This window comes from Oncorhynchus mykiss, chromosome 1, assembly GCF_057628025.1.
Source record: "Oncorhynchus mykiss isolate SJ-2025 chromosome 1, ASM5762802v1, whole genome shotgun sequence".
In the NCBI taxonomy this organism is placed as follows: Eukaryota; Metazoa; Chordata; class Actinopteri; order Salmoniformes; family Salmonidae; genus Oncorhynchus; species Oncorhynchus mykiss.
The window spans coordinates 55,820,013-55,880,960 of NC_143022.1; the positions used below are offsets into that span (position 1 = coordinate 55,820,013).

General features: G+C 40.9%; 2 protein-coding genes across 4 annotated transcripts; both read left to right on the plus strand.

Annotated features, from left to right (window-relative positions):
- The first annotated feature begins 11,877 nt into the window (after positions 1 to 11,877).
- LOC110525273 (endoplasmin) lies at positions 11,878 to 23,493 on the plus strand. 3 transcript variants are annotated; one of them, XM_090234743.1, is made up of 14 exons: positions 11,878 to 12,098; positions 13,630 to 13,917; positions 14,023 to 14,354; positions 14,577 to 14,688; positions 14,941 to 15,036; positions 15,183 to 15,299; positions 15,498 to 15,713; positions 15,891 to 15,956; positions 16,145 to 16,414; positions 16,855 to 17,100; positions 19,846 to 19,982; positions 20,171 to 20,249; positions 22,667 to 22,900; positions 22,989 to 23,493. In XM_090234743.1, exons 3-14 carry the CDS (start codon positions 14,023 to 14,025, stop codon positions 23,010 to 23,012), a joined length of 1,929 nt encoding a protein of 642 aa, XP_090090869.1. In that variant the 5' UTR covers positions 11,878 to 12,098; positions 13,630 to 13,917; the 3' UTR covers positions 23,013 to 23,493. The 3 variants fall into 3 exon arrangements, with proteins under 3 accessions (XP_090090869.1, XP_090090865.1, XP_090090863.1); XM_090234739.1 differs by having other exon boundaries at positions 11,978 to 12,098; positions 13,630 to 13,746; XM_090234737.1 differs by lacking the exon at positions 11,878 to 12,098 and adding an exon at positions 12,905 to 13,023 and having other exon boundaries at positions 13,630 to 13,746.
- Positions 23,494 to 33,595: 10,102 nt separating this feature from the next.
- LOC110525287 (cAMP-dependent protein kinase type II-beta regulatory subunit) lies at positions 33,596 to 60,703 on the plus strand. Its single transcript, XM_021605298.3, has 11 exons — positions 33,596 to 34,071; positions 43,097 to 43,132; positions 49,736 to 49,788; positions 50,042 to 50,134; positions 50,543 to 50,649; positions 50,899 to 51,052; positions 56,460 to 56,561; positions 56,780 to 56,854; positions 56,993 to 57,061; positions 57,645 to 57,780; positions 58,080 to 60,703. Exons 1-11 carry the CDS (start codon positions 33,807 to 33,809, stop codon positions 58,214 to 58,216), a joined length of 1,227 nt encoding a protein of 408 aa, XP_021460973.3. The 5' UTR covers positions 33,596 to 33,806; the 3' UTR covers positions 58,217 to 60,703.
- Positions 60,704 to 60,948: the final 245 nt, after the last annotated feature.

Genomic DNA, 60,948 nt, shown 5'->3' on the forward strand with positions numbered 1-60,948 from the left:
AGTCAGAAATGTCAGAATTTCCTAGTTCGACTTGAATGATGTAGGGCAGGTCAGTAACCAAATTATTTGACTGTGCCCAGTCGCACACAGACTTTTATGGTCACACAAGTTGCCACCGGTGGATTCAAAATGAGTAGCCTAACAATTATTTACATGGCCCCAGGTACATTTGCAACCAAATTATTTTGTGAGAAATCAATAATAGTTGCACGCACACATAGGGTAACAGTGAGCAATTGACAGTGAGCAATGAGCAAGATAAGCATAGACGGGAAGTTGACAATAGCTTATTATTAGTGTAAAGAAATTGCATTTCTATGGTTGCAGTCCTCAAAGATTTAATTGCATTGAATTGAATAAATCAGATCCAATGTGGGTGGGGTACCGCTAGTCACCATTATTATAACCACCATCTCAATCATTATCACCATAACATCATAGACTTATTCTGTATCTGAGACTCATCTGACACTACCTTAGACATGGCAGTCTGCAACTCAATACACTGCCCCTGCATGGTGTTCAGCGTCCCCTGCATGTGGTTAATCGAATGCTTAACATCGTTCAGCAGGATCTGAATCTCAAGCCTGCAAGAAATCAGGTGGTTCAACATACTGAGATGACGAGAAGCTTCAGATCAGGCCCATTGGACCATCTTTAGGATTCGTTCTCACTTAACACCAATCTTATTAGAAATGTAACTTTGTGCAGAAGATGTTACTGTAACAGTATAACTTTAGACCGTCCCCTCGCCCATACCCGGGCGCGAACCAGGGACCCTCTGCACACAACAGTCACCCACGAAGCATCGTTACCCATCGCTCCACAAAAGCCACAGCCCTTGCAGAGCAAGGGGAACTACTACTTCAAGATCTCAGAGCAAGTGACGTCACCGATTGAAACGCTATTTATAGCGCGCACCACCGCTAACTAAGCTAGCCGTTTCACATCCGTTACATTACTATAGTGTTATTTAGAAGAAAATAAGTGTACTTTGTCAGGCGCCAAAAGGATGACGGGATGTCTCCCTGCTCCAGTGAGCTCTGCTGGCAGATCTTGCTCACTGTTGGAGGAACAGGAGCCAAATGAGAGGAAAAATATCCATGGTTGTTCAGCAATGAAACGTTCATGGCATAATGGAGATTGTCCTTCCCTGTGAAAAGAATAACAGCTGGGGTTTACTTTCACACTATTAGATAATGTAATACAATCTTTAAACCCATCAGAAGTGTAGTGCTTACCTCCATGTTATTTATGGCTGCATTGTCCCAATTTTGACCACTTGTTCCAACTTGTGATGAGAAGGTCTTGATGAAACGATCAAGTCAACATTTTGTTAGAAATTTCAAAGATAGCATTAACAATTGTACATGAGACAGTGCTTCCAGATATTGAGGTATCTTCCTTCTGAGGTATGTAAAAAAAATCTGGTGTGTGAATACTCACATGAAAGGTATCCATGATTCTAGATTAAGCCAATCATGTATGTGATTACCATCCTATGGGTCAGCAATGGAATGATTGCTACACAGCTTTCAGGAGACTTTATGTCTTGGGCCTGGATGAATCATTGAAATACAAGTAATATTGTGCATTTGTGATGAATAATTGCAATTGTAATTTGGAATATTCCATCAAAGTTATTTGTTTTGACAGTCAAAACAACTAACTCTTACGATTAATCACTTGACTTGAGTAACTTGAGTTGACGGAAGTAGCAACTTTATATTCTGACCTAGACACTGATTTGTGCAATGCCTAATGGATAATCTATGCATGTTATTGGCTCATCATAGTATATAGCCAAGGGTCTCATAGTCCAAAAACAGCATTGGCCATTGGACTGCTCAGTCAAAACCACCAACTCTTACGATTAATCACTTGACTGGAGTAACTTGAGTTTGGAAGTAAAACATTAAAAGTAGGCTATAGCTTGATGCATGTCCTTACCTTGGACAAACTTATCCAAAAGGCCTTTTTTGCCCCATACAGTGGGGCAAAAAAGTATTTAGTCAGCCACCAATTGTGCAAGTTTTCCCACTTAAAAAGATGAGAGGCCTGTAATTTTCATCATAGGTACACTTCAACTATGACAGACAAAATGAGGGGAAAGAAATCCAGAAAATCACATTGTAGGATTTTTAATGAATTTATTTGCAAATTATGGTGGAAAATAAGTATTTGGTCAATAACAAAAGTTTCTCAATACTTTTAAATACCCTTTGTTGGCAATGACAGAGGTCAAACGTTTTCTGTAAGTCTTCACAAGGTTTTCACACACTGTTGCTGGTATTTTGGCCCATTCCTGCATGCAGATCTCCTTTAGGGCAGTGATGTTTTGGGGCTGTTGCTGGGCAACACGGACTTTAAACTCCCTCCAAAGATTTTTTATGGGGTTGAGATCTGGAGACTGGCTAGGCCACTCCAGGACCTTGAAATGCTTCTTACGAAGCCACTCCTTCGTTGCCCAGGCAGTGTGTTTGGGATCATTGTCATGCTGAAAGACCCAGCCACGTTTCATCTTCAATGCCCTTGCTGATGGAAGGAGGTTTTCACTCACAATCTCACAATACATGGCCCCATTCATTCTTTCCTTTACACGGATCAGTCGTCCTGGTCCCTTTGCAGAAAAATAGCCCCAAATCATGATGTTTCCACCCCCATGCTTCACAGTAGGTATGGTGTTCTTTGGATGCAACTCAGCATTCTTTGTCCTCCAAACACGACGAGTTGAGTTTTTACCAAAAAGTTATATTTTGGTTTCATCTGACCATATGACATTCTCCCAATCTTCTTCTGGATCATCCAAATGCTCTCTAGCAAACTTCAGACGGGCCTGGACATGTACTGGCTTAAGCAGGGGGACACGTCTGGCACTGCAGGATTTGAGTCCCTGGCGGCGTAGTGTGTTACTGATGGTAGACTTTGTTACTTTGGTCACAGCTCTCTGCAGGTCATTCACTAGGTCCCCCCGTGTGGTTCTGGGATTTTTGCTCACTGTTCTTAAGATCATTTTGACCCCACGGGGTGAGATCTTGCGTGGAGCCCCAGATCGAGGGAGATTATCAGTGGTCTTGTATGTCTTCCATTTCCTAATAATTGCTCCCACAGTTGATTTCTTCAAACCAAGCTGCTTACCTATTGCAGATTCAGTCTTCCCAGCCTGGTGCAGGTCTACAATTTTGTTTCTGGTGTCCTTTGACAGCTCTTTGGTCTCAGCCTCCAGTATTTATGCTGCAGTAGTTTATGTGTCGGGGGGCTAGGGTCAGTTTGTTAAATCTGGAGTACTTCTCCTGTCCTATTCGGTGTCCTGTGTGAATCTAAGTGTGCGTTCTCTAATTCTCTCCTTCTCTCTTTCTCTCTCTCGGAGGACCTGAGCCCTAGGACCATGCCCCAGGACTACCTGACATGATGACTCCTTGCTGTCCCCAGTCCACCTGGCTGTGCTGCTGCTCCAGTTTCAACTGTTCTGCCTTATTATTATTCGACCATGCTGGTCATTTATGAACATTTGAACATCTTGGCCATGTTCTGTTATAATCTCCAGCCGGCACAGCCAGAAGAGGACTGGCCACCCCACATAGCCTGGTTCCTCTCTAGGTTTCTTCCTAGGTTTTGGCCTTTCTAGGGAGTTTTTCCTAGCCACCGTGCTTCTACACCTGCATTGCTTGCTGTTTGGGGTTTTAGGCTGGGTTTCTGTACAGCACTTTGAGATATCAGCTGATGTACGAAGGGCTATATAAATAAATTTGATTTGATTTGATTTTGATTTGGTCTTGGCCATAGTGGAGTTTGGAGTGTGACTGTTTGAGGTTGTGGACAGGTGTCTTTTATACCGATAACAAGTTCAAACAGGTGCCATTAATACAGGTAACGAGTGGAGGACAGAGGAGCCTCTTAAAGAAGAGAGGTCTGTGAGAGCCAGAAATCTTGCTTGTTTGTAGGTGACCAAATACTTATTTTCCACCATAATTTGCAAATTAATTCATTACAAATCCTACAATGTGATTTTCTGGATTTTTTTTCTCATTTTGTCTGTCATAGTTGAAGTGTACCTATGATGAAAATTACAGGCCTCTCTCATCTTTTTAAGTGGGAGAACTTGCACAATTGGTGGCTGACTAAATCATTTTTTGCCCCATTGTATATATATTTATTTTATGGCAGGGAAATTCGCACTGACACTTAATGTTAGCTTGATGGCTATTTGTTTTTACCAATCTATGGTACAATGTTATTTGCAATTGTATAAAAAAATATATATATAATTTATGTCAACCACTTGCGTGGTGCAAAGGACTGTTTTTATTTGCAACTAGTAAGAACTTTTTTTTTTGTGAGACCCTGATTCACGTGAACGTACAAGTCCATTTCTGTTTTTTCTATTAATGCCAGGAGAATCCGTAATATTTTTAAGAGACAGGAATGAGGTTTCTAAAGCAATTTCCTGTATTGAAGACTTTTCCTTAGTTTCGGATTTGAAAATTAATATCAATAAGTCAGTCTTATTTCCACTCAAGGATTGTGTTTTACAGTTAGTATATGGTAGCCCAATTAAAGATACGGTTACTGTCACGCCCTGACCTTAGTTATCTTTGTTTTCTTTATTATTTTGGTTAGGTCAGGGTGTGACAAGGGGTGGTTTGCTGTGTTTAGGTCTAGGTTTTTTGTATGTTTATGGTGTTGTTTACAGGTCTAGGTGTTTTGTATGTCTATGATTGCCTAGATTGGTTCTCAATTAGAGGCAGCTGTTTATTGTTGTCTCTGATTTGGAACCATATTTAGGCTGCCATATTCCTTGGGTTATTTGTGGGTGATTGTCTATGTGATGTTGCATGTTTGCACGCAGTGTTGATAGCGGTCACGGTCGTGTTGTTATTTTGTTTGTTTAGTGTACTTTGTGTTCATTCGTCTTACATTAAAAGTATGTATTCACTACGACGATAGTGACAGTTACTTATCTTGAAATTGTTATATGCAAGGACGAAAACACGAGTGAATTGAACTTTAACCCCATTGAGAAAACAAAGAAGAAATTGAACCTCTGGTTGATGAGAGATATTTAGTTATACGGTCGGGTTTTATTATCCAAAGCTGAAGGGTTATCCAGGTCGGTTTATGTCTCGTTATCACTTGACTTACCCCCTAAAATTGTAAAGGACTTAGATAAGATTATTTATAGTTTTATTTGATATCCACAAAAATTATGTGGATATATTGAAGCAACATCTCAAGACATCAGTCAGAAAGTTAAAGCTTGGTCGCAAGTGGGTATTCCAAATGGACAAGTATACTTCCAACGTTGTGGCAAAATGACTTAAGGACAACAAAGTCAAGGTATTGGAGTGGCCATCACAAAGCCCTGACCTCAATCCTATAGAAAATTTGTGGGCAGAACTGAAAAAGCTTGTGCGAGCAAGGAGACCTACAAACCTGACTCAGTTACACCAGCTCTGTCAGGAGGAATGGGCCAAAATTCAGTCAACTTATTGTGGGAAGCTTGTGGAAGGCCACCCGAAACGTTTGGCCCAAGTTAAACAATTTAAAGGCAATGCTACCAAATACTAATTGAGTGTATGTAAACTTCTGACCCACTTGGAACGTGATGAAAGAAATAAAAGCTGAAATAAATCATTCTCTCTACTATTATTCTGACATTTCACATTCTTAAAATAAAGTGATGATTCTAACTGACCTAAGACAGGGATTTTTTTACGAGGATTTGTTAAGAACAAATTCTTATTTACAATGACGGCTGACCCCAGCTAAACCTTCAACTAACCCAAATGACACAGGTCCAATTGCGCACCGCCCTATAGGACTCCCAATCACAGCCGGTTGTGATACAGCCCAGGATCAATCCCGGGTCTGTAGTGACACCTCTAGCACTGAGATGCAGTGCCTTAGAACACTGAGACACTCAGGGCCTTCTGAGGCCTAGTCCAAAAGGTCATGGCATAGTGACATGTCAAAGTGTAAGGTGTCATTTTCTGTCATCTGTTCAAATACTGTACACAGATCAAGGTTGAGTTCATTAGGGCACAAAACATAAAAAGTTGTAAAGCATCCACTTGTCAGTTTTCTTTCTTTTGGTGCCTAATGAATACAACCCAGCTGTGAGATGCTATGACCTCCCCTATGAATCTAGTTCCTCTCAAGTTTCTTCCTCTGACCTACCTCTGCACCACCTCATCATCTGTTTTGGAACCATCTCTGCTTTTTCCCAGATCATCTTCCACAGTCCCATCAATGTCAAGTCCATCTTCTGCTCTCACAGATGCTGAAATTAGAACAGATTAGTTAGGAAAAGACTTAAGTGAATGGATTTATGTGAAGGGCCACCTATTCAGAGGCTGAATGTGTATCTAGTTACCTGTATCTATCAAGTTAGCTGGATTGAAACATACTTAATTGAATGCAATCTATGCAGGGGGGGGGGGGGGGGGGGTAATTGCACTTAATACATCAGATTAAAAATATAAATTAATGGGCTATAACTAAACAGCTTTATTATTTAGATGAATTTCCTGTATTCTGGTTAGAACAAACTGAGATAACTAGGATGAGCAAGCCAAGACTAGCAGTAAAGAAATACTGTAATCCGAGAGGGTGTAGGGCTATGGGGTTACCTGACTTGCCTAGGTAAATAAAGGATAAATAAAAAAAATACCCCTGGTGGTAGGTGCTTGACGCACCCTCTCCAGGAGTCATGCCCATGGTCTACATTGCTGACTGTGAATCAGCCCTTCGTTAAATCAAATTCTTGTCAGCAATGTTTAAAGCATTGTCTAGGGAGCAGAAATGTGATGACAGTGGTCATTGACTTAAGTGCTTAATCCTTTCAATATCACTAATTTTCTGCTCCTCCTCCAGGGAGGAGGAGTCTATCCAGCTGGACGGGCTGAACGCAGCTCAGATAAAAGAGATCAGAGAGAAATCTGAGAAGCATGTCTTCCAGGCAGAGGTCAACCGCATGATGAAGCTTATCATCAACTCACTCTACAAGAACAAGGAGGTCAGTGGTGGTGGCTGGGGACAAACACTCACTCACAAACATGCTGGGGAACAGTCTTTATCCTGAAGTAGACTTGAAAGATAATGGAAACATCCCTAAAATTGGAAGGGTTCCCTTCCTGATTATTCCCTCCTGATTCTGGTAATCCTCCAACTGCATGGGGGAAAGGTTAGTCTGGAGCTCTGTCAGGCACTGGGTGTGCACTCCACCCTTTTATTCCAGCCCTGCTCTAACACATCAGACTCTACAAATTAAGCTGGATCAAAAGCCTGCACACCAGTAACCTAGATCTCCAGATGGAGAGTTGATATTTGACTTAAGGCATATTTTCACTGGTGTTATGATATTGGTATCGAAGTAAAAATTATGGTTTTGCCGCTACACTTCAAGCTAATGATTAGCCCATTGGGGTAGCCTAAAGAAATGCAGATGTGCAACCCCATGTTTCAGCCATCTGTAGCCTAACCCAGGGGTTCCCCAACTATTTTGGCCCACAATCTAATTTTGATGTGTAAATTATCAAGACGACAACCATGTGACGGAAAATTACATAATTGGGGCTATGGTAGTCAAACATTCTAACAGTATTTTGGATTTGTATTCTTAACTCCACATACTTTTTAATGTGGGTCTATGATGGTCAATTGCAAATTAGTCTGACATAAGACAAATCTCACAACCACTAAGATGGGTGTGCCTGATGCATGTTGCGTCGGAGCGTCTCGAAGTCAGTGGACGCATTTGTTTTTCATGCAGAGAAGAGCACTGAATCGGCATACCATGCGTTTTAATGCTCAGAGGGAGATGGCACAGTATTCCCTTTTGAGTCAAGAACCAAAGTTGTCTGCAACATTTGGTCACATGACTGCTGATCAGCTATAAGTGAAATCGAACCTGCACATCAACTGAGCCATGATCACAATCAAACGGATTTTGCAGGTTGTCACTCATCTCTTGTATTTGCTCTACATGCTTGTGTTGAGTTCCTGCAATGCCTGTTACGTCAACAAGGATACTTTTTTTTTCTTTTTTTCATTAGTCAATCCCCCCCCAATTCCAAAAATCTTTCCAACATTCCCCCTCGCTAACCACCAAGCCTCGGTGGGAAATATATTGTCATGCTCTGATCAAATATCTCCACATAGTTTGATGCATGACAGGCGTACGCGATGTAATTTACAATCCAAGTTACCTGCGTCATCTGATTTCTGCTCTATTGCTGCCATTTGGTCTCATTGTATCCATTATAGTAGTGGGTATAACTTTAGACCGTCCCCTCGCCCATTCCCGGGCACGAACCAGGGACCCTCTGCACACATCAACAACAGTCACCCACGAAGCATCGTTACCCATCGCTCCACAAAAGCCACGGCTCTTGCAGAGCAAGGGGAACTACTACTTCAAGGTCTCAGAGCAAGTGACGTCACGAATTAAACGCTATTTAGCGCGTACCGCTAACTAAGCTAGCCGTTTCACATCCGTTACAGTAGCTCAGTGGGTGTATCATACAAGGCTTGCAGGGGAAGACGTGTTAATAACTAGAGTGCAGAGGCCGACCTACTGCCCCCGTGATCAATGGAGCCCCATCTGTGCAGAATCCCATGGAATCCAGATACTGACTGTTAGAACTTGGTGGTCTATAGCAGCTTCTCACAAGAATGGGCTTTAGGTGAGGCAGATGAACCTGTAGCCATATTACTTCAACAGTATTTAATGAGATCCCCCTCTAAGCTTTACAGGAATGTGCTTCTGAATATAGACTGCAACACCGCCCCCATTGGAATCTGCTTTTTGTCAATATAGTGACACCGCACACTGAACATCCCATGTGCTGTTTCATGCTCTGGAATCATGAGACAGAAAAATATGTTCTCGTGAATAGCACCCCCATGAAATGTAGCTAACAAAAGTCAATGCGTGGGCGTATCGGCCCTCACAGCTAACATCCATTTGTAGTGCACAAGATGGAGTTTGAGTCTTAAGTCATTATCATCATGATTGCCAGCTATAGTGTCAATTATTCGTTTGTGTTATCTGACAAAGGTATTGATGTGACTTTGCCTCTGCCTGCCCGGAACATTGTTTTCACCATATCAATCGTAGGCCATGAGTACTCGAACGATCTTCAACTAAATACTGTAACTATTTGGTCCGTTGTGTTGAAGACCATGTTAATTTTCTTTGACTCTAGTGTTCAATGTGTGCATTTGCAGGACACAACAAAAAATAAAACAAGCCAAGCATCACAGTTCTGCTGCCTATATTCCTTTACTCAATTGTGTTCCAACCGCTCCCTCTACACACGCCTGTGCCGTGAGCCTACAGAAATGAATGCCTGTAAAGGTATTTAACTGATGGGCTTCACAAGCGACATGTTTATCACATTCTAAATGCTGGTTGACTGAAGTTGGGAAATGTGTTCCAACAATGAACTACAGTTTTGGAATTGCGTAATTTTCCTCACGCCTCGATCACACCAACGGTGTCATTGCATTTTGGTACACCAGAAGCACTCTTGCGCACATCCAGATACTGCACACTATTTTGCCGCATGACTTCTTCGGCCTAGATCACACTGGTAGCGTCATGCGCAAAATAGTACCCTGTATCTGGATATGGGCGCAACAAAGTTCAACATTCACCTTCTGCTAACATTTTTGTCAAGCGGTCTACGCATAGTTTGATGTATGCGCTTGATAAATCCAACATATGCAGGACACACTGCAACTGCCTCTGCAACCAAATGCTGCAAGGCAGACGCAGCATTCCGTTGGAAATGAGTAGCTGTGTTCGAATACTCATGCTAACTGGACTATTTGTGACGTGAATTGAGTATATAAACTTAGCAAAAAAAGATCAGGACCCTGTCTTTCAAAGAATTTGTAAAAATCCAAATAACTTCACAGATCTTCATTGTAACGTGTTTTAAACGCTGTTTCCCATGCTTGTTCAATGAACCATGAACAATGAATGAACATGCACCTGTGGAACGGTTGTTAAGACACTAACAGCTTACAGACGATAGGCAATTAAGGTCACAGTTATGAAAACGTAGGACACTAAAAGAGGCCTTTCTACTGATTCTGAAAAACACAAAGAAAGATGCCCAGGGTCCCTGCTCATCTGTGTGAATGTGCCTTAGGTATGCTGCAAGGAGGCATGAGGACTACAGTTGTGGCCAAGGCAATAAATTGCAATGTCCATACTGTGAGACGCCTAAAACAGCGCTACAGGGAGACAGGACGGACAGCTGATCGTCCTTGCCGTGGCAGACCACATGTAACAACACCTGCACTAGATCGGTACATCCGAAAATCACACCTGCGGGACACGTACAGGATGACAACAACTGCCCGAGTTACACCAGGAACGCACAGTCTGAGCACTGATGGAGGGATTATCTGCAATAGCCTGTAGGCCTGTTGTAAGGCAGGTCCTCACCAGACATCACCGGCAACAACGTCGCCTACAGGCACAAACCCACCGTCGCTCGACCAGACAGGGCAGGCAGAAAGTGCTCTAAACTGATGAGTCGTGGTTTTGTCTCACCAGTGGTGATGGTCGCATTCGCGTTTATCGTCGAAGGAATGAGCGTTACACCGAGGCCTGTACTCTGGAACGAGGTAGAGGGTCCGTCATGGTCTGGGGCGGTGTCACAACATCATCGGACTGAGCTTGTCATTGCAGGCAATCTCAATGCTGTGTGTTACAGAGAAGACATCCTCCTCCTCGATGTGATACCCTTCCTGCAGGCTCATCCTGACATGACCCTGGATCCCGGATCTCAATCCCATTGAGCACGTCTGGGACCTGTTGGATCGGAGGGTGAGGGCTAGGGCCATTCCCCGCAGAAATGTCCGGGAACTTGCAGGTGCCTTGGTGGAAGAGTGGGGTAACATCTCACAACAAGAACTGACAAATCTAGTGCAGTGAGGTTCATTGCAGTACTTAATGCAGCTGGTGACTACACCCCCCCCCCCCTTTGTTCAGGTTCACATTCTGTTTGTTAGTCACACGTCTGGAACTTGTTCAGTTTGTATCCAATTGTTGAATCTTGTTATGTTCATACAAATATTTGCACATGTTAAGTCTGCTGAAAATAAACGCTGCTGACAGAGGACGCTTCTTTTTTGTTTATTTTAGTATGCACATTGGTCAAAGTATGGATATAGTTAGTATGCCAAAAGTTCCCGGATGTCGTACTAAATACGAATTATACACACAGGGGACACTATCTGTACTTTTAGGGCCCATAATGCAAATCTTCAGAAAATGGTGGTGGCTTCAATGTTTTCAGAAACATTCAGAAAATGACAGGAAATATGCTGCTAAAGTTTGAGAGCGACTAAAAATGCATTGACTCAACTAAGGACAAATGTTGCACAATGTAATAAATGACTTTTCAAATGTTACATTTATGTTGGCTGACAATTTGATAGCTATGCTATCCTTATGAACCGCATAGCACTACAGCAGTATGTACAGGCATGTTAGCTAGTTACCTACCGTTAGATGGATACTAATATATCAACTTGCCAGGCAGTATATGAACTAACCAATTTCTATTGACTTGATTATTCACAAGTGGTATCGTCGTTGTGCGTTTCAATGGACATTGTTAATTCTGGATATCTACTCCGGTTTCAGAGCATCTACTTTGAATATGGCTGGTGTCAGTAAACATCAGCAAAAATAGCGTAATTGTTGCCAGTAGCACTGTAAGTCACCAATGCTCTGGATAACATGAAAACAGCCTAACCAATTCTGCTAGATTGTGTAAAATGGTCAGTGTTCTCTCATTGTGTCTGGAAGTAGCTAGCCAACATTAGCCAGTTAGCTTGGGTGCTTGACTGCAGTTGAATGCTCTGCTCAACCCTACTCCTCGGCCAGGGGCGCTCCAGTGTGCGCTCTGAATGCTCAGAGCTAAACGCTCTGGATTTACGAATGCCCAGAACTCGCTCTAGCACTACAGATTGACTTTACGTACACACCTGAAATTGTCGATCATCATTCTCAAAGCCGCTGTTTACTTATAAGATCACTTTAGCACCGCCCTAAGAACCCGACTCAAACCTTCAAATAGGTATGTAATGACACATTATATAAACTCTTTATGGTGTTTTATTTACATTTGAGGCAATAAGGTGATAAGTTGGACAGATCGAGTGAAAAAGCCATTTTCCCACAAGACATCTCTCCTTCTCACTATCACGCATTAGTTTCGCTTCCCCACCCGCCATTTAATTTTTATTTTTTAAAAGACCCGACGGGGCTCATTGCCTGCTTAGAACTATGCAGAAACGAGCAGTGTTTAGGTCATGTAATTTAATCTTTTGGAAAGGGGAGAAATTGTGCTTTACAATGGTATTGACATTACAGTTGATCTGGAAGTATTACGTTTTTGGGGCGCTAAAATAAGGGCAATTGTACGGACCAAGGCGTTGTACAAGTTTACGTTAATGTTAGTGGCGACCCTACTTTGCGAACTACTAGTGGCATTTTCAAATTGGTTAACCTAGGCTATTACCCCCTACTAGACAGACCAGTTCCACACTGAAAATATGCTGAAACATTAGTTTGATGAAGACAGTATTTTTCATCGGAATCATTAAGCCTAGGCCTAATCACCAAACAGATGTCCTGGTCATAATTCATCCCCATAGTGTTCAATGTGGAATTGTTAATCCATTTAGAAAATTCAGAACAGGCTTAATTAACCTAATAGACCTTCTGTATATTGGAAAGACTGATTTTGGTTTGTAACCATGGGATTTCTTTCAACTTTCCAAATTGAGCCCTGTTTCAAATGATTACTCTTTGAATAACTGTTCTTGACATGAGATGTGAATCACTTCGGTCTAATCTGACCTATTTTTTTTTTTTTTAATCATAACTTTTTTTTTTTGACCAAAAATGTGTATTGGATGTGATCTTGGGAAATAAGAGCAGATTGTCTGTAAAATTTACAAAACAAGGCCATGCCATTGCACAACCATAGGCTTCTACAAGTGGGTACACTGCTGTTTCACAATATAACCAGTTGATATTAGTTTCAGGCAATTAGGATTCGTTATCTGTAATTGTTATGATAAATTAGGCATTGTTGGCGTGTAGTGAAATGTTGCTTTTCTAAAAATGGCTTATATAAGTTTATTTTGATTTTGTAGTCCTCCAAAAAAATGGTCAGTACTTGGAACAAAGGTCATATGACCATCCCTAATCAACTACGGCCAGTAATATCAAAGTCTCTGCAATTAGTGTGTGGTTTCATAACGTAGTGGGTTTAGCCATTCACCTTGGGAATGATTCAAGTGTAGCCTTTTCCCATGATCTAAGGGTGCTCTCTGGCTGAATTTAACCACATTACAATGATTAATACTTTTTATATCAGGTGACCCAAGCCCTAGTTTGGGAGCCACTGGCCTAACCACTATGCTACATCAGTAAGCCTACAGAATAATGCTTATTGCTAATAGCACACCTGCCTGATATGAACTGTGTAGGCTATCCTTTTGAAAGAGCGGTCCCTAAATACAGATTGTGGATTTAATCAAACCAAGGGGGCAAATGGGTATAAGTCAACCATAACCATCCTTTACTCCTGTGTGTTGTAGATCTTCTTGAGGGAGTTGATATCCAACGCCTCTGATGCTCTGGATAAAATCAGAATGATGTCTCTGACCAACGAGGATGCACTGGCAGCCAATGAGGAGCTCACCATCAAGATCAAGGTGTTTCATGGTCCTCACAGGTTCAATCTCAACTCACATTCCGTACTGGAGAATGTCCAAAGTTCCTCCTTTCAGACCTTCTCCAGTGGGTTTTGGGTTTTGAGACTGTTAGGAGCAGATGCAAGGAATCAAGTAAAGCTGAATTGAGGAAGAGCCAAACGCCTTAACTTTGTAAATGTTTTTGACTCATCCATTCCACAAGACATGGAAATCATAAGATAAATACTCGTAGGACTTCTGAGCTTGAGCTTTTTTCTTAATTTTTTTCCTCCCCAGATGGACAAAGAGAAGAACATGCTCCACATCACTGACACGGGCATCGGCATGACCAAAGAGGACTTGGTCAAGAACCTGGGTACCATCGCCAAGTCGGGCACCAGCGAGTTCCTCAACAAGATGACGGAGATTGAAACCGAGGGCCAGTCCACCTCTGAGCTTATTGGCCAGTTCGGTGTGGGCTTTTACTCTACCTTCCTGGTTGCCGACAAGGTGATCGTGTCTTCAAAGCACAACAACGGCACACAGCACATCTGGGAGTCTGACTCCAATGAGTTTTCTGTCATTGAGGACCCTCGCGGGGATACGCTCGGCAGGGGCACCAGCATCACGTAAGTGCCTCCAATGGCATACTCCCAAAAGTGAATATCCCGCCCATCTGGCAGTGCTCCAAGTATTTAAGTTTTGAATACTAGGTGATGGTATTCATATTGTGGCCATGATTTCAATGAACTACTTATGTAGCATTGAAAGATAAGATGACACGGGACAAAATCCCACAATGAAATCCAGTGTACAAAGCCTTGCATTTCGCATTTGTTTTACTCTTCCAGGTTGGTGATGAAGGAGGAGGCTACAGACTACCTGGAGCTGGAAACCATCAAGAACCTGGTCAAGAAATACTCGCAGTTCATCAACTTCCCCATCTACATCTGGGCCAGCAAGGTATAGGAGTGGAACTATACTATCATTTACTGTACATTGTCTCCTGTCCTCTCATCTGCACTGATTAGAAACATTATGTTGGTAGTTGCTCATCATTAGACTGGCTTTCATGTGGTCTGTTTTCAGATTATTGCAGATGGAGAGACAATTGAGGGCGTCATAGTTCGTTGTCAATGGCACAGCCCATGGTGTGTTTATAGCAGTGAGCTGTATAAATAATATTTTGCCATGTTCCCTTCTCTCCCTACCCAGACAGAGACTGTTGAGGAGCCCATCGAGGACACCGAGGTGAAGGATGACACTGAGGATGAGGTAGAGGTGGAGGAAGAGGAGGACAAGCCCAAGAAGGTTAAAACAAATTAGTTTTTATTTTGTTTTCCAAAACTCTCCTTCAGTTTATTTGATCCATTCCAATACTAGCACACCTAAGCCATCAACTTGATTTTGATAAGTGACTTTTTAAGTACCCAAGCAACTTCATTCCTTTCGTCCAGGTTGAGAAGACCGTGTGGGACTGGGAGCTGATGAACGACGTCAAGCCTATCTGGACGAGACCAGCCAAAGAAGTAGAGGAGGATGAGTACAAAGCCTTCTACAAGACTTTCTCTAAGGTATGCAGTCTGTACCTCCTTTTGACATTTCTTCCTTCCACTGGGTTTTTCTTAGCTAATGTGCCTTTTTATTTTTTTCTCTTTGGGGTCTTGTCTTAGTTTACTGTAAATCATTGACTGCTGATATAAAAAGGGCTTTATAAATCAATACATTTGATTGGTGTTCGAATTGTATTGATTTTTCAGTCTTCCCTCCAGGACACAGATGAGCCCCTCTCCCACATCCACTTCACAGCCGAGGGTGAGGTCACCTTCAACTCCATCCTGTTTGTCCCCGTTGCTGCCCCCAGGGGCATGTTCGACGAGTATGGAACCAAGAAGAACGACTTCATCAAGCTCTTTGTCCGTAGAGTCTTCATCACTGATGATTTCAATGACATGATGCCCAAATACCTGAACTTTGTCAGGGGAGTGGTGAGTGACGTAGCTTCTAGGGCTATGCAGGCTTGGATCAATAAAGGAAATTGAAAACGTTAGTTTACGATCTGAATTGACTGACTAGAAATGTATTTGACCCTGCTGTACATTTGAATGATAGTTCATTTAATACTTCAGTTTTTCTGATTTATGATAATGTGATTGTTTGGTTAGGTGGACTCTGATGATCTGCCACTGAATGTGTCAAGAGAAACCCTGCAGCAGCACAAGTTGCTCAAGGTGAGCCTCTCTAATCTCAAATAAGCAAGTTCAGACTGTTAACTGACAGGTTTCGGTCAGATCTCTTCTCTTTGGTGCTTACAGAAGATGATGATTTGAACATAATTACTTATCATTAACCAATGTAGTGAATGATGTGAGCTTCATAATTAAAGCCCCTTCCTCCCTTACGTTTCCCCTCCATCCAGGTCATCCGTAAGAAGCCGGTGCGTAAGACCCTGGACATGATAAAGAAGATTGCAGAGGAGCAGTACAATGAGAAGTTCTGGAAGGAGTTTGGCACCAACATTAAACTGGGTGTGATCGAGGACCACTCCAACAGGACACGTCTGGCCAAACTGCTGCGTTTTCAGACCTCCAACAGCGACACGGTGCTGGCCAGCCTGGAGCAGTACGTAGAGAGGATGAAGGACAAGCAGGACAAGATCTACTTCATGGCCGGGACCAGCCGCAGGGAGGTGGGTAGAGTTTGACTTTGAACACTCCCCTCTGTATAGTATAAATTACAGGTTTTTGTACTTGTAGGTATAGGTGACTCTGATGTAATGGTATGTATAACAGATGAAGGAGAACAGGTGCCAGCTGTACTTCAAGGCCAGAACCAGCTACAAGCAAGTGGGTAGAGGGTGGACCATAAACTGGATGAATTAAAACACTACCCTCTTAACTTTTCCCTTGACTTTTCCTCCCTTATCTTGAATTCTGATATTTTCAACCGAGGTCAAGGTAAGGAAGAAAGTCACATCCCTGAAAATCTGAATCAACCACTCTCAGCTGGTCCCAATTCGCTCACTACTCCTTCCCCTTGGCCCTTTGTTTGCAGCTCTGTAAGGAGTAATATAGTCAAGGTTAATGTTCCTATCCCTTGTCTTCCCTTGTGGAATGTCCTCTCCCCCAGGCTGAGTCGTCTCCCTTTGTAGAGAGTCTGTTGAAGAAGGGTTATGAGGTAATCTACCTGACAGAACCAGTGGATGAGTACTGTGTCCAGGCCTTGCCAGAGTTTGACGGTAAGCGCTTCCAGAATGTGGCCAAGGAGGGCATTAAGTTTGACGAGAGCGACAAGGCCAAGGAGACCAGGGAGGTCCTGGAGAAGGAGTACGAACCTCTCACCACCTGGATGAAGGACAGCGCCCTCAAGGACAAGGTAACGTGCAGATAATGAATGTGAAAGACCAGACTTCAGACAACATTTTTATTTTCCCGCTGTGGCGGTCATGACATTTTGTCAGCCGGTTGTCATGCAAAAGAGTGCCGATCTCACGGTAATTTACCTTCTAATAAACACGTTTAGCATCTCCAGGCCTCCACACATAATTAAACTTATCCCTCCTATTGTATTCCGCTAAGTTTCACATTCCGGCGTGCATGTGACCAGTGGCACCTTAAGTGGGGAGGATGGACTCATAGTAATGGCTGGAATGGAATAAATAGAATGGTATCAGTCGTTCCACAAATACATGCTTTTGATACCATTCTATTCACTCCATTCCAGACATTGAGCTGTTCTTCCCTCAGCAGCCTCCTGTGGAGTGTGCATATGAAGTGGCTATGTTGAGTGGAAAAGTGATCATTTGAAACGGGTCCTATAGGCTAGATTCAGTTATTTGGTGAATTGAGTTGTGAATGATACAAACTTAATCAAAATGTATATGGGTTGCATGATGTGACTAGACCGTTGACTATTGAGAAAGTTGGAAAAAAAAGAAGCTTGCCTTTCCTTGCCTCAGGCTGCACAGCTGTTCTCGTAAGTGATCATCTTTTCACCAATCAGATTGATCTCAATTTAATTTTGTCTTCAATATTATGTCAAATTAGTTTAGATTTAGAATGGCCATATCCATATGCACGCGAATGGAGGCTGCACGCTTTCCCGCCGGTGTGGGAAATGCCGGGTAGACATCTAAGAAGTAAAAACACTTTCACTCCATGCATCAACAACTGTTTGTAGAGCATGCTCTCCAAACTGCTCAAACTGTATGCCATGGGCTCTCTAACCCTGTTCTTGCAGCTACCCAGTGCTTAATTTGGAAAATTAAATGAACTCAGCAAAAAATAAACTTCCCTTTTTCAGGACCCTGTCTATCAAAGATAATTTGTAAAAATCCAAATAACTTCACAGATCTTCATTGTAAAGGGTTTAAACACTGTTTCCCATGCTTGTTCAATGAACCATGAACAATGAATGAACAGGCACCTGTGGAACGGTTGTTAAGACACTAACAGCTTACAGATGGTAGGCAATTAAGGTCACAGTTATGAAAACGTAGGACACTAAAAGAGGCCTTTCTACTGACTCTGAAAAACACCAAAAGAAAGATGCCCAGGGTCCCTGCTCATCTGTGTGAATGTGCCTTAGGTATGCTGCAAGGAGGCATGAGGACTACAGTTGTGGCCAAGGCAATAAATTGCGATGTCCGTACTGTGAGACGCCTAAAACAGCGCTACAGGACGGACAGCTGATCTTCCTCGCAGTGGCAGACCACGTGTAACGACACCTGCACAGGATCGATACATCCTTACTGAAAAAAATAAATAAAATGCCCAATTGCTAGGTTATTCAAATTCACTCATTTTTGCTTAAACCAACAGCAGCCCCTAAGGCTATACATTCTGACTCGTGGATAGACATTTAGATTTTTCATTAGCATTGACGTCAGTGGTTAGGACGATAGAGCCCGAAGTACCAGGCCATAAGGACAGGATGGTCGTTAGCAGGTTGGGTACTAACAAATTATGTCCAGAGTGCATAAAAATACATTACTGTGACTCAACGGTCACATGGAATTTTACTGCAGTTAGTGCCTAGGGAAAGTATTCAGACTCCGTGACTTCCACATTTTGTTAGGTTACAGCGTTATTCTAAAATGTATTCATTGTTTTTTCCTCAACCTACACTCAATACCCCATAATGACAAAGCAAAAACAGGTTAAGACAATGTTGCTTATTTATTAAAAAAAAAAACTTAAATATTACATTGACATAATGTTCCCCTTCTCCCCTGATTGCTCAGTTTGGCTGGGCGGCCAGCTCTAGGCATTTTGGTGGTTCTAAACTTCTTCCATTTAAGAATGCAGGCCACTGTTCTTGGGGACCTTCAATGCTGCAGAAATGTATTGCTACCGTTCCCCATATTTGTGATCTGACACAATCTTGTCTCGGCGCTCTACGGACAATTCCTTCGACCTCATGGCTTGGTTTTTGCTCTGACATGCACTGCCAACTGTAGGACCTTTTTTTAAATAGACAGGTGTGCATTTCCAAATCATGTCCAAGCAATTGCATTTACCACAGGTAGACTCCAAGGTGAAGACACATCTCAAGGATCAATGGAAACAGGATGCACCTGAGCTCAATTTTGAGTCTCAAAGCCAAGGGTCTGAATACTTATGTGAAGGTATTTCTTTTTTCTTTTTACCTGCTTTTGCTCTGTCATGGGATATTGTGTAGATTACTGAAGATTTGTATTAATTTAATCCATTTTAGAATAAGGCTATAACGTAACACAATGTGGAAAAAGTCAAGGGGTCTGAATACTTTCCGAAAACTACGTATGACTCACTGCCAGTGTGGCAGTGATATGGTCACCGCAACAGCCCTTGTCATGATTAAAAATATGCTCAACGGTGAATCCGACCCTAAATGTTTTGGGATGAAATGTTTAATTGTGTTTTTTAACTAGGCAAGTCTTAAGTACAAATTCCTATTTACAATGACTGCCTAGGAACAGTGGGTTAACTGCCTTCAGTGGGAGGACAGATTTTTACCTTGTCAGCTCGGGGATTCGCTCTAGCAACCTTTTGGTTACTGGCCCAATGCTCTAACCACTAGGCTACTTGTCATATATTGTGGGAAACCTTTTCTTATTTGCCAATTTTATTTTTTCTTTAGATTGAGAAGGCTATCCTGTCCCAGAGGCTGACTAAATCTCCCTGTGCCCTGGTAGCTAGCCAGTACGGCTGGTCTGGTAACATGGAGAGGATCATGAAGGCACAGGCCTACCAGACAGGGAAAGACATCTCCACAAAGTGAGTGATCACTATGCACTTCAGGTAGCATTCTGAAGTGTTGATGCTACACAAAAGCTCAATCTGTCAATGGAAAACTTGCATGAATATTTAAGGTAAACCTGGATCTCACTTCCTAATTAACACCCTTTGTTTTGTGACACTTTTTGATCTCTTCCTTTATATTGTGTTCTGCTTTGTATTTCCAGTTATTATGCAAGCCAGAAGAAAACATTAGAAATCAACCCAAAGCACCCTCTCATCAAGGAAATGCTGAAACGCATTTCTGTAAGTATCACATACATGTGAAGCTGTGTTCATAATACTCCCATCTCAACCTGATTATTGAGTGGTGCCAATGTGGTCCAAGCCAGAGAAAGTTCCTCATCTCATCAGTTGAGTGATGTCTGTAATACAACACAATATTATTGATCCACTATACAGCGCTCCATAGGTATTGGAACCCTACCCTTTTTTCTGTGTTGACTTTGTACTCCAGCACTTTGGATTTGAAATTCTGTTTATGACTGAGGTTAAAGTGCAGACTGTCTATTCATCTGAGGGTATTTTTGTACATAATTGCCCCCCCCCCCCTCCCCATTTTAGGGGAGCAAAAGTATTGGAACAATTTCTCTTGTGTGGATTAAAGTTCAGTATTTGGTCCCATGTACATAACATGCAATGACTACATTAAGCTTGTGACTCTACAAATGTGTTTTTGTTTTATTTTGTGCCCGATTTAGAAGTGAATGGTAAATGTATTAATTTTGGAGTCACTTCTATTGTGAATAGGATGTTTCTAAACACGTCTACATGAATGTGGATGCTACCATGATTACGGATAATCCTGACTGACTCGTGAATAATGAGGTGAGAAAGTTAAATACATCATACGTCCAAAGAAATGCTAACATCTCACCTTTACAATAACAGGGGAGGATAACGTTTTTGTAATGGAGTAGTTTATGTGCGTCGCACTCATTCAGGATTTTCCATAATCATAGTAGCATCAACATTAATGTAGAAGTGTTTAGAAACATATATTCTTTATAATAAGTGACTCCAAAATTACACTACATTATTAACCATTAATTTATATTTGGGCACAATCTGAAACAACAAAATGCATCCAACAAATTTGTACTTACAAGGTTGATCTTGTCATTGTGTGCTATGCCTATGGGACTAAATACTAAATGGTTGACTACTTTAATACACAAGTAAAATTGTCCCCTAAAATGGTGACTAGGTTCAAAAAGTACTGTAATTTCTAAATGGTTCAACCAATATGGATGGTCTCCAATTTAAAGCGGAGTCTGCACTTTAACCTAATTTTATCCTTCCATTACATGTCACTCTCCCAATACTTTTGGAGCTCACTGATAGACACTGACAACTGACATGGTAAATGTTGCTGTCAGTCTGGTGATCTGTGGGCAGGTATTACTGTTTTTTTGTTTAAAACACTAACTGGATGTCACCCTAGACAAGTGTCTGCTAATAGTGTTGGAGTAGTGAACTACATGTAATTTAACTTAATTTTGCAGTAGCTTGGCGGTAGTTGAACAGAATTCATATCTAGGTAGTGTTTTCAGTAGTTAATTTTTCTCTCCATGTAACAGTGTAGCAAACTGCTAAAAAAGTTGTGAAGTAGGCTATTTCCTTTTTTTCGGCATCAGACCCGGGCCCAGTTTCCCAAAAGCATATTTAAGGCTAAGTTAGTCGTTAGAACCTTCGTAGTAGCATCGTTAAATTTCAGAGCTGTTTCCCAAAATCATTGTTATTAACGTTCTTGAAAATGCCCGTAATCAAACATAAACCATGTGATACTATGTCTCTGACTGCTTAACTTCAGAACAAAATTGACAAGAAAACAAAGTTGTCAATGTCTTAATACAACCAACCTATAAAATATTCTTCAAATTAACTGAGATGGCTGAATTAAAATATAAACGCTAGAATATAGGCCTATTTCAGTCATATTGGAATGCATTTCATGTTCTATTTTGCTACTTGTGGGCTATGTTTGTAATTTGTCTCCAATATATTTCATGTGTAGCTGAACATGTGCCAAATCGGAGATTTAGTGCATTTTTTAAAATTAAGTATTATAATAAGCCACTTTAATAGTGGTAGTTTTTCTCTAGGAGCTGATCCCTCGTCAGTATTGTGAAATAATGTAAAGGTAAGATTTGAATGGAGAAAGCGGATCGAAGGGCAGCGCTCCCTTTTTTTCGAACCTATCAGCATCGACACATGCTCCAATGACTCACTTAGTAACGCATGTTACGTCTTCAGCCGTTGTAGGAACGATTAATCTTTATGGAACTTGTGGAACTTGTGAGCTTAAGTTCCATCACTATCTGGGAAACCGGGCCCTGCCTAATTCTCACGTAGTCCATTTGTTTTTGGTGTTTAGGTTGTTACACATTCTGTTAACATATGACCCCAAAGTGACCATTTGTAGTCTTGACATTTCCGATAAACATATGATGGTTAAATTAAGTCGTTTGGATGTAGTAAACTGCTTTTTTTCAAAGAGAATTTCAGTTAAATAGTTTACTTTTAAGGTTCGCTTTAGTTAAGCTAAACTTTCAGTGTGAAGTAATTGGTAGCGTGGTAAACTCTTAAGAATAGCTTCCCCAACACTGCTACTAAATGACTCGAACTGTAAATATAACTTATTTGTATTCCTCTCCCCATAGACTGATGCCAAGAACCAGACTGCCTCAGACCTGGCCATGGTGTTGTTTGAGACGGCCACGCTGCGTTCAGGCTACCAGCTTCAAGACACCAAGGCCTATGGAGACAGGATTGAACGCATGCTGCGGCTCAGTATGAACGTAGATCTCAACGAACAGGTTGAGGAGCCAGAGGAGGAGCCTGAAGAGGCGGCAGAGGCTGAGGAAGAAGAAGAAATTCAAGATGAGGATGAAGTGGTATGTTTCTAAGTACAACAACTATGTTTAGGCCAGTATCCACACATGAAGGCCTGTTACTAACTTTTCCTTCGTTTTTCCCATGCAGGTAACAGATAAAGATGAATTATAAAGCATTAAATGAGTGTGGGTGTCATGATGGACCTATCCTGGAGCTGAGCCACAACCAAGACCACCCATGGCTAACCAAGTCCTAGCCTTGAAATTCAGACTGAATTTAGCTTCATTCTGTACGTTTCTCTCCATTATCTATGAATTAGTCATTACGACAGTAAAACCGTGTGATTCATTCTGGATAGCCAAGACCACCACCAGCTGGCCAAGAACACCAACGGTCAGTGAAGACTAGCCAGGTCCCAGATCGGTTTGTGTGGTCTTGCCCAACAGATCAGGCTAAGTCAAGACATTGATGGCCATTGGCCACCTTTCACTCACTCGGGAAGGTCCTGATCGGATTTTTTTATAAGGCTTTGGTTTTGTTTTGTTGCGTTCCTCATGATTGTAAATTTGTTAATATTTCACTGAGCTGTCTTTGGGAAAGATGTGATCGATACTGTCACTTGATCCCATTAAATAAATATTTATTGGGAAAAGAGTGACTTTTTTTATATTTTGTTTAATTATTATTTTTTTTAACCAGGTAGTTGAAAACAAATTCTTATTTACAATGACGGCCTACCCTGGCCAAATCCTCCCCTAACCCAGATGACGCTGGGCCAATTGTGCGCCTCCCAATGGGACTCCCGATTCTAGCCGGTTGTGATACAGCCCGGGATCGAACCTGGATCTGTAGTGACTGCTCTTAAGAATAGCTTCCCCAACAGCCTTAGACCACTGCACCACTCGGGAGGCCCTCTATTATTATTTTTTTTAACTCTTTAAGAAGCACATGCAGTGGCTGACACGGAAAACAGATCTGGCAATAAGAATAGGCTGTACTCTTGACCATTTACATCTAGGGATTGAGTTTTGCGCTTGAAGGAACTTTCTTTTAGGTTCAGTTTCATAATGTGCACCTGCTCGTTAGTTCGCTAGCTAATCGGGCGGGGGGGGGGCCTGTCACAAAGGGATTTTCATAGCAGGTTAGATCATTTCTCTTAACCTCAGTCTCCTAAACTGCTATGAAAAAGTCACTTCGGTATATTTCATATGAAACAAATGGGGTAGAAAGTGCAGCACAATGCACACAACACTAAGTGCTTTACCAAGCTTAGCTATCTCGCAAGATGAAGAAATCTAATTCACTTCAAATCAAATTCATTTATATAGCCCTTCGTACATCAGCTGATATCTCAAAGTGCTGTACAGAAACCCAGCCTAAAACCCCAAACAGCAAGCAATGCAGGTGTAGAAGCACGGTGGCTAGGAAAAACTCCCTAGAAAGGCCAAAACCTAGGAAGAAACCTAGAGGAACCAGGCTATGAGGGGTGGCCAGTCCTCTTCTGGCTGGGCTGGGTGGAGATTATAACAGAACATGGCCAAGATGTTCATAAATTACCAGCATGGTCAAATAATAGGTCTGGGACAGGTAGCACGCCCGGTGAACAGGTCAGGATTCCATAGCCGCAGGCAGAACAGTTGAAACTGGCGCAGCAGCACGGCCGGTGGACTGGGGACAGCAAGGAGTCATCATGCCAGGTAGTCCTGAGGCATGGTCCTACGGCTCATGTCCTCCGAAAGAGAGAATTAGAGAGCACACTTAAATTCACACCGGATAAGACAGGAGAAGTACTCCAGATATAACAAACTGACCCTAGCCCCCCGACACAAACTACTGCAGCATAAATACTGGAGGCTGAGACAGGAGGGGTCAGGAGACACTGGCCCCATCCTATGATACCCCCGGACGGGGCCAAACAGGAAGGATATAACCCCACCCACTTTGCCAAAGCACAGCCCCCACACCACTAGCGGGATATCTTCAACCACCAATTTACCATCCTGGCCGAGTATAGCCCACAAAGATCTCCGCCACGGCACAACCCAAGGGGGGGTGCCAACCCAGACAGGAAGATCACATCAGTGACTCAACTCACTCAAGTGGCGCACCCCTCCTAGGGACGGTATGAAAGAGCACCAGTAAGCCAGTGACTCAGCCCCTGTAATAGGGTTAGGGGCAGAGAATCCCAGTGGAAAGAGGGGAACCGGCCAGGCAGAGACAGCAAGGTCGGTTCATTGCTCCAGAGCCTTTCCGTTCACCTTCACACTCCTGGGCCAGACTACACTCAATCATATGACCCACTGAAGAGATGAGTCTTCAGTAAAGACTTAAAGGTTGAGACCGAGTTTGCGTCTCTCACATGGGTAGGCAGACCATTCCATAAAAATGGAGCTGTATAGGAGAAAGCCCTGCCTCCAGCTGTTTGCTTAGAAATTCTAGGGACAATTAGGAGGCCTGCATCTTGTGACCGTAGCGTACGTGTAGGTATGTACGGCAGGACCAAATCAGAGAGATAGGTAGGAGCAAGCCCATGTAATGCTTTGTATGTTGGAAATCAGCCCTTGCCTTGACAGGAAGCCAGTGTAGGGAGGCTAGCACTGGAGTAATATGATCACATTTTTTTGGTTCTAGTCAGGATTCTAGCAGCTGTATTTAGCACTAACTGAAGTTTATTTAGTGCTTTATCCGGGTAGCCAGAAAGTAGAGCATTGCAGTAGTCTACCCTAGAAGTAACAAAAGCATGGATTCATTTTTCTGCATCATTATTGGACAAAGTTTCTGAATGTTTCATACTACCAGTTCGCTTGTTAGCACAACCTATCTAGCTAGCTTCTCCACTGACTCTCGACAGCTAACAGGCAGCTGCTTCATTCAAAATGAATCCATTGTGACTTTAATTATACTGAACAAAAAATATAAATGCAACCATTTTGAAGATTTTACTGAGTTGGTATAAGGAAATCAGTCAATTTAAATGAATTCGTTAGACCCTAATCTATGGATTTCACATGAATCCAGATATGAAACTGTCGGTACTTAAATAACAAAGGTAGGGCCGTGAATCAGTACCAGTCAGTATCAGGTGTGACCACCATTTGCTTCATGCAGCACGACACATCTTCTTCGCATGGCGTTGATCAGGCTGAATGTTGTTCCACTCCTCTTCAATGGCTATGCGAAGTTGCTGGATATCGGCGGGAACTGGAACGCGCTGTCATACACGTCGATCCAGAGCATCCCAAACGTGCTCAATGGGTGACATGTCTGGGTATGCAGGCCATAGAAGAACTGGGACGTTTTTAGCTTCCAGGAATTGTGTACAGATCATTGCGTCATGGGGCCGTGCATTATGGTCAAACATGAGGTGACGTCCGCAGATGAATGGCACGCCCAATGGGCCTCAGGATCTTGTCACAGGATCTCTGTGCATTCAAATTGCAATCAATAAAATAATTGTTTGTCTGTGGGTTGTTTGCCCATACCGCCACCATAGGCACTCTGTTCAATGTTGACATGTGGTCTGCGGTTGAGGCTGGTTGGACGTACTGCCAAATTCTCTGCCAATGGCACGCTCCCTCAACTTGAGACATCTGTGGCATTGTGTTGTGACAAAGGCACATTTTAGTGGCCTTTTATTGTCCCCAGCACAAGGTGCTCTCATCTTTTTAAGTGGGAGAACTTGCACAATTGGTGGCTGACTAAATACATTTTTGCCCCACTGTATCTACAGTGCCTTGCGAAAGTATTCGGCCCCCTTGAACTTTGCGACATTTTGCCACATTTCAGGCTTCAAACATAAAGATATAAAACTGTATTTTTTTGTGAAGAATCAAAAACAAGTGGGACACAATCATGAAGTGGAACGACATTTATTGGATATTTCAAACTTTTTTAACAAATCAAAAACTGAAAAATTGGGCGTGCAAAATTATTCAGCCCTTTACTTTCAGTGCAGCAAACTCTCTCCAGAAGTTCAGTGAGGATCTCTGAATGATCCAATGTTGACCTAAATGACTAATGATGATAAATACAATCCACCTGTGTGTAATCAAGTCTCCGTATAAATGCACCTGCACTGTGATAGTCTCAGAGGTCCGTTAAAAGCGCAGAGAGCATCATGAAGAACAAGGAACACACCAGGCAGGTCCGAGATACTGTTGTGAAGAAGTTTAAAGCCAGATTTGGATACAAAAATATTTCCCAAGCTTTAAACATCCCAAGGAGCACTGTGCAAGCGATAATATTGAAATGGAAGGAGTATCAGACCACTGCAAATCTACCAAGACCTGGCCGTCCCTCTAAACTTTCAGCTCATACAAGGAGAAGACTGATCAGAGATGCAGCCAAGAGGCCCATGATCACTCTGGATGAACTGCAGAGATCTACAGCTGAGGTGGGAGACTCTGTCCATAGGACAACAATCAGTCGTATATTGCACAAATCTGGCCTTTATGGAAGAGTGGCAAGAAGAAAGCCATTTCTTAAAGATATCCATAAAAAGTGTCATTTAAAGTTTGCCACAAGCCACCTGGGAGACACACCAAACATGTGGAAGAAGGTGCTCTGGTCAGATGAAACCAAAATTGAACTTTTTGGCAACAATGCAAAATGTTATGTTTGGCGTAAAAGCAACACAGCTGAACACACCATCCCCACTGTCAAACATGGTGGTGGCAGCATCATGGTTTGGGCCTGCTTGTCTTCAGCAGGGACAGGGAAGATGGTTAAAATTGATGGGAAGATGGATGGAGCCAAATACAGGACCATTCTGGAAGAAAACCTGATGGAGTCTGCATAAGACCTGAGACTGGGACGGAGATTTGTCTTCCAACAAGACAATGATCCAAAACATAAAGCAAAATCTACAATGGAATGGTTCAAAAATAAACATATCCAGGTGTTAGAATGGCCAAGTCAAAGTCCAGACCTGAATCCAATCGAGAATCTGTGGAAAGAACTGAAAACTGCTGTTCACAAATGCTCTCCATCCAACCTCACTGAGCTCGAGCTGTTTTGCAAGGAGGAATGGGAAAACAATTCAGTCTCTTGATGTGCAAAACTGATAGAGACATACCCCAAGCGACTTACAGCTGTAATCGCAGCAAAAGGTGGCGCTACAAAGTATTAACTTAAGGGGGCTGAATAATTTTGCACGCCCAATTTTTCAGTTTTTGATTTGTTAAAAAAGTTTGAAATATCCAATAAATGTCGTTCCACTTCATGATTGTGTCCCACTTGTTGATTCTTCACAAAAAAATACAGTTTTATATCTTTATGTCTGAAGCCTGAAATGTGGCAAAAGGTCGCAAAGTTCAAGGGGGCCGAATACTTTCGCAAGGCACTGTAAACTTCCAACTTAAACTGTATACAGTACCAGTCAAAAGTTTGGACATACTTACTCATTACTCAGGGTTTTGCTTTATTTGTACTATTTTCTACATTGTAGAATAATGGTGAAGACGTCAAAACTGAAATAACACAAGGAATCATGTAATAACCAAAAAAGTATTTTTCAAAGTAGCCACCCTTTGCCTTGACAGATTTTGCACACTCTTGGCATTCTCTCAACCAGCTTCACATGGAATGCTTTCCAACAGCCTTGAAGGTGTTCCCACATATGCTGAGCACTTGTTGGCTGCTTTTCCTTCAATCTGATGTCCAACTCATCCAAAACCATCTGATGGACTCCATCACTCTCCTTGGTCAAATAGCCCTTACACAGCCTGGAGGTGTGTTTGGTCATTGTCCTGTTGAATAACAAATGATAGTCCCACTAATAGCGCAAACCAGATGGGATGGCGTATCGCTGCAGAATGCTGTGGTTAGTCATGCTGGGTAAGTATGCCTTGAATTCTAAACAAATCACTGACTGTGTCACCAGCAAAGCACCCCCACACCATCATACCTCCTCCATGCTTCACGGTTGGAACCACACATGCAGAGATCCTCCGTTCATCTAAATTGGACTCATCAGTCCAAAGGACACATTTTCCACCAATCTAATGTCCATTGCTCGTGTTTCTTGGCCCAAGCAAGTCTTGTCTTTTTATTGGTGTCCTTTACCAGTGGTTTCTTTGCAGCAATTCAACATTGAAAGCTTGATTCACACAGTTTCCTCTGAACAGTTGATGGTGAGATGTGTCTGTTAATAGAACTATTTGAAGCAATTATTTGGGCTGCAATTTCTGAGGCCGGTAACTCTAATGAACTTATCCTCTGTGGCATAGGTAACTCTGGGTCTTCCTTTCCTGTGGCGGTCCTCAGAGCCAGTTTTTGCGACTGCACAATTCCCCACAATAACAATGCGAAAACAAGTTTTTAGAAATGTTGGTGTAACGTTCTGAGTGTAGTGGGTGAGAAGTCAGGCGCAGGAAGCAGAGAGTTCAGGGTAGTGCTACTTTAATGCACAAAACGGCGAACATAAGCCAACCCCACGAAAACACAGGGCGTATAACAAAACAAACGCCCCAAACACGGGGACTTAAACTGTCCAGCAAAACCCACGAAATGGGAAAACACGTAACCCACAGATGTGCACACAAGTTACACAAAACAGAAGGTCACAATAATTAATCCCACACAAAGAACCAGGCGGGCCGGCTGACTAATAAAGCCTCACTAATTATACCCAACTCAAAACAGGTGTACTCAATAAACAGATTAGGAGGGGGAGGAAAGAATCAGTAGCAGCTAGTAGGCCGGCGACGACGACCGCCAAGCGCCACCCGAACGGTAAGGGGAGCCACCTTCGGTCGGAGTCGTGACAGTTGGCAAGTTCATCAAAAATAAAAAACAGAAATACCTTGACATAACGATTCAGGCCCTTTGCTATGAGACTCGAAATTGATCATCTTTGAGATGTTTCTACAACTTGATTTGAGTCCACCTGTGGTAAATTCAATTGGTCTGACATGATTTGGAAAGGCACACACCTGTCTATATTAGGTCCCACAGTTGACCGTGCACGTCAGAGCAAAAACCAAGCCATGAGGTTGAAGGAATTATCTGCAGAGCTCTGAGACATATGTCGAGGCACAGATCTGGGGAAGGGCAGCATTGAAGGGCCCCAAGAACACAGTGGCCTCCTTTATTCTTAAATGGAAGAAGTTTGGAAAAACTAAGACATTTGCTAGAGCTGGCCGCCCAGCCAAACTGAGCAATCGGGGGAGACCAAGAAGGTGACCAAGAACCGGAAGGTCACTCTGAAAGATCTCCAGAGTTCCTCTGTAGAGATTGGAGAACCTTCCAGATGGACAACCATCTTTAGAGCACTCTACCAATCAGGACTTTGTGGTAGAGTGGCCAGTTCGGAAGCCACTCCTCAGTAAAAGGCAAATGACAGCCCACTTGGAGTTTGCCAAAAGGCACCTAAAGGACTCTCAGACCATGAGAAACACGATACTCTGGTCTGATGAAACCAAGATTGAACTATTTGGCCCGAATGCCAAGCTTCACATCTGGAGGAAACCTGGCACCATCCCTTTGGTGAAGCATGGTGGTGGCAGCATCATGCTGTGGGGATGTTTTTCACCATCAGGGACTGGGAGACTAGTCAGGATCGAGGTAAAGATGAACAGAGCAAAGTATAGAGAGATCCTTGATGAAAACCTGCTCCAGAGCACTCAGGGCCTAAGACTGGGGTGGAGGTTCACCTTCCAACAGGACAACAACCTTAAGAGCACACAGCCAAAAAAAATGCAGGAGAGGCTTTGGGACAAATCTCTGAATGTCCTTGAGTGGCCCAGCCAGAGCCCAGACTTGAACCCGATCGAACATCTCTGGAGAGACCTGAAAATAGCTGTGCAGCGACGCTCCCCCTCCAACCTGACAGAGCTTGAGAGAATCTACAGAGAAGAAAATGGGAGAAACTCCCAAAATACAGGTGTGCCAAGATTGTAGCGTCAGACCCAAGAAGACTCAAGGCTGTAATCGCTGCCAAAGGTTCTTCAAAAAAAGTACTGAGTAAAAGGTTACTTAAAAGGTTAATACTTATGTAGATGTGACAGTTTTTTTTTATACATTTGCAAACATTTCTAAAAACCTGTTTTTGCTTTGTCATTGTGGGGTATTGTGTGTAGATTGATGAGGGGGGAAAACAATTTAAGCAATTTAGAATAATATGTGGAAAAAATCAAGGGGTCTGAAAACTTTAACATGCACTATATCTTACTCTTTACTCTTAAAACCATGCTAGTTAAAATACATAACCACACCAACAAAAAGGGGCCCAGGATGCGATCTCACTTCAGCTCAAACAAACTCCATTAGCCATGTGCTTTTACCAAAAGAAGCCATCACATGCTCAGGTTAAATCTAGGCTCCACCATGCCTCCAGACTGCATTCACTTCCTGTGGGCAGCTGCCAAAGAAACACAAAGATGGGTTTAAATACATGCAGCTCAAGTCACATGACAAGGCAATTAACCAATATAAATGCTTGTTAGGTTAAACATGCAAATGAGTCACACCTGTGACGTTTATATACAGTATATAGACTATACCAGGAGTATTCCACTCTACCCTACAAGGTCTGGAGCCTGCTGGTTTTCTGTTCTAATTGATAATTAATTGCACCTACCTGGTGTCCAAAAAAACGCAGTGGAACTGGCTTTGAGTTCCAGAGTTGAGTTTAAGGGCACTATACCATACTATGTCCCCAGTTGACAGGAATCTGCAAAAATAAAAATATGTTATAAATTCATTCAATCTAAAACAGTAGGCCTAATCTATTCACCATTGCCTCAAATTATAATCGGGCAAACTATTGTTTCATCCAGAACTTAATTTCAGCTTCCAAATTTGATCGTTTCATGTACCATGGGCAAACTATTGCTTCATGCTGTAGTGTAGGCTATACCAAACTCATTATAGGCTAGTACATTTCAGCTTCCAATGTTGGTAGTTTCATTTACCATGGGCAATTTTGTAATCAGCAGCCAACTATTAAGTAAATACACAAATGGTGAGCCTTTCAGCTGGACTTGTGGTAGTTGGTCTCCTTCCTAGCGATGCTTGCTCCTATCTTGGCAAGTAAGAGGTCAAACTTGCCTCGGTCATGTCAAAAGTACTGTCAGAACACTCTCTAAACAGGCATAGTTGACTAGCAGCTGATACTCCCCTAGCTCTCGAAAACCATCCATGAAACTACACTTCCCGAGTTACACTTACACACCGGTATTCGGAGCATGCTAGATCACTAAAAAGCACAGGTTGTGCTCTTGTCTTCCGCCTGTCTTCCATAAACAAGCACTGTAACATGGAGATATGGCCATGTGGGAACAATAACCTTATCAAGGTGTGTATCAATTTAACCTTTTGTTTGTGAAAATGATTTCTCGCTGATATGAAAGATACAGTCCTTATGCTTCCAAAACCATTCCCTTGCATATATTCAATAAATCCCATTACATTTTTTTTTGTTGCTATCCCAGAAACACATAGCTGAAAGTTACACGTAAGCACCTTCTTGGGTGGTTAATCTACTTCAGTTTGTTACACCGTACCCAAATCGTGCGCAAATTGATTTTGTCCCCCCACACCAAACGTGATCACGACATGCAGGTTGAAATATCAAAACAAACTCTGAACCAATTATATTAATTTGGGGAAAGGTCGAAAAGCATTAAACAGTTATGGCAATTTAGCTAGCTAACTTGCAGTTGCTAGCTAATTTGTCATGGGATATAAACGTTGAGTTGTTAGTTTACCTGAAATGCACAAGGTCCTCTACTCTGACAATTAATCCACACATAAACCAATCAACCGAATCGTTTCTAATCATCTCTCCTCCTTCCAGGCTTTTTCACCTTTGGACTTCATATGGCGATTGGCATCTAACTTTCATAGGTGTATTACCACGACCAACCGACTGAAGTTCATCTTTCAATCACCCACGTGGGTATAACCAATGAGGAGATGGGAGAGGCAGGATTTGCACGGCATTCTATGGAACGCTGTTTGGTATTATGCAGTGTCACAAATAGAACTGACTTCTCTTTTAGCACTTGGCAATGCATACGCTCGTTGGCGCACGCGAGTGTGGGTGCAATAATTGAATAACATGTATGTTTAAATTTATTTTGCAATAATGGGTCAGCATGTAAGACCCCACGCAGAGAGGAAGAGGTGAAGCGGGAGGTTTCACTCTCGCCAAAATCTGTCCATAATAAACCCTAAGCGTTCCTATGGGTTAATTTTGGACCTAAACTTGTCACCTGCCTTCCCGCCTTTGGGAGGACTCACATTGTTAGGGCGGAGACATGAGCATCTAGTCATTATATACAGATCTCTGCCGCACGGCAATGCAACCTACACATTGGAAAAATACACTGCACGCACTGCAGCCTAGTCTGGCAGATGTCTAGCAGATGAGTCGCAGCAGTGCGGATTGTATCCCATTGAAATTAATGGACTTTGATGCAACTGGGGTGCACAAGGCACTGGTGAATGTTGAACTTTTGTTGCACACATATTAAGTAAAAATGTTTGATTTACATAATGAAAAAAGTTTGACTGTATTATTTATTAAGCAGCATTGATGCAACGGCTGTCATCTGATTAGGCCTACAATAGTATGTCACTGCAGTTTTTGCCCTCAATTGCAGAGTTGATTAGGCCTCCAACATTATGCCACTGCAGTTTTTGCCATCCATTGCATTGCTGCAGCTTGCTCTCATACGCAATCCCTGGGATGGTGGTTGCCATGGTTTCTTTGGTCACATGTGTAGCCAGAAGCAGCAGAAGATGCTGAGTCCAAAAAATTCAGAGCCATTTTCATTCAGCACATTGAAAGGACTCTCTGCATTGCATGGGGATTATAAAACATTCCCCGGGCAATTAAGCGCATATCTCAGTAAAAAAAATATATTTATTTTGTTTTGAGTAGAATTGAACAGAATTCTTTCATTTGTTGGAAGCACAAATATATACATTTTATTCGTATTTCTCATAGATTTGACATCAGGAATGAGTATAGAAATTCCTGAAGGATTGACGGAGCTGTTGCAGAGCTTTACCGTGGAAGTGCTGAGGAATCAGCCGGGAGATTTGCTCGAGTTCGCTTTGCAGTATTTCACCCAACTGAAGGACAGTGAAATTAGAGGAGCCGCGTTTGGCAATGACCAAAATTCGGCCACGAGACCCAGTGGGAAAGCGGTCAATTTCATTGAGGAAGCCATGCAGATTGATTCTGAAAATGGAGAGGAGGAGAGTGACGACGAGGAATTCACAGGTAGGCTAATATATGAACAATAACCATGTTGAGCTCCATTCTATTAAATTGTATTCAATTTCTATTATATTATTCAGCCAGTGGAATATCGGAATGGAATAGAACATAATAAATTGTATATGAGATGGAATGAAATTCTACAATTGCAACATGTTTGCCTCTTAGAAAATGTAGCCACTGTAGCCAGTGATGTGTGATGAGCTTTCAAATTGTTTTCCACATTGTAACAACACCATGCCATGATGATTCTGTCTGGGCTGTCCTTCGCCAAATATGGACATGGTGATAGAGGCTGATTGACACGAAATGAACATCCTGTGCAACTGTGTAGCATTTGATCTCTAGCCAACAGTTTATCCTGTTTCCTGATTCCTGAGAATTTCTTTTGACATCATTAGGCTTACACAATGCATATAGGCCAAGTTACTAGAGAGGGAGTTAGAGCAACAATAGAGTACACAGTCCTCATGAAAATCACATAAACCTTAGTAGTGGCGATTTAAGCATGTAAATCTTGGTGGGGCAAAAAATATATATTTTTGTACATACATGCCAGCAAAGCCACTACACAACACAATGCTAAACAATCCATTAAGTGCACTATAACGGTGACAAACGGTGCCCACAAACTGCTAAGGCCTACATAAAGCTGTCTCAACAGCAGAGCTTTCTTTTCAGCACCATAGAGTAAGTCCTTACCACTGCTACACCTGGCTATCAGCGGAGCCTTGTCTGGTAGCGAAACCGTTAATTCAGCCTAATTCACTGCCTTTTTAAAAACATAGCTGATATTGCTGACTTGCTTAAACAAATGTGGTTTCTACTGACAATTGAGACATACAAACTATGGCATAGTGGAACGATGAGCCGATAAGAAGCAATCCGTAATTTCGATTAAGACAATAATGAGCGAGCTAAGATGGACAGAGTCAAAATAACTATTTGTTACAGCAGTTTCAAAATGTACAGTGACAGAATTCAGAACATGGGTCGTTCTTGCAGTATTCTCCCTGAACACCAAGTCAGAACTGTAGGATAAATAAAGGGGGCATATAAGCAGACAATATTCGATGATGACATTTCTCTGAAACAGGCTACATGTGCACCACAAAGTCAGAACATTAGGGCTAAGTTATGAGGGGGAAATGGACCAAATTAATAGGGTGAGGCACATGGGCTACTAACAGCTTACTATACAACATACACGTAGGATTACTTTCTTAGCTACAGTATACATATCTCCCTGGCATATTACGTAATTTATGCAGCAGCATAGAAGACCAAAGTGCTCACAAGTGCTGTGCTCACTTGAACAGGAAGGTGGCGCTGCGGCCCTTCTTGTGGGCAAATTTTGTCATTAAACTTTGTCATCAAAGTCTGACATTCTCAGGATTTATGGTGCTTTCAAGACAACTGGAAACTGAAAAAAGGCTGAATCATGACGTCAGTGATCTTCAGGTCAGAGCTCAAGAAAGAGGCCAGAGTTCCCGACTTGGAATTCCGAGTTGGATGACCGTTCAAAACCTATTTTCCCAGTCGGAGCAAATTGTTTCAGAGTTCCCAGGTGTCTTGAACTCACTGAAGTCTGAGATTTCCCTGTTGAACACGGCAGAAGTCATGCTGGATTGACAGCATGGCCAATGTATTCAACCTTTTCTGCCCCATGGTGTTGCGTGTGAATGTTTATCCTTTTTAAGCTTGGAAAAGAGACCTTTAAACCCAGACTTGGACCACACCCCCTCTCCACCGAATAGCAGGCAGGGGAAGCAAAATATTGATTGCTTTGCAATGCTTGCAGTTAGCCTCTGATTCCTTCCAAACCACTCAATGTTAAATTTGCGATTTCCAACTTGTTGTGTAATCTTCATGTCCAATGGCCGATGAGCACCGCTAAGTTTTATCTATAATTTCTCTTCATATTGAAAGGGGATTTTCCAGTAGATTATCGATGTGATTCATGATTATAACTGCTTGTCTAGCTTGTTAGCTAAGATTGTGAAAGTATGACGTTTACATGATCAGTCCAATCAAAGCTACGATAGATATAACGTGATTTGACGTCATTTTATCTGTGACCAATGAACTTGAGCCTTCTTGGATGGGCACTTCTAATGTAAATCTATGGCAGCACCCAAGGGGGCTTGAACTTTCGAGATTTTGTGGTGACGTAGTGTCCCCATGAGTGACAGAACACTGAGCCAATCACTGCGCAACTAGAGAAGATTACCAACCCCTACGCTCTGTATTTTCCGCTGGCTGCCCTTCCACCACAGAAATCACTGAACTAGGCTGAAACACCTGCATTTTGGAGCTGCCTTACACAAGAAATCAAAAAAGAGACATGTTTGTATACGGCTTTATTAACTAATTTACATAAGAAATAGAGTGAAAAACTCAATTTATACACTACTGGACAAAAGTTTTAGAACACCTACTCATTCAAAGGGTTTTCTTAATTTTTACTATTTTCTACATTTCAGAATAATAGTGAAAATATAAAAACTATGAAATAACACATATGGAATTATGTAGTAACCAAAAAAGTGTTAAACAAATCAAAATATATTTTATATTTGGGATTCTTCAAATAGCCACCCTTTGCCTTGATGACAGCTTTGCACATGCTTGGCTTTTCAACCAGATCAATATTTGATTTGTTTAACACTTTTTTGATTTGTTAAAAAAGTTTGAAATATCCAATAAATGTCGTTCCACTTCATGATTGTGTCCCACTTGTTGTTGATTCTTCACAAAAAAATACGGTTTTATATCTTTATGTTTGAAGCCTGAAATGTGGCAAAAGGTCGCAAAGTTCAAGGGGGCCGAATACTTTCGCAAGGCACTGTAGCTAGGGTCATTGTTCATCTAGCTATATGTCTTAAGCTAAAGTGTACAGTTAGCTAGCTAGCTAATGTTAGCTGGCTGGCTCCCTAGCGGACATTATAATTCGTTTCCCAGAGCTGTTTGCTTTTCTAGTTAGAGCCTAATGTTAGGCAGTGTTGGCACTTTGTTCATTGTTGTTTAACTAGCTAATGTTAGCTGGTTGGCTCATTAGCTAATGTTACGTGACGTGTGTACAACACCCGTTGAATATGGCCGGTGTCAGTAAACGTCTACAAAAAAGTGTAATGAAATTGTTGCCAGCAGAGCTGGTTAGGCTGTTTTCATGTTATCCAGAGGTAAACAAATGATTGGCCAGAGCGTCAAGTGTGCACTCCGAGAGCGAACAGAGATGGGTGTTGCTAAAGCTTAAGAGGGTGTGAACGATACTGAATGGGTGTAGACAAAGCAGAGTTCTTCACTAGATACCAAAACATTCAAAGGTCGATTTTCTCAAAAGTGAGTTTACAAGTTGATACATTTTCAAAGCAGAATTACTTTCCGATTGTTCTTCAAATGCAGTGTACCATTTTGTAGCTCTGAGTTTCTACTTTTATCCAATGTAAAAAACACAATTTCACATTTTGCTACATAAGCCCGAATCCAGGTGGTGAGTCACATACTGTATGGGACAATCCCGGAGTGCAAAGCTCTTTCAGACTCACGGCTGTAATCAGTTCCAAAGGTGATTCTAACTAGCTGGCCTGGTGTATCGTTGCCCATGAAAGGAAGTTAGGCTAGCGAGCAAGTATTTTATGTCAGGTTGCCTAGGACAACAAAAACTAAAAGCGTGTACTGTATCAGTCACAAACCATTTAGGCAATGTGAAAGAGGAGGATGGTATTGGCATTTCTCTACAAATAGGGTGGGTCAACATGTTTTTTCTACTTGCACGCATGTACGCACACACAAACGCACAAACACACAGAACTCAATACCATGGAGAGCCACATCATACTGTAATTAGATTACGTTGATTGGACTAACTAGTTTTTGGTATTTATTTAGTTAGTCAGTGTTTTAGACTAAGCATATGTGATTAGATGATGTTGAAATGGTGCTTGAATAGTGGAGGCAGTTCCTGTTTTCTTTAGAACCAACTCTCTGTGGTAGAGGTCGACTATGGTCGATTATGATTTTTCAACGCTGATACCGATACCGATTATTGGAGGACCAAAAAAAGCTGATACCGATTAATCTGCCGATTTTTTAAAATGTATTTATTTGTAATAATGTCAATTACAACAATACTGAATTAACACTTATTTTAACTTAATATAATACATCAATAAAAATCTATTTAGCCTCAAATAAATAATGAAACATGTTCAATTTGGTTTAAATAATGCAAAAACAAAGTGTTGAAGAAGTAAAAGTGCAATATGTGCCATGTAAAAAAGTTAACGTTTAAGTTCCTTGCACAGAACATGAGAACATATGAAAGCTGGTGGTTCCTTTTAACATGAGACTTCAATTTTCCAAGGTAAGAGGTTTTAGGTTGTAGTTAATATAGTATTTATAGGACTATTTCTCTCTATACCATTTGTATTTCATATACTTTTGACTATTGGATGTTCTTATAGGCACTTTAGTATTGCCAGTGTATCAGTATAGCTTCCGTCCCTCTCCTCACCCCTACCTGGGTTCGAACCAGGAACACATCGACAACAGCCACCCTCGAAGCAAATTCCGCGGCCCTTGCAGAGCAAGGGGAACAACTACTCCAAGTCTCAGAGCGAGTGACATTTGAAACGCTATTAACGCGCACCCCGGTTACACCAGCCTAATCTCAGGAGTTGATAGGCTTGAAGTCATAAACTGCTCAATGCTTGAAGCACAGCGAAGAGCTGCTGGCAAAACGCACAACAATGCTGTTTGAATGAATGCTTACGAGCCTGCTGCCGCCTACCACTGTTCAGTCAGACTGCTCTATCAAATATCAAATCATATACTTTATTATAACATAATAACACACAGAAATACGAGCCTTTGGTCATTAATATGGTCGAATCCAGAAACTATCATTTCGAAAACAAAACGTTTATTATTTCAATGAAATACGGAACCGTTCCATATTTTATCTAACGGGTGGCAACCCTAAGTCTAAATATTGCTGTTACATTGTACAACCTGTCGTGATAATTTCCTGTATTACTAAACATTGAGAGAGCAAACCACACACAAGTCAGAGTTATATTATAAAGTCCATCTTTTAATTATATATGAGCTTCACTATAGCCCTGTGACTCTCAGATCAATTCAGTGTCTAGAAATGAATTCTCTGAGAGTGCTTACAAAACAGTTCTTAGTATCATTAATAGCCAAGACACACCCATCTCAACTCACATGATGAAACACAGATCTCAGGAACAGTTCACAAAGAACCTTTTACTTGAAAGAGGAGTATCCCATAGCCAGATAGCTTTAGCTATAAATTATCGTTCAGTTTGGTCTCCTAAACAAAGTTCTTATCTCATTCTTGGTACAACATAGTACCAAACCATTACCTCATCCAATGGCATATATCAATTGTCAATTTTAGATACGCCCATCTCAAATACACCCCCTCCTGGACAAGCTCACCGAGACAGTGAGCCTCTTAGGTCATATACTAGATCAAGATAAGGGCAACCTCAGAGGGGACATACAATAGTTACAGACACATTCCCATAAGAAGACAAGCCTCCATTCTGTCCTATCCCCTTCTGATATTCTTCATAGCATCACATGGTTTAACAGATATATTGACATATGAAGACAAGCCTGACCTCTCCCCTCTCTGGGCCCCTAGTGACTAAGCCCTGAGAGAAGAGAGGAAAATGCAACTGCCAACAGGATTATCCAAAAGAAAACATCCTAATGAGAAATATCTCACATAAGCATTATTATGTAAATAAAACATGTTATTTATCAATGTTAACTTACTCATTCTGATTCTGCTACCACAAACCTTCAATGTTATGTCATAATTACATAAAATTCTGGCAAACTAGTTTGCAGCGAGCCAGGCGGCCCAAACTATTGCATATACCCTGACTCTGCATGCAATGAACACAAGAGAAGTGACACAATTTCACCTGGTTAATATTGCCTGCTAACCTGGATTTCTTTTAGCTAAATATGCAGGTTTAAAAATATGTACTTCTTTGTATTGATTTTAAGAAAGGCATTGGTGTTTATGGTTAGGTACAATCGTGCAACGACTGTGCTTTTTTCGCAAATGCGCTTTTGTTAAATCATCCCCCGTTTGGCGAAGTTGGCTGTCTTTGTTAGGAAGAAATAGTCTTCACACAGTTCACAACATGCCAGGCATCCCAAACTGCTGCATATACCATGACTGTGTTGCAAGAGAAGTGACACAATTTACCTAATTAAAAGAAATTCATGTTAGCAGGAAATATTAACTAAATATGAAGGTTTAAAAATATATACTTGTGTATTGATTTTAAGAAAGGCATTGATGTTTATGGTTAGGGTACACGTTGGAGAAACGACAGTACTTTTTCGCGAATGTGCACCACATCGATTATATGCAATGCAGGACACGCTAGATAAACTAGTAATATCATCAACGATGTGTAGTTAACTAGTGATTATGATTGATTGATTGTTTTTTATAAGATAAGTTTAATGCAAGCTTGCAACTTACCTTGGCTTCTTACTGCATTCGCGTAACAAGCAGGCTCCTCGTGGAGTGCAATGAGAGGCAGGTGGTTAGAGCGTTGGACTAGTTAACTGTAAGGTTGCAAGATTGAATCCCTGAGCTGACAAGGTAAAAATCTGTCGTTCTGCCCCTGAACAAGGCAGTTAACCCACCGTTCCTAAGCTGCCATTGAAAATAAGAATGTGTTCTTAACTGACTTGCCTAGTTAAATAAAGGTGTAAAACAAAATTGTCTAAACCGGTGTCCAAAAAACGATTTCCGATTGTTATGTTTCTGCCACTGTGTCTTCTTATTGTCTTGGCCTTAGGCCTATACAATTGAAGTCCGAAGTTTGCATACACCTAGGTTGGAGTCATTAAAACTCGTTTTTCAACCACTCCACAGATTTCTTGTTAACAAACTATAGTTTTGGCAAGTCGGTTAGGACATCTAGTTTGTGCATGACACAAGTCATTTTTTCAACAATTGTTTACAGACAGATTATTTCACTTATAATTCACCGTATCACAATTCCAGTGGGTCAGAAGTTGACATACACTAAGTTGACTGTGCCTTTAAACAGCTTGTAAAATTCCAGAAAATTATGTCATGGCTTTAGAAGATTCTGATAGGCTAACTGACATCATTTGAATCAATTGGAGGTGTACCTGTGGATGTATTTCAAGGCCTACCTTCAAACTCATTGCCACTTTGCTTGACATCATGGGAAAATCAAAAGAAATCAGTCAAGACCTCAGGAAAAAAATTGTAGACCTCTACAAGTCTGGTTCATCCTTGCGAGCAATTTCCAAACGCCTGAAGGTACCACGTTCATCTGTTCAAACAATAGTTTGCAAGCATAAACACCATTGGACGACGCAGCTGTCATACTGCTCAGGAAGGAGATGCGTTCTGTCTCCTAGAGATTAAGTACTTTGGTGCGAAAAGTGCAAATAAATCCCAGAACAACAGCAAAGGACCTTGTGAAGATGCAGGAGGAAACAGATACAAAAGTATCTATATCCACAGATAAATTAGTCCTATATCGACATAACCTTAAAGGCCTCTCAGCAAGGAAGAAGCCACTGCTCCAAAAACACCATAAAAAAGCCAGACTACGGTTTGCAACTGCACATAGGGACAAAGAGCATACTTTTTGGAGAAATGTCCTCTGGTCTGATTAAACAAAAATAGAACTGTTTGGCCATAATGACCATCATTATGTTTGGAGGAAAAAGGGGGCTGCTTGCAAGCCGAAGAACACCATCCCAACCGTGAAGCACGGGGGTGGCAGCATCATGATGTGGGGGTGCTTTGCTGCAGGAGGGACTGGTGCTCTTCACAAAATAGATGGCAGGAAAATTATTTGGAAATATTGAAGCAACATCTCAAGACATCAGTCAGGAAGTTAAAGCTTGGTCGCAAATGGTTCTTCCAAATGGACAACGACCCCAAGCATATTTCCAAAGTTGTGGCAAAATGGCTTAAGGATAACAAAGTCAAGGTATTGGAGTGGCCATTACAAAACCCTGACCTCAATCCATTAGAACATTTGTCGGCCGAACTGAAAAAGCGTTTGCGAGCAAGGAGGCCTACAAACCTGACTCAGTTACACCAGCTCTGTCAGAAGGAATGGGCCAAAATTCACCCAACGTATTGTGGGAAGCTTGTGGAAGGCTACCGAATAGTTTTTACCCACGTTAAACAATTTAAAGGCAATGCTACAAAATAATAATTGAATGTATGTAAACTTCTGACCCACTGGGAATGTGATGAAAGAAATAAAAGCTGAAATAAATTAAATAAATATTATTCTGACATTTCACATTCTTTGGGTTATGGAAACTATTTCACAGCGGTTTAGATGGTTCAATTATTCTCTACACTATACTTTCTTGTTTTGTCACAAAAACTGAAATTAGGCAAACTATTTGAATTTTTGCAACCAGGAAATGGCAGGTACAGTGCCTTGCGAAAGTATTCGGCCCCCTTGAACTTTGCGACCTTTTGCCACATTTCAGGCTTCAAACATAAAGATATAAAACTGTATTTTTTTGTGAAGAATCAACAACAAGTGGGACACAATCATGAAGTGGAACGACATTTATTGGATATTTCAAACTTTTCTAACAAATCAAAAACTGAAAAATTGGGCGTCCAAAATTATTCAGCCCCCTTAAGTTAATACTTTGTAGCGCCACCTTTTGCTGTGATTACAGCTGTAAAGTCGCTTGGGGTATGTCTCTATCAGTTTTGCACATCGAGAGACTGACATTTTTTCCCATTCCTCCTTGCAAAACAGCTCGAGCTCAGTGAGGTTGGATGGAGAGCTGTTCTATCCGCGTGTGCAATGATATGCAATGATGTCTGAGGGAATAAAACAGTGTTCGTTGTTTGAAGTGATATTTGTTGTTGTAATATCGCAAACTGACATGGCAGTTTCACCACAACAGATTCCAATATAATCCTATATGATCACCTCGCTTTTCCACTTTTTTTCAGCTCCTGTGATGAGTCGATTTATTAGAAGAGCATCAGGTGAGTGTGTTATTTTTGTTGTTTCTGGTGTGTTAGGGTGGAACAAAAGCCTGAACATTATTAGTACAGTGGTGGCTCCACTAAAGGTTTGCTATTATGCTGCGGGACTTAGAGGTAATATTGTGGTTTAGTACAGTACCCTGCGTCACCACTTCATTGCTCCAGACCAGCGCAAGGGGGAGTTAGAGCACTGATTATGCTTTTGGGTCCTACTGTGTCTCTAACTGACAATGAATGGGCGACATAAACCTAAATAGAAACAGATAATTGTGCACGACTTCAGTATTACTTACTAAAACTGTTGTTACACTATTATTTTATTTTGTTAGGATTATTTTGCTCTTACTGTAGTATTGTAGCCCTCTCCCGATCGGTCACGTTGTACAGTGCCTGAGTGGTGCAAAGGTCTAAGACACTGCGTAGCAGTGCAAGCTGTGTTGCAACAGATGCTGGTTCAATACCCGTGCTGGCCTCGACTGGGAGATCCATGAGATGACTGTAGGTATTTGGTTTCTCTCCCTCTAAAAACATAAATAAATAACAAACTGGCTTTATTTACAAATTAGTAACAATGTCTCACCCCATGTTCAAGATTGGCCTTTTTCTCACTCATTTTACATTATTTGAAAACAAAATAATCTCCAATATATATATATATATATGTTTTTTAACAAAGCGATTATTATTGTTATTAATTTAGAATGATATAAATTCCCCTTGGATATTCTCACATATATATTATTAACACAGTTCTTAGCAGGACAATATATATGTGTCATATTGGTCATGGCACCCGAGTGGCGCACAATGGGATTGCCTTGCAGTTCTCAAGCTGTATCCACTGAAAGCACACAAGGTTCAAGACATGAGGGCGGGGGGCACTGGATGGGCCGTAGAGCTGCGCACAGAAGACAGACCTAGCCCATGGGGAAGGAAGGAGGAGGAAGGGGGAGGGAGGGAGCTGACTAGGGAGATGTTCCCGCTGTTCTTAGTGCCAGTCTGCACTTTCAAACCAAAACAATGTCACTAATAATGGCATCTTAATGCTTTCGTTAATAAAATAATTATGAAAATACTCTTTCAAAATCCGATGTTTATTTAGTTCTGGCTCCATAAAGCAATACTATGGGAATAAATATCACTGAGTTACAGAAATATTGGAACAAAGTTGTCTAATGAAGGTAAACTGTCAGGTGTGAAGGTAAGACCTAGATGCAGACCACGTCGAATAAACAATAGTTTAATATTCCAACAGGGGCAGGCAATAGACAGTTCAAGGCAGGCAGTAAACCAGAGGTGGGGCAACGGTACTGGTTGGCAGGCAGGCTTAGGGTTGGGCAGGCAGATTGGTCAGGCAGGCATGCTCGGAGTCAGGACAGGCAAGGGTCAAAAGCAGGAGGGCGAGAAAAGAAAGACTGAAAAAAGCAGGAGCTAAGACACAAAACGCTGGTTGACTTGAAAAAAGAAGACGAACTGGCAACAGACAAACAGAGAACACAGGTATAAATACACAGGGGATATGTCATGCCCTGACCTTAGAAAGCCGTTTTATTTCTCTATTTGGTTAGGTCAGGGTGTGATGTGGGGTGGGCATTCTATTTTTTGTTTTCTAGGTTTCTTTATTTCTATGTTTTGGCCGGGTATGGTTCTCAATCAGGGACAGCTGTCTATCGTTGTCTCTGATTGGGAATCATACTTGGGTAGCCCTTTTTCCCTCCTTTCAGTGTGGGTAGTTAACTTTGTTTGTGGCACTTAGCCCTGTAAGCTTCAAGGTGTGTAGGTGTGAACATCCCCCTACCTGCAATGTATTCGATGCACAAGTACTCTGAAGTATTTAATTTCTAACTCAAAACAGCAGTACAGTATTTCTTCATCAACACCTTTATGCTTTTGTTAATAAAATTATGATAAAAATACTCTTTCAAAATGCAGATATTTATTTAGTTATGGATCCATAACAAATTACTATGGGAGTCAATTTCACTGAATTACAGAAATATTGGAACAAAGTTGTCTAATGAAGGTAAACAAATTGTTGCTTACTGGAAAATACTTTTTGAAACACACACGGTCATGTTGTACACCGCCATTATGGCTATTGGCAGGTAGCTGGAAAATAGACTTGCCTAGAAGAAGGGTAGGGGGATAATTATATCTTCAAATGTATTTATATGTTAGGTTGGCTGTATCACAACCGGCCGTGATTGGTTGCACTTTCAGTTTAATCCACCAGAAAAGACAAAACAAATAATACAGTGAAAAGTATTATGTATTACATCTAAAAACAGAAATAAATGTTTTGGCCTTCATTCAGATTACAGTTGCTCACTTTCGTTTTTTGAAAACAAAATAACCTCCAAAATGTCGTGAAAAATGATCAAGTTGTATGGCACAGTCATATAGCCCGGAACCTATAGCTGAGTGACTCGCTCATTCATGATGAATAAGTACCAACATTTTTTTTGATAGTCTTTAATAAATAAATGTTTTGGTTATCCTGACTTGGACACCATGTACAGTATTACAGTGGGGCAAAAAAAGTATTTAGTCAGCCACCAATTGTGCAAGTTCTCCCACTTAAAAAGATGAGAGAGGCCTGTATTTTCATCATAGGTACACTTCAACTATGACAGACAAAATGAGAAAAAAAAATCCAGAAAATCACATTGTAGGATTTTTAATGAATTTATTTGCAAATGATGGTGGAAAATAAGTATTTGGTCACCTACAAACAAGCAAGATTTCTGGCTCTCACAGACCTGTAACTTCTTCTTTAAGAGGCTACTCTGTCCTCCACTCGTTACCTGTATTAATGGCACCTGTTTGAACTTGTTATCAGTATAAAAGACACCTGTCCACAACCTCAAACAGTCACACTCCAAACTCCACTATGGCCAAGACCAAAGAGCTGAAAAAAGGACACCAGAAACAAAATTGTAGACCTGCACCAGGCTGGGAAGACTGAATCTGCAAAAGGTATGCAGCTTGGTTTAAAGAAATCATCTGTGGGAGAAATTATTAGGAAATGGAAGACATACAAGACCACTGATAATCTCCCTCGATCTGGGGCTCCACGCAAGATCTCATCCCGTGGGGTCAAAATGATCACAAGAACGGTGAGCAAAAATCCCAGACCTAGTGAATGACCTGCAGAGAGCTGGGACCAAAGTAACAAAGCCTACCATCAGTAACACACTACGCCGCCAGGGACTCAAATCCAGCATTTGGATGATCCAGAAGAAGATTGGGAGAATGTCATATGGTCAGATGAAACCAAAATATAACTTTTTGGTAAAAACTCAACTCGTCGTGTTTGGAGGACAAAGAATGCTGAGTTGCATCCAAAGAACACCATACCTACTGTGAAGCATGGGGGTGGAAACATCATGCTTTGGGGCTGTTTTTCTGCAAAGGGACCAGGACGACTGATCCGTGTAAAGGTAAGAATGAATGGGGCCATGTATTGTGAGATTTTGAGTGAAAACCTCCTTCCATCAGGAAGGGCATTGAAGATGAAACGTGGCTGGGTCTTTCAGCATGACAATGATCCTAAACACACCGCCCGGGCAACGAAGGAGTGGCTTCGTAAGAAGCATTTTAAGGTCCTGGAGTGGCCTAGCCAGTCTCCAGATCTCAACCCCATAGAAAATCTTTGGAGGGAGTTGAAAGTCCATGTTGCCCAGCAACAGTCCCAAAACATCACTGCTCTAGAGTAGATCTGCATGGAGGAATGGGCCAAAATACCAGCAACAGTATGTGAAAACCTTGTGAAGACTTACAGAAAACGTTTGACCTCTGTCATTGCCAACAAAGGGTATATAACAAAGTATTGAGATAAACTTTTGCTATTGACCAAATACTTATTTTCCACCATAATTTGCAAATAAATTCATAAAAAATCCTACAATGTGATTTTCTGGATTTTCTTTTTCTCATTTTGTCTGTCATAGTTGAAGTGTACCTATGATGAAAATTACAGGCCTCTCTTATCTTTTTAAGTGGGAGAACTTACACAATTGGTGGCTGACTAAATACTTTTTTGCCCCACTGTATAATAATAGCCCATTATGGGCTATTAGCAGGACGATATACCTTTACCAACACCTCTCTGTATTTTGATACTTTGTGGATGGAGGCTCCAGAGTGAATGGGGGTTCGATACAAGTGCCGGCCGCCACCGGGAGACCCATAAGGTGGCTTTTGGTTTTAATTTAGAATCCTCCAATCCTCTATATGTAATTATCGGCGGAGAGTCACGTCATATTTTTCGATATACTGTAGGCCAACCGTAGGCAACATGAGTCTCACTAGTGTTGAGTAATGTGCTGTTAAAAGTGATGTATGCCTTATTTATTTAAAGAGCATATTGAAGATAGAAGCAATAGGATTTGAAGCAATAGCCTACAAATATTTTAGCACCATTTCACACTGCTCTGAGACAAGCATGGGGACTGGTCTTGATAAATCAATGTATTTTCACTGAATCTCCATTTGGGTATTGGGTAGACTACAATTATACAATTAGGGTGTAGAAATGTTATGCTCTTAGTGTAACCTTTAAGTAGGCAAGTCAGTTAAGAACAAATTCTTATTTACAAGGACAGTCGGGGAATTGAACCCCGGTCTCCCACGTGCACACACAACACAGGGATTCTTTAAAAAAATAGCCAAGTACAGTAGCCTACTCCCGACCGTCACGTTGTACAGCGTCATATTTTCTATTCCAGAGCGTTTTTTTGTTTTTCTTGGAATAGAAACACCATAATGTTAATCAAATTAATTAAGAAAAATGTCCCATATACTATGTTCTTACAACAAAAAAAATTAAATTCTCTAGGACAGCCTTTATTGAAGGCTATCAAATGCTTCTCAAAGATGCAGTCTGGTGGTCAAACTAGCACTAACTAGCATTAATGGTACTTATAATGATGTCTCTGGCACTTAAATAACATGCCATAGAATTCTGTGGCACCAAGTAAGCTGTGGCGCAGTACGCTGCAACTTTTAAAGGACAAACCACTGTAGGGATATGCTTCTGCTGTAGTCTATTTTAACTTTTCAACCGTGAAATACCCAGTCCCAGAGAGCCTGAAATCCGCAGTAATTTAGTCAGCAGCACTGTAGTGTCTGTTCTTATAACAACACACCACCATTTCAATAATTGACTTGCTTTACCAGGAATCTTCTACAGTACGGTACTTCTCTGTCTGGACTGTTCGTTTAGTCAGCAGTCTACTTACAAAATAGAGATGTCTCTTACTCAAGGATACTTTCTGAAGTTACACAGGTAGTCAGGCTCCATACTTTTTTAGGTCCACTCTGTAGTGAAGATCACAGAATGTTTTTAGTTCTATTCTATCATATTCTTTTGATTTTGTTTAACATTAGAGTAAGAATGAGTATGTAGGACAGGTAAAGTCTCCGGTCGTTGTGGATATGAAAATCCCCTGGATAATGTAACTGGTAGGTATTAACACTCACAGAGGCCATTAACCCGATCTCTTCCTCCACTGTGTTTCATTTTACCCAGCCTCGCTTACAATAGAGATGAATTATCACCGTCATCTCGATCTTCCTTTAACAAACCCCAGGAAGGAAGTCAATCACAAAATGATGTGAGTTGAAACTTGCGGCAGCAGGACCGTGTGGCTATGAGGATCCATCCTAGTCTGTTGTGTGGGAAGTTGAGGTTATTGATGAAGACGGACAGACAGAGGAGTGACTGTACTGTTATCTGGATAGTTAGTAAGAGGATGGTTGGCTGGAGGCATCTATGAGCTGATTGGCTAGGCCGGTCAACGATACTGACCACTCCGCTCACCAATGATCGTAGCACTCAGTCTGGTTGACCAGGCTAGCTGTTGGGCACTCATGCCAGAAGAAAGGTGAAAAGAGAGGCCCCCTGGCCACCCATCTTTAAAGTCTTAAGGGGAGGTTTGGGCTCAGTGCCTTTGTTTTTGTGTGTTATTAGAGAAGCTGAACTGTGAAAAACTCTGAAAAAGGTCTATGGCATCTTCAATCAAAAAGTCTTTATTGTGTCAACTTCAAGTGTAAAATGAAGGTATTATCACCCCATAATAAATACATTATGTGCTTTATGTTAGTCACAAGTAGGGTCTGAACTCTGGCTCAATTCTGGTTGTGTTAACTCACTCTTTATCTCTCTGATCTGTATAAAAAGTGATACTTTATTAGGATTACTAAATCTCTCAGAGATGTCATGGATATCCACGTATTTTTACAATATATTCCTTTGTTGGAACATGGACCTCGTATTATCTTTAATGAATCTCTTACACAGACAACGTACATCTTGATGAAGTTCGTTAATAGGCCAAATACTTTAAAACAAGGTTGTGTTTAATAAAATCATTTTACACAAAAACTATAAATCCACCATGAATAAGACAGTTGCTTATAAGACTAGGATCAGTAATGCAATCTTGTTTTTCTACTTTTCTACATTTCTTAGATTTTTTTGTTAACCTTTTCTGACAAGCAACATATGTCTTCAACAGAATGTGTGTTTCTGGTCAGCATATTGTATTTTCAGTGAATGTGAATGTCTTGCAGTAACTTTCAATAACCTCTTCTATCATACAGTGTGTGCGGAGGCATTCAACCCTGATGAAGACGAGGAGGACAAAGAGCAGAGGGTAAGATGGCCTTGCATTTCAAAAAGTGACACTGCACAAGAAACTATTACAGAGACTACAGAGGAACTGTTGAAGAAATGGACTCTGGAGATAAAAAATGATGACAAGCTAAATGTCAGCTATGGTTTCTAAATGATGTTGTACTAGATGAGTGTTGGTATTAGTGCGTGGAGTATACAGATAATTGGACGTGAAGGACGAAAGAAGTGTTCTTTCAAAATATCTTTGTCAATAACTTTCCATATAACAATAGCTTTCCCAGGTGACCCATCCTAAAACAGACGAGCAGAGGCAAAGACTACAGGAGGCCTGCAGAGATATCCTCCTGTTTAAAAACCTGGACCCGGTAAGATGAAGAATGTTATATTTTTAGTCCCTCATCGTACTGTAGTGGGTCTCCCTTTCCCTCCATTCACTATCTGCTATGGTTCATTACACACGCACGCACACGCACACACGCTATACACAGAAAAGAGAACAGAGTGTAGCCTGGGGCCAGTAGTTTTGTGACATGGCCCGATGCACTGTGGGATTGTTTTGCCAATTATGTTTAAGTACTGTAACAACATGTAGCGAGGAATCAAGTTGAATATTCATGTATCCTATGTACTGTATGTATGATGCTGTGTAATGAGTAATGTGTAGCCTAGGGCCTACAAAGTTTTCTATTTGAATAGACTGCTAGTTTGATATACTCCTCAGGTCTTTGTTTCAGTCTGTATTTGTATTTATTGTTTGTTATCTCACACCACAGGAACAATTTTCCCAAGTACTTGATGCCATGTTTGAGAAGTTCTTTGAGGTAGGAGAGCACATCATAGATCAAGATGACGATGGGGATAACTTCTATGTCATAGAAAGGTAAACCCTGACATACTATAGTAACCTTAACACCTAACAACCTCATCAAGAGGTTTGGACTTCTTGGCGTAATGATTAAACTGTTGGACTGACAACCTTTCGGGGTTACTCCCCAAATGTTCCTCCCATACATCATAGTATATTTGGCAATAGTTTCATTTCAGTTAATCACTGTATTTGTCTTGAAAGGACTATTATATGATCCAAATTGTTCTCTCTAAATCTCGTCCTCTCTCCCCCCTCTCTCAGAGGGATATTTGATATCTGCATGAGGGTTGATGGCATTGAGAAGACTGTGGGAGCCTATGATAACCGGGGGAGCTTTGGAGAGCTGGCCCTGATGTACAACACCCCCAGGGCTGCTACCATCATAGCCACCTCGCCCGGAGCTCTCTGGTGCCTGGTGAGTGAATTATTTTCTGCCCCCTAAACTGTTCCTCATAGTACATGCAGTAACGGACAGTACTGTACAGTGCATATTGTACGATGCGGTAGCAGTTGTCTGGCAGTTTTCTAGGAAACGGTCATTGTCAGCATGGCTCAGTAGTCAATTTTGCATCAATCACATGGACAAAATGCCTGTAAGGTGGTGCAAAGTATTCAAACCCCTTGACTTTTTCCACATTTTGTTACGTTACGCCTTATTCTAAAATGGATTAAATATTTGTTTCCCTCATCAATCTACACACAATACCATAATGACAAAGCAAAAACAGGTTTTTAGAAATAAAAATAAATAACTGAAATAATCCATTTACATATATATTCAGAGCCTTTACTCAGTACTTTGTTGAAGCACCTTTGGCAGTGATTACAGCCTCAAATCTTCTTGGTTATTACGTTACAAGCTTGGCACTCCTGTAATTGTTCGAACTTCCATTCTTCTCTGCAAATCCTCTCAAGCTCTGTCAGGATGGATGGGGAGTGTCGCTGCATGGCTATTTTCAGGTCTCTCCAGAGATGTTTGATCGGGTTCATGTCCGGGATCTGGCTGGGCCACTCCTGCGTTGTCTTGGCGGCGTGCTTAGGGTCATTGTCCTGTTGGAAGGTGAACCTTCACCCCAGTCTGAGGTCCTGAGCGCTCTGGAGCAGGTTTTCATCAAGGATCTCTCTGTACTTTGCTCCGTTCATTTTTCTTTCAACCCTGACTAGTCTCCCAGTCCCTGCCGTTGAAAAACATCCACACAGCATGATGTTGCCTCCACCATGCTTCACCATAGGGATGGTGCCAGGTTTCCTCCAGACGTGACGCTTGGCATTCAGACCAGAATTCAATCTTGGTTTCATCAGACCAGAGAATCTTGTTTTGCATGGTCTGAGTCTTTAGGTGACTTTTGACTCCAAGTGGGCTGTCATGTGCCTTTCACTGAGGAGTCTGGCCACTCCTGAACAAGGCAGTTAACCCACTGTTCCCCGGGTGCCGAAGACGTGGATGTCGATTAAGGCATATGCGGAATACACATTTCAGCTGAAGGCATTGAGTTCTACAACTGACTAGGTATCCCCCTTTCCCCTTTCCTCAGTGAAAGACCTGATTAGTAGAGTGCTGCAGAGATGGTTGTCCTACTGAAAGGTTCACAGAGGAACTCTGAAACTCTGTCAGAGTGACCATTGGGATCTTGGTCACCTCGCGGACCAATGCCCTTCTCCCCTGATTGCTCAGTATGGCCGGGTGGCCAGCCAGCTCTAGGAAGAGTATTGGTGGTACCTAACTTCTTCCATTTATGAGTGATGGAGGCCACTGTGTTCTTGGGGACCTTCAATGCTGCAGACATTTTTTGGCATCCATCTGTGCCTCGACACAATCCTGTTTCGGAACTCTACAGACAATTCCTTCGAACTCACGGCTTGGTTTTTGCTCTGTCATGCACTGTCAACAGTAAGACCTTATATAGATACGATACTGTAGGTGTGTGCCTTTCCAAATCATGTCCAATCAATTTAGTTAACACATGTGGACTCCAATCTAGTTCTAGAAACATCTCAACGATGATCAATGGATACAGGATGCACCTGAGCTCAATTTCAAGTCTCACTGCAAAGGGTCTGAATACTTATGTAAATAAGATACATAACATACATATTTATTTATACAGTTGCACAAATGTCTAAAAACCTGTTTTCGCTTTGTCATTATGGGGTATTCTGTGTAGATTGATTAGGGAAAAAATAATTTTATAAATTTTAGAATAAGGTTGTAATATAACAAAATGTGGAAAAAGTCAAGGGGTCTGAATACTTACCGAATGCACTGTATGTATTAAGCTATCGATAAACATCTGAGAAAGCTCAGTGAGGGAAAGCCATGTTTTGTACAAAGAGTTTCCAAGAATCTTTCCTCTCTGAGCTGTAAGGATTACACTCTGTACATTAGCCGCACTTGAGTCCTTGTACAGGTGATAAACCCCAAATGCTACCAGACCATGGCGTTGAGTACTTGGGAAAATTAGAATGGGTAATTAATAATAGCATTGTATTTGGTTAAAAGCATTCTCTAAGATGTAAACCTCAACTGGAGTTGTACATAAAGGGTGTGACCCTTGAGCAAGTTGAGGAAGCTATACTCCTAGGTATGACGTTGGATGGTCAATTATCATGGTCAAGTCATATTGACAAATTAGTTGTGAAGATGTGTTTTTTTTACACAAAAATCAACTGTACTAGTTGTTCAGGCTCTGGTCTTGTTCAATATTGATGCAGCAACAAGTGCAGCAACAATTGGTGAAGTGCAGCAACATAAAATACCAAGGAAAGCTCCATCTGGCTCAAGCAGAGCAGCATGCCTTGCTGCATACAGAACTAACATCAACAACATGCATGTCAGTCTTTCTCGGTTGAGGTTTGACAAGAGATTATCATCTTCTCTTTTAGTTTTTATGAGAAATATTACTGTGACGAAAATTCCAGATTGTCTGCATAATTAAATAACATTCAGCTCAGACACACCCCACAAGACATGCCACCAGGGGTCTCTTCACAGTCCCCAAGTCCAAAATGAATTCACGGGAACACATGGGTGATTCTCAAGAAACTGGCACTTGACAAAATAATAGTTTAAAAAAAGAAACACATTTTCAACCATAATTCCTCTTGGATTACTACTACTACTATCTTTAGCTATTTAATTAATAATTATTGTTATCTTTATTGATCAGATATTATGCATTCTACCACAATTTCCAAAACTACCCATGCAAAAATTCTCATTACCCAAGTCCAAAAAAGATAAACATAATTTGAATACATATTTTTTTTTACATTTCTCACTGATTGAAAAGGCCTGAGTTAAGCATAACACTGCAAACAAATATATTACAAATGTAATTATACACATTTATGTTTTAATTAATCTCATTACAGCAACACATAACCTTTTCTGAATCTAGTTTTTTTTGTCATAATTACTTGTGAATTCATGTTATGTTTATGTACACATATTTGGATAAAGAACAAAAGGCACACTATCAGATTAAGTCAAAATTACTAAAGTATACATTTTATTTTTCGGAATATTTCCTAAATATCGGTGCATTACGGTAATGAAAAGCAGCTTTCGTAGATGAAAATGCATGTTTTGGTAATGAGCGTTGCATAGATTGCCATTGAAAAACTGTCCTGGGCTCTATTAGAGATTCAGTAACCCAATACATCAAACTGTGTTATTTGTTAATCTCAAATGACTTGTATAATACTAAAATCACTGATCTTAATGCAATTGACTAAAATACCCCTTATTTTAGCATAAGAATAAATACTGTAATTATGTGCATGTATTTTCAAAAGTTAAAAGGCTACTTTTGAAATTTATTTTTTACATTTCTCCAAGGTCTTTACAGGTAACATTGGTGTATTAAGACATGGATATGTGTTGTTCTAAGGTATTTTAGATCTATTTATAAATTTAATGGTATCCAATATGCAAATAGAATAACACGATATGCTTATAAATAATCGAAATATGTGGGATATCAAACAACAGTACAGGTAAATGCTAAAACAAACAGGTACACATGTAAAAATAGGGGATATCCTCCTTTAAGTGGGAGGGTTGCTCTTTGCTGAAACACAAACTCCAGATTGTGGCTTTAAGTCAATTAAATGGGGTTTATACACGCATATTTTTTGACAACTTCTACTTAATCAAATAACTGATGTTTTACAAAAAAATCTATACAATAGGTGTAAGCAGTGGTCCTGGTAAATCAATCTAAGTTATCAGCACAGCACACCCATTGACATTAGAATTAGCTTATTATCGTAACCGAAATTAAGGATCTCATTACCGAAACAGACGAAAAATGAAATGGTAATGAGAAGGGCTTTAGCTCAATCTGCAAGTAATAGGAGACAGCCATCACGAGTCAGCGAACAATTGAACACGTCACTGAGGCCCATTCATGCCTCCATTTTGGTAAGGTAATGGTTCTCTTAAGTTTTTCCCAATTTGAGCTCTTTAATCATTTCGGTAATGAGAAGGTCAAGCGTCGTAAAGAGGGTGTTTGAGAATAAGATCCTCATTCCCGCATATAAGTGAAGAAATTAAATGAATGTGCTCATCTAAGGACTACTCTTCTAGATGATCCATCATGGGTGAATACAACTCTATAAAAAAAATATTCGTGTTTTTACAGCAAATCAAAAAACATGTTACGGTAATGAGAAAGACATTGTGTTTTTACGTAATAAATATTATAGTTTAATGTAAACTTCAACTAGTATAAAACATTTATTATTTATGGACAAACTACAGCAACATATTTTGTGTTTTATTCAAATAAGTTAGGTTTTTCTAAAGTAAAATTGTATCAAATGACCAGAGAATTTAATCCGGGCGCATTTTGTTAATGAGAATTTGGGGTGAAAATGTACAAAATTCAGACACAAATGTTAAATATATTTAAATTGAAACACTGTGCCATAAACTAAGCATCTTAGTCTTCAGAATGATTGTTGCAGATGCATCATGGCTTTCTAAATCACTTTGTTACCGCCATGATTAAAACTGGTTTAAGAATCACCCACCACAGTATTATACAGAGCTATCTCCAATTACTCAACCAAACAGCAAAATTACCATAAAAAGTGTATAAAACAACATCTCATGGCACAATAGGGACTGTGAAATGACACACACACAAATATTCACATTCTAGTCATTTAGCTCACTCTCTTATCCAGAGCGACTTGGGCCTTGCTCAAGGGCACATTGACAGATTTTTCACCTAGTTGGCTCAGGGATTCGAGTCAGCAATCTTTCAGTTACTGGCACAACGCTCTTAACTGCTAGGCTACCTGCCACCCACACATTATCACACTCTAACACGCAATCTACACATACATTATTATTTAGCTGTACTGTTTGTATATTGTTGTATTATAGATTTATGTGACTGTTCTTGTCTATGAGTGTATCAGTGTTTTGTTATTTGTCGTGTTTTCTGTTTTTGTGTGGACCCCAGGAAGAATAGCTGCTGCTTTGGTAAAAAGCTAATGGGGATCCGGATAAACTAACCAATGATAATAGCTTGATATAATAATAGGACACTTCTACAGCTTTTTGGGGAAAATCTTGACATTGGTTAGAGATGCAGGTCCCTCTGCTGGAAAATGTTATGTTGGACACAGTGACTAAAAGGAAAAATGAATCATAGGAGTGGAAATAGTACTGCACTGAACAAAACAATCCCAAATTGTGGACTGTTTGTCTTGACTATATCATTCACCATTGCCAGACATCGACATGACTTGTTGTTTTTCATCCTACCATTATAAATGATTAGAGATATATTGACAACTGTGTCTATTTTCAGGATCGTCTGACATTCAGGAGGATCATTGTAAAGAACAACGCGTTGAAGAGGAGACTTTATGAGGAGTTCATTGAATCACTTCCATTCCTTACATCACTAGAGGTATAGATCTATTGTGTTTCTGTCTTTATCAGTAGAATATGTTTTTGTGAACGCAAAGTGCATTTTCTTTCTCACATTAGTACAAACACGTCCCCTGCAATCCAATTAGTGTGTGCCCTGTTATCCCCAGCTTTCAGATGATGTGTATTTTAAAGTATAGAACAAACTCATCCCTGCAAACCAGTCTTAACCAAGTTCGCCTTCCCTGTTATCCCCAGCTTTCAGAGAGAATGAAAGTAGTGGACGTGCTGTCTTCTAAACCATTCAGCGATGAAGAACAGATCATCTCTCAGGTATTGTTTTCTCCATCTTCTCTTCTATTCCATTCTATATGATCATGCCAGGTAATTGTACTTCTTGCAAGTATTTCTTTCATTCTAATGTATTGTTTATTTGCTATTTGAAATACTGTAATGTATGTTCTGTTGCAGGGTGATCTAGCAGATTGTTTTTATATAGTTGAATCTGGTCAAGTTAGAATCACCATGAAAAGAAGCAGGGTAAGTTTGTGTCTAAGATATTACAGATTTGAATGTATCATACAATTTTAGTTAAGATGGATTTGTGTGATCATTTTTAAATATATTTTTTTTGTGGGGGATTTTACCCCCTTTTTCTCCCCAATTTCGACCTTGTCTCATCGCTGCAGCTCCCCAACAGGCTCGTGAGGTGAAGGTCGAGTCATGCATCCTCCGAAACATGACTCACCAAACTGCTTCTTAACACCTGCCCGCTTAACCCTGAAGCCAGCCGCACCAATGTGTCGGGGAAACACTGTTCAATGATGACCGAGGTCAGCCTGCAGGCGCCCGGCCCGCACAAGGAGTCGCTAGAGTGAGATAAGCCAAGTAAACCCCCCCCCCCGGCCAAACCCTCCCCTAACCCGGACAATGCTGGGCCAATTGTGCGCCGCCCTATGGGACTCCCGATCACGGCCGGTTGTGATACAGCCCAGGATCGAACCCGGGTCTGTAGTGACGCTTCTAGCACTGCGATGGCAGTGCCTTAGACCACTGCGCCACTCAGGAGGCCATTTGTGGGATATTATGTTGTTTATGTTACTCTCTTATGTATTCTCTCTAGACGAAAAAAGACCAAGAGGATGAGGAGGTCGATATAGCCACGTGCTCAAGAGGGCAGTACTTTGGAGAACTGGCTTTGGTCACGAACAAACCCAGAGCTGCTTCAGCTTTTGCTGTGGGAAGTGTTAAATGTTTAGGTATACTGCCTTTACTCTGTGGGCTGTGTCTCAAATCCTTATATACTCCTCCGTCCTTGTCCTACATTTTTCTCAAAGCTCATTAGAGTCTCCTCCAATTCAGTTTGAGAGGAATTGGAGAAACAAGGACGGAAGACATAAGGATTTAAGGGCTAATAACGTTTCCAAACACAATCATGGGCTGTTCTTATTCTTTGTCAATGTGGATCTTTGTCAGATCAGGACCTACAATGGATATAAGTAATCTGTTTAGAGTTATCCCTTCCTGTGTCTGACACCTCTCCTCTTGTGTTTACCAGTTATGGATGTCCAGGCATTTGAGAGGTTGCTGGGCCCCTGCATGGACATCATGAAGAGAAACATTGCAAATTACGAAGATCAGCTGGTCACGTTGTTTGGAAATAGCACCACTGACATTGATGGAAAAAACCTATGAAATCCAGAAACGGAAAAAAGACTAAGTGAGATGCACTATGAAGAAGATGTGAAAAACCAGGATAACACTTTACTTGACACCCAGCATCATAACACGTTATGACATGGTCATAAACATATCACATGTCATAAAAGCTGACGTAACATGTAATAACATGGTCATAATACTGTCATGACCCATATAATTACACCTGTTGTGACATATATTGCGTTATTTTATGGCTGGTTATGACACCTACATAAGAATGTTTTTGTTTTTTCCCTGCCAAGAAGCTTCCTTTTTTTTGTTGTCTCTGTCATATTTTAAACAAATTGCAGAAAATGCACTTTATGACACTGTAATGAAGCATTATGCCCATCCTGTGTCATTTTAATCGGACTAAGAAAATACTCTTTATGACCCTGTGAAGAAGCATTATGACTATCATAATCATATAAGCCAGACAGGCCTATCACGTACATGCCCTTATGTCAGTCATCAGTCAAAAGGGTGTCTTGTCCTGCTCCTGAAATCTGCTCCTGTATTCAACTCAGTCATCAGCAACAAAGCATTGGGTAGGGATGTCTGACATCAATGTGTGGACAGTTACAATGATAATTGAATATGGTCAATTTCATAAAATGATATATAACATAAACATACTGTTGACAAGCAAGCTATGGTGTAATGGAATGTTTTGCCTTGTGTGGTAGGTTTTGTGGGTTTTAACACTCTTATGTAGGTGTCATAACCAGCCATAAAATAATGCAATATATGTCACAACGGGTCTAAATATGTGTCATGACAGTGTTACAGCTGTTATGACATAATGACGCTGGGTGTCAAATAAAGTTGCCGAAACCAGTGGGTAGTATTGTTTTCCGTTCAGAAAATGTGAAACACAGTATGTTACCATTAGTGATTTAGATAGGGTAAGACAAAATGTGTACGTTTGATTCCAGACGACACAATGGTATGTTTTAAAGGATTTTGCCTGGGAGTAATATTTTTATTGAAAGAAAGATCCGTGTTAAATACAAAATGTAAATGTTAATTTGTTCTGTCCTCAACTTTTTCCTCTTAGATTTTCTACAAGTGTGCATTTTATTGAATTTATCACATTTTGACACTGTTTGTATAATGATCACTATAACGTTATAGATGATATATAAATTGTCCTTTCAAATATTCTGATATCATATTTCATCATGTGCCAAAGGCCATTCAAATCCTTGTTAGATTATGATGGTGTCATCATAACGTCACAGTAATTATCGCATTTCACAGTTAAGAGTTTCTTGTTAATAATTTGATATTCTCATGTTGACGTATCTTTTAGCAAGGGGGGGATCATGCATTTAATAGGATACAGAAGGGAACTAGGTCCCTTTGTTTCAACATGGTGGTAAGAACAAAACAATCTTGTCATCAGAAAATAAGGGAAAAAGAGATCTTCTTTCTACATCAGAGAATGTAAATTTACTTATGGAAGCAGTAGTCCTTTTTTTCATAGCAAATGTGTCTCCTCAAACATGTGATTCAACTCCCTGAACATGTCTGTGAACAAACTGTAATACATTATTCACTGTGTGCTTTAAGAAACAGTTAATAATGCCATACATTTGCACAACAAAATAATCATAGTTTTGTAAGAATATAAATACAGTTGGCTGACCAACTTTGAGCTCTTGAATCCTCTAAGCTGCAGCACTAGACACTAGTTACCATACCGGTAATATGGTATTTGAACCATTATTGTCTTTAATGAGCTAGTTTATTTCCTTGTGTTTCTCATTTTAAATGTACAACATTAATTATTAAATGCAACTGTTCTCGTGTGCCAGTGAAACATAATAATATGCAGTTTTAAGCCATGACTTCAAGGACATTGATAAGATGTGTCCAAATGACACCTTATTTCCTACATAATGCACTGCTTTTGACCAGAGCCCTATGGGCCCTGGTCCAAAGTAGTGCACTATATAGGGAATAGGGTTCCATTTGGTACACAGCCATAGTTATATTGTATGTATTGCTGTCTACCTCTACATAAATTGCAAACAACCTGTGACTTTTGGAAAACGTGCACAATGGTCCCATGCTTTCTCAATAGCAGCCTCTCTCGCTCTCTGTCTCTAAATTCAACTCAATTCAAAGGGCTTTATTGGCATGGGAAACGTATGTTTACATTGCCAAAGCAAGTGAAACAGATAATAAACAAAAATGAAATAAACAATCAGAAATTAGCAGTAACATTACATTTACAAAAGTTTCAAAGGAATAGAGACATTCAAAATGTTATATTATGGCTATGTACAGTGTTGTAACAATGTGCAAATAGTTGAAGTACAAAACTGAAAATAAATAAACGGATAAATATGGGTTGTATTTACAATGGTGTTTGTGATTCACAGGTTGCCCTTTTCTTGTGGCAACAGGTCACAAATATTGCTGCTGTGATGGATCACTGTGGTATTTCACCTAATAAAAATGTGATTTGTTTTCCAATTCTTTGTGGGTCTGTGTAATCTGAAGGAAATATGTGTTTCTAATATGGCAGCCTCTCTCAATTGCAAGGCTGTTCCCACTGAGTCTGTACATAGTCAAAGCTTTTCTTAATTTTGGGCCAGTCACAGTGGCCAGGTATTCTGCCACTGTGTACTCTCTGTTTAGGGCCAAATAGCATTCCAGTTTGCTCAGTTTTTGTATTATTTCTTTCCAATTTGTCAAGTAATGATCTTTTTGTTTTCTCA

Bases quoted from the DNA above. Each gene is read 5' to 3' on its own strand.
- LOC110525273 (XM_090234737.1), top strand. From the start codon at position 12,994: ATGCCATTGCACAACCATAGGCTTCTACAA. The intron at 19,983-20,170 runs GTGAGTGATCAC...TTGTATTTCCAG, and splicing joins GGGAAAGACATCTCCACAAA to TTATTATGCAAGCCAGAAGA. The intron at 20,250-22,666 runs GTAAGTATCACA...CTCTCCCCATAG, and splicing joins AAATGCTGAAACGCATTTCT to ACTGATGCCAAGAACCAGAC.
- LOC110525287 (XM_021605298.3), top strand. From the start codon at position 33,807: ATGAGTATAGAAATTCCTGAAGGATTGACGGAGCTGTTGCAGAGCTTT. The intron at 43,133-49,735 runs GTGAGTGTGTTA...TCTATCATACAG, and splicing joins ATTTATTAGAAGAGCATCAG to TGTGTGCGGAGGCATTCAAC. The intron at 57,062-57,644 runs GTAAGTTTGTGT...TATTCTCTCTAG, and splicing joins TCACCATGAAAAGAAGCAGG to ACGAAAAAAGACCAAGAGGA.